The sequence below is a fragment of the Marmota monax genome, unplaced genomic scaffold (genome assembly GCF_021218885.2).
Source record: "Marmota monax isolate L192 unplaced genomic scaffold, Marmota_monax_Labrador192_F-V1.1 WCK01_AAM20220418_F8-fsc00105, whole genome shotgun sequence".
NCBI classification, from domain to species: domain Eukaryota; kingdom Metazoa; phylum Chordata; class Mammalia; order Rodentia; family Sciuridae; genus Marmota; species Marmota monax.
The window spans coordinates 619,864-690,956 of record NW_026692947.1 but is presented as its reverse complement, the minus strand read 5'-3'; the positions used below and the strand labels follow the sequence as shown (position 1 = coordinate 690,956).

At 45.9% G+C, this 71,093-nt stretch overlaps 2 protein-coding genes across 2 annotated transcripts in view; both read left to right on the top strand.

Annotated features, from left to right (window-relative positions):
- The window catches only part of Blacat1 (BLACAT1 overlapping LEMD1 locus), a 10,718-nt gene extending 1,087 nt beyond the window's left edge, over positions 1 to 9,631 (top strand). The window contains exons 2-3 of the mRNA XM_046452290.2: positions 7,273 to 7,518; positions 7,781 to 9,631. Of these exons, the coding sequence (XP_046308246.1) occupies positions 7,819 to 7,920 (102 nt within the window). The 5' untranslated portion in view covers positions 7,273 to 7,518; positions 7,781 to 7,818 and the 3' untranslated portion in view covers positions 7,921 to 9,631. The remainder of the gene's footprint in view (positions 1 to 7,272; positions 7,519 to 7,780) is intronic.
- A 22,408-nt stretch (positions 9,632 to 32,039) lies between these two features.
- Positions 32,040 to 60,752, top strand: Lemd1 (LEM domain containing 1). The gene is made up of 4 exons (XM_046452213.1): positions 32,040 to 32,121; positions 37,068 to 37,132; positions 58,717 to 58,793; positions 60,515 to 60,752. Exons 1-4 carry the CDS (start codon positions 32,040 to 32,042, stop codon positions 60,714 to 60,716), a joined length of 426 nt encoding a protein of 141 aa, XP_046308169.1. The 3' UTR covers positions 60,717 to 60,752.
- Positions 60,753 to 71,093: the final 10,341 nt, after the last annotated feature.

Genomic DNA, 71,093 nt, shown 5'->3' with positions numbered 1-71,093 from the left:
GTTTTATAAAGAGGGGAGCCTACTATGGGGCCTCTCTCAGGCACCGGCCGGCCAGCCTTGAAAAGAACCAAGATCCAGCCTTATTCGCTTAGGGAGGGGTTAGTTAGGAACCCTGGGAGGGGGCTGGAAACTAATTAAGGGAATTCGAGGAGGTCCTTTATGGCCAGGAAGCCACCCCTCCTCATACCCGGAGTGAGGGCCATTGTGTGGGGCCTTTGCAGGGCAAGAACTGGAAACTCATTACTGGGTTAGCTTTAGTGTTCTTGGGGCCAGGCAGGTGGTGGGGGATGGTGGGAGAATGTAACTTGGGGGGCCCAGGACTTCTGGGAGGCAGTGTGGGTGGGTCCGGGTGGAAGAGGATGGGAAGGGAGTTGGTGGGGTTCCCCAGGTTCCCTCAGCCGCCTGCTTCCTTTTGAGATTCCTGTTGCTGGACCCCCTCAGCTCTGCTGTGGCCTATGGCTTTTCATTCCTATGTGATTGCTGTTCCAAACTCATGTAGGGCTAAAAGCCATGGGCTACAGTGAGGGGCGAGCTCCTCCTGCAGCAGCTGTACCTCCTCACAGGACCAGCCACAAAGTGGGTGCCAGAAGGAGATCTGCTTGGGGGAGGGGACTGCAGGGGATTTAGTAACCTTGGGTCTGGGGCCAGGCTGTGTGTCCTTGGCCAAGTCACTTCCCCTCCCTGGACCTGGACCCTCACTCTGAAATCAAGAGACTGGACTGGTGATTCCAAAAGGAGAGAAAGGAGACATTCGGGCGTTCTAAGGCCTTATTGAAGTGTTGGGATCCCCCTTACCAAGTTACTGAGGCCTGGTTCAGGCCCAGAGATTTGGGGGCTGGAGTCCGCTGTTGAGCCACAAGGACTTGAGCCTTGTCAGGGCCTCGTCCTCACTCCCTTCATTCTCTGCTCAGCTTTGAATCCTCAGCCTTGGAACTCCTCAGTGACTGAAACAGGGGGACCTAAACTAAAAAGCCTGGACTTACCTAGGGGCAGCAAGTTGGAGTCTGGGGTCCCTGACCTCCCTTCTCCCTTCTTGCTAGTTGCTCAGCCTCCAGAGGCTCCCTGCCCGAGTGTATTTCCATTCCCACCCTGTTTAAATCTGCCTGACTCCATCCCTCCCATCCCCGGGAGACTCCCAACAGATGGAAATAAAGCTGGCGGTCTGGCTGGAGTGGCAGGGGAATCACCTCTCCTCCTGTAGCACCCCCGCCCCACAGCCCTCACTGGTCTAGCCCCAGTCTACCTAAGACACATTGCTGAAGGAACAGTATTATGTTTGATATTGATAATCAAAAGCCGAGTTACTTATAATGTCTTGGAGCCCTTAATTTCCCCCATTAACATTTACCAAGGGCCTACGATGTACCATGATTCTAACCATCTTACCTGTCCTGACTCATTTCATCTCTAACAGCCCTACCTATTATTAGCCCATTTCCCAGGGAACATGCATATGGCTAGTAAGGGGCAGAACTGGGATTTGAACCCGGATTGTCTGGTGCTAGGACCCATACTTTTCTTTTTTAGTTGTACATGGACACAATACCTTGATTTTATTTCTTTATTTTTATGTGGTGCTGAGGATCGAGCCCAGTGCCTCACACGTGCTAGGCGAGCACTTTACCACTGAGCTACAGCCCCAGCCCTAGAACTCATACTCTTGCCACATCATGCTGGATGCTGGGAAAGCCAACACCTGTGCTTAGGGAAGTGCTTTCTGAAACCTGGGCAGTGCTGTGCTCACCAGGACTGCTTCTCACCTGGGTCTCTGTGCACAAATTGGCCCTGCAGCTGGCCCCAGTCACCCTCTGTCCATCACTGGTTTTCCATTTCCAGCAGGAGCAGAGGAGGAAAACGAAAACAACAGGCCAGGCAGAGAGAAAGCCTAAGCCAGCTGGGTTTTTTGCTGGGGCTGATCCAGGCTACTTCCCCTCCTGCCCCAGCTCAGATGGTGAAAGGAACAGGAATGAGGATTCGCTGGGGGTTTCGCTTGCCTTCTGAGTTCTTTCATCACCCAGGGATCAGAGTTGGCCAGCTCCTGCCCCTACCTCCCTCATTGTCCCCCGGGCTCCAAATGAGCCTGTCTTATTTCCTACTCTGCTCTGAGGGCCTCCTGGTCTGCCTCCCTGGGCAACCATTCTTCTTAACTGGAAAGACATGGAGCAGTGCCCCTTTTTAGTCCCCTGCCCCTGGGCCCTTCCTGAGAGTTCTGTTATACAGTTTGCCCTGAAGCCCTCAGCACGGAGGAGAAGGCACAGGTGAACAGTTTTCAAAGGCTGTAGCTCCAGGAAAACCACAGCACACAGTAGGGACTGAGTAAGTATTAGTGGAAGGAATTGTGAACTGGGAGAAAAGAGGGTGAGGTGAAAGAGGTCATTGGCCATAAACAGATGCAAAACAGGCCCACAGCTCAGCAACTCCCCAGACAGGCTCACCTTTGCTGGGACTGGGCCTGGGTGCTTCTGGGGTTCCAAAGGTGGGCCTCCTTTCCATCCTTTGTCTCTTGGCCACCACCACTGGGGCGGGCCTGGAGAAGATAGGCAATTATATATTTCGCATAGTTGTTGGACTGCCTTGAATAGGCAAGCTGGCCTCGTGCCCTCTCTCCCTGAGGATTCACAGATCAGAGGGCTGCGTCTGTCCTGTCCCCTGCTGCAGAGCCCTGCAACAGAAAAATTCTGAGCAATCGAAGTCTCTCTCGCAGTCCTCAGATAGACCCAGCAGAAGGCCTCCCTTGGGAGAACAGGCCCCTGTTTAACCACGCTGAGATCCAGGCGAATCTCTCTGGTGGTATTTGTCCCATTTTTTTTTTAAAGTAGAAATGGAGTTTGACTGCTAAACCCTGCTTCTTTCTAAATGCAAAGACTATTGAAAAAAAAAAAAAAATCTCTGTCCCCATCTGTAGAAGGGGATGGCACTGAAGTTTAACCTCAGGGGATCTCTTGTGGCACTGTTAGTCTGGGTCTGCCACTGTCACGTTGATGCCCCTGTCTTCCTGTCATACTTGCAATGACTTTGAGGGTGGGCCAGCCTCTGGCAAACCCTAGATGCAAGGCACAAGGACCTTTCAGCCCCTGGCCACAGTGTCCCCCAATACCTTAGAATGCTGATAGATGTCTGGCTGCCCTTGTAGTTGGGCGGGGGTGGGGGGTGGTTCTTTCTGCATAGACTGGCAGGCAAGGAGCAAGGAAGGCTGACCTTGACAAGCTAGAAACTGTAGCCTCTGAAGCCCATGAAGGCAGAGAGGGCTTGGCTCCTGGTTCCAGGGCGCTCCTCTCCAGCAGGCCAAGAAGGAGTTAACTCCAAGGAGGACCCGGGATTCTCCTAGACTAGAGGCCAGTGCCCAGCTTTGCTCTGCCAACTCCGGGAAGAAGTCCTGGGATCTGTAGTTTGTGCCACCACCCACCCCTGGCCTGCCTGTTTATCAACACAGCCTGGCAGACTACAGTTCCCAGAAACCTGCAGAGGCTAGGCTTTGGGGGAGGGGGTGGGGTGTGAGGCTCTGTGATGGCAGGAGAGGAGAGGGAGGAGTGGGGAGAGAACCCAATTCACCCCCTTCCTTTTTAATTCTTTCTCCTGGTGTGTGTGCTCCACCGCCCGAGCTAATCCCCCAAATCCGGTCTCCTAAGCCGCAGCTGCTTCCCTTCGAAGTGATGAATGGCTCGGGGAGGGAAGGTGAATTCATATTTTAATTACTGAGGCGCAGGGGAGGGGGCGGAGGGCTCAGCATTGTTCCTGAGGCATTGAGGGCGCCCCTCCCTGGGTCACTTCTCCTGCCCTTTACCTGGGGTAGGGGGTGCTGGTAGGGGTGGGGGCGGGGGCATCTTGGCTTGAAGCTCCTCTGGTTCTTGAGCCTTGCAGGCTGAGGACTAGGAGGACAATTTTCCCCTCACTTGTCAGAGGATTCCTGGCATGTCCCAACACTTTGTGAATCTCTTCCTACCCTCCACCTCCACTGCCACCCACTTGGATGGAGGACATTGCTGAGGAGTTTGAGGTCTGCAAGCCCGGGAGCCCTGTCTTGGGAGTGTCTTCTTAGTTCTTCCAGGTTTCCTGCCGGTCTCCCATTCACTGCCCTGTTTTGCCCGAGGTGCTAGAGTTAGAGGACTCCTGGGGGTGTGGCAGGGAGAGGTGCAGCCTAGGGGACGAGGAAATGGGCGAGCTGGGAGCCTGGGGAACCCCCAGTGGGGATGGGAGGGTGGATGCCTTGTGGCTTGGCATCGCATCTGCTGGGCTCCCACACAGCTGGCTGGACCCAGAAGCGTCTATGCCCTCAGACCCCAGACCATCTTGGACCCATGCTGGGGAAAAGCCAGAGAGTAAGATGGAGAAGGAGTCAGGGCCAACAGCTTGCAGTCAGCAAGGCCACTGTCGGATAGGGGGAGGCTGGTCCAGTGTCCACTGCCTCCTTCCTGCCCTGGGTTTCTAGGGGCTGCTTTTCAATTCCTCAGCCCCTCCCGGATGCGGACATGGACCAGGAGGATGGGAGGGGAGTTCCCAGCAGGAGCGCAGATGAGTGGGAAGTATTCCAGAGGCTAGAAGAGGAGGGTCATCAGGACCTGACTTCTCCAGGGAGCCTCCAGCTGGTGCTGGAGCACATTGCCAAGTGTGAGGGACAAAGGCAGAGGAGGGAGCGACCGGACCCCAGCCTGGGCAAAGCAGAGAGCCGAGACCACAGCCCTGCCCCAGGGCTCCCCAGGTACTTGTTGGTGGGGGTGCTGAAGGAGGAGGGGTGGGGCCCACAGCAGGCAGGGACGACGTGGATGGAAGATGGGATTCTCTCGCCATGTGTCCCCCACTTCAGGGACTAGCCTGGCGACCTTTGTGCCAATGATGGAACCCAGGTTGCCTTCAGGGCTTGGAGTGGGACTTGCAGTGAGGCCCCTGCAGGCCTAGGGGAGAAGGGGGAGCATTCGAAATCCAAGGTCTGGGCAGAAGGACCAGGCCCTGTGTCAACACTCTGGCTTGGGGAACAAGGACCCAGAATCCCACGGAGGCAGCCAGCCTCTGACTCCCGGAGCCAGGTTGCAGCCTTCCCTTTGATGGGTAAGTCCTGGTTCTTTCTGGCCCTTCCCAGCCTTCCTTACAGGGTGGGCTGAGCCAAGGACTCAGGATTCTCATCCTGTCCCTCCTTCAGGGAGCAATAGTCACTTAAGGAGGTACATTTTGCTGTTTTGAAGAAAGAGCAGGCATTGGAGAGGACCTGGGGGAAGAGGGACAAAGACCTCCATATCCTGGGGCCAGAGACCCTGCACTGCACCCAGACTTGGGGGAGGGAATGATGGTCAAAGCTACTTGCCAGGTTTTTATTTATTTGGTACCAGGGATTGAACCCGGGGACGCTTACCCACTGAGCCACATCTCCAGCCCTTTTTTAAATAGTTTATTTAGAGACCAGCGTCTGGCTGAGTTGTTAGAGCTTCGCTGAATTGCTGAGGCTGGCTTTGAACTTGCGATCCTTTTGCCTCAGCCTCCCAAGCTGCTGGGATTATAGACATGCACCACTGCATGCTGGTTTTAGATGTGAGTTCCTTCCCCAGATCGGCTGTGTTATACTGTGGGTTTCTCCATATATTTTTCTGTAATCTTGGGGTATTTTGTTGACAGTGTCCTTGACCTATACCTCTGGCATGGAAGCGTATGCATTACAATTACTGATGGCAAGGGAAGCCTCCTGCTCTCCCTCTCCCTTCTTCCTGCTAAGGCTGGGATTCCCAGTGCCCTTCTAGTCCCTTAGATTTAGGGTCTGAATGTTAACCTCAAATAATCTCATGATACACCGAAATGAGGAAATGAAGGGTCAGAGAGGTACAGCTACTTGCCCAGGGTGACACAGCATACCAGCGTCAGAGCCAAGAATAGAACCTAGGCCACTTAAGCTCCAGCTCAGATCCCTATCTCTCTAGGTTTGTCATGGGAGGGATCCAGAGATAGCTGCAGTAGATGAATCTAGAAATATTGTAGTTGTGTCTCGGCATTGTCTATATATATCCCAGAGATTGCTCTCTGCTCACTATATATACTCCACCAGAGTGGGTGCGTAAGTGGTGCTGGAAAGCAGGTTATTAAATAACAGCCTACCTACCCGTGCTGACTCAAGCTGGGCCTCCTGCCCACCCAGCTGGCCATTGGAAATGCATTGCACCTATTAATTACAGCTATTAGCTGTATTACCAGGATGCTGAGAGGGGGAGGGAGGGAGGGAGGGAAATATCCTGACAGGACCCAGCTCTGCAGCAGGCACTGTGCTTGGTGGGGATCTCTGCTCTGGAGAAGCTGAAGAATTTGGCCAAGGGATAAGATTCGCCAGACCTGGGGAGGTGTCCAGAGAGCCACCACCTGGGTTAGGCCAAATTTCTCAGGGACAGTGGAGCCACTTTGCATATGGGCCTCAAATTTGGAGCCAGGGCATCCTGTGCAATCCCTGCTGGTGAAGGGAGGTCCCTCCCGCGTCCTCTTTCCAAACCCCTCTGACAGCCCCTTTAAGCCTCGCTCACCCACTTGCTGCCAGCATTCTTCTTAGAGAGAGGAGACTCCCAGCAGACCCAGAATTCCATGCAGGTGCCCCAGCTGTCCTGCCTGAACTGGCTCCTCTGCTCCCCCCACAGGGGCCGCTGCACAGGATGGGCAGAGAGGTGAATGGGGGGAATGTGCAGAGGCTGCAGCTAGGGAAACCAGAGTGCGAGCCTGGAGAAAGGGGCACCCTCAAGGACTGAACTGACCTCCCATCCCCAGCCACACTCTTGCAGAGTGGCCCCTGCCTGGCTCCTGGGCCAAGCACCATGTCAGCCAGAGGTGGAGCCCAGTGTGTCCAACCAGGGCAAGTCCAGCCTCAGCCTGTGCCTCAGACTGACTTTGATTTGTTTTGTTGTTTGGTACCGGGGACTAAACTCGGGGACACTTAACCACTGATCCATATCCCCAGCTCCTTTTTGTGTTTTATTTAGAGACAGGGTCTCGCTGAGTTGCTTAGGACCTCGATAGGTTGCTGAGGCTGGCTTTGAACTGACCTTCCTCCTGCCTCAGCCTCCTGAGCTTCTGGGATTACAGGCATCTGCCCCCAAGCACCTGGCTCAGACTGACTTTTGGACTAGGAAAGAAAGGAGGTCTTTCCCTTTTGTTTTGAGCCCCCAACCCCTTTGCCCAACCTATGTCCTAAATAAAATAGCCTGTTGGCTAAAAGAACTGGCTTTGCTGTCTGTTCTCTGCATGGCGAGTTGGGGGTGCGTGTTACTCTAGGCAGTGAAAGGACGCGTGTTCTGTTTCTTATAGATTTCCCTAAGGGTGTCAGACAGCTTGGGTCTGTTAAGGAAGGGAGGAGTCCGTGAATCAGTTCCAGGCTGCAAAGTAGAATCTGCTGGATGAAGGAGTTTCTTCAAGCTCCCCAAAATCCCACATTTGGATCATCGGATGTGCAACCTAAAGGAGCAAGCCGACCCCTCCCCACCTTGAACCTGTGTGACATGGCACAGGCCAGAGCTTATTTTGAGCCCATTGTTTCCTGTTGTACAACCACAGGTGTGTGGTGACGAGGGGAGGCAGAGGGTGGGGACAGTGGGCAGTAGCTGGGCTTTCTCTTGGATGACATCAGCTCCAGGTGGATCAGGAAACACAGATATTTCAAAGAGGTGGTGATCTGATGGCTTGACTCTCCCCCAGCTGGTGTGAGAGGGATCTGGGCAGCCTCAGCAAGTCCCAAGGGTTCTGGGAACAATAACCCCAGCTCGCTTCTCTCTTCCCGCCTCTCTCCTGCCCCTCTTCCCTGCTGCCTTCCCTACAGATCTTCTCTGGTGAGCGTCCCCCAGCCTGACCCAGGGCATGCCCCAGTTCACTTTCGCCTGCTTCTGTGGCCTCCACGGCTTCTGCAAGATGAAGAGGAAGAAGGAGGACGTTCACAGAGAGCGGGAAACAGCAGTGTGAGCAGAACCAGGGCCCCTTTGTCACTCCCTAGCAGGTTCCGGGCCTGAAGCTGCCCACTGCTGCTGAAGCTGGCAGCAGGAAGCCAGCAGGAAGCATCTTGCATCATGATTGAGCGGCTGCTCCTCTCTCTCCCCCGGCTTGGCCAGACTCTAACCTGAGGGCATCCACCTCCTGAATGCCTCCTGGGCATCCTCATGCCCACACCCATTAGCTTCCAATCTTCAGACCTCCCTGGAAAGAGGTCTCCACTGGAGAAAGGGAGACCAGGACCTTCCACTTGCCTTTGCAGACACTGAGAAGCCCCAGGGAGGCCACGGAGTGGAGATTCTCTCCTGCCCTGAGAGCTCTGGGGACTCTTCTCAGAATAACCTTCCTGGGAGGGACACTCTGCCTTGGATGAGGAGAGCTGATACTCAATAGGAAACTCCAGCAAAGAACCACCCAGCAGCCCTGCGGACCCTGGTTGAGGGCTAAGGCTTGTCTGGTACTTGGAGGTATGAAATGACCACCTCCAAGTCAGGATGGGGTCTCTGTGGGGACCCTAGGACCTGGGACTGCAGCATTCGTGAGACATGAATCTTTCCCGGCTCCTTCCCAATGTCCTCCTGGGCCATGTGGACCAGGCCTGAGGTGGAGAGTAGAGCCGGACACAGAGGCCAGGCAGCGGTGACCCTGCTCTCTCTCCATCCAGCACAAGGCAGTCTTTCTGTGGCTTTGGCCCTGACCCACCCACTTCCCTGAGGCCTGTGCCTCCCTGGCAGCAGCACAGATGTGGGGGGACCTGCCTCCCAGGCACTGATCCCTTTCTCAGGGACTGTCTACCAGGGGCCAGACTGTGGGCCCCTTTCCTGGACTAAGCTGTGACCCCCATTTATTCCATCTCCCTGCCTCACCCTGCTTTTCTGTTCTCAGGAGCCATGGGGGTGGGGATGCTGGCATGTGGTGCCTTCAGGGGAAACTTAGGGTAGGGGGACCTCTTGGGCTTCCCTTGACTTTTCCCCTCATTGTCCCACCCATCAGCCCTCTGGCACTGTTTCCGACACCCCTTCCCCAGCTCATTTCCAGGAGGTAGGAAGCAAAAGAAAACCCTTCCCCTTTCCTCCCTCTCTTTCCCTCTTTCCCTCACTCTTTCTTCTCGCCCTCCCTCCTTGCCTCTCCGCCCCTTTGGTCATCATGCCTGGAGCTGGTGCTGTGGGGGGCTCATGGACAAGAAAGCCAGTGACAAGAGACCCTCTGAGCAGATTCTGTTGCTTCAGCAGGCCCGCTGCCATCTTCATGGGGACGACCAGCGCAGGACCCATCACATCCCCACCAGCATCCAGAGACAGATAAGCAGGTGGCCTGGTATGGGAGGTTGGGGCCAAAGGGCCGAAGGAGCACTGCACTCCCCTTTCCCTGGAACGTGGGAGGACAGAGGCCTCTGCAGAACCTGGCAGCCTTGGCCTGCCCAGCCCACGCCCACACTCAGGGGCATTTCCTGGGCTCTGGGCAGATTTGGTGGGATCAAGGTTGTCTTGGTGTGGTCGGAGTGCAGCTTAAGAGTTCTTTCCTCCATCCTCCAACCCCCTCCTTTGCCCCTGCCTCCCAGCCCCAGCCCGCGACAATCTGTTATTTCCTTTTATATCCAAAGAATTATAAACAGAAGTCCTTCCCTCAAGCTAACAGCAAGATTCAGCAGTAAAGGCCAGTGGGGTCACAAGGGACAGAAGAACACCTACCTGGTTCTTTTTTTTTTTAATATTTATTTTTTTGGTGTAGATGGACACAACACAATGCATTTTATTTTTATGTGGTGCTGAGGATCGAACCCGGGTCCCACCCGTGCTAGGCGAGCGCTCTACCGCTGAGCCACAATCCCAGCCCCCTCCCTGGTTCTTTGTCCTCATGGACAGAAGAGGCCTTGGGCCAAGCAAAGACCAGGGCAGCAAAGCTTTCAGGGGGCTCTCTTGATACAGAAGCCAGACAGCCTGCCCCTGAGAGCATGTGTCCCTAGTGTGGCCCACGTGGCTGCAGCCCTGGAGAAACCACTCCTATGATGGTGGAGGATGAAATCGTATCCCCACCACTGAGAGGTGTTGGGTGTTGTGTCCTAACCACATGGGCTCACCCCCAGGAAAGGTCAGGAGAGTGGAGAACGCAGGCGGGGGGTGGGGGTGGCATGGGGCAGCTCTCCCTGGTGCACCCAGCAGTCCTTGGCCAGGATCACAGCTGCAGGAGTTTGGCTGGACGCCCACGCAGAGCTGCTGCCCCCAGGAGAACGCCCTTGGCTGAGGAGGGACTCTGGATATCTTGGACCCCTGCTATGGGAACACCGTGGAGTCCCAAGGCCAAGGTATTCTGAGTGTGGGCCCAGCGGGCACCTGCCCATAGCTGTCCTTGACCTTCAAGCTGGTCAGGGCCAAGGCACAGCAGCTCCTAGCAGCCACCACCCTATTTTTTCCCTGTTGAGTCCTCAGGGGAAGGGCAACTTTGCTCCTCTCGGGATCTTGGGGAACAGTCTAGAAACCTGTACCCACCTCTATGCCCTTGGGTGAGCCCAGGGCAGGTAAAACCCAAAAAGGCTGAAGCGGCCCCAGCGCCTGCGTGCTGTGCTGCTGACTTCTAGCCCAGGCTCCTCTGCCCTGTTCCTTCTGGGATGGGCCTGGTGGCCTTGTTTCCTGCCCTGAAGAGTCTCACTCCTTCCCAGGGATTTAGTTGGATAATTTTGCCCTTTCCATTTCAAACTCCCTCTATTCCCTGCTCAAGTGAAGGCCAATCCATGGTCCTTCCCAGACTCTACTTGAGCTGGGGCCACTGAGCTCTTAGGGTGAGGCTCAGGCATGTGGGTATAGAGTTCTCCAAGTGAGTCTTCCTCAAAGAAGAGTGGGGGGCCTTAGTGTTCCCCATCTCTAAAGGGGAAACTTCCCATGCCCATCACCCCGTTAAGCTGGGTGCTGTTAAATGTAGGAAAAACAACTGTGAACAGCGCTTGGGGTCCTTGTGATTGAGTGTTTTCTGGGACCCTGGCCCATGAGCTCCAAGGGGCCTCTTGTCTTAAGTTGATTTCTTTATTAGGATGTTATTTCCTTCTCTACTCCCAGGGAAAGACTTTTTGAATGTAGCCAATGGGTCCATAGAAATATAAATGGAGAGTATTATTTTTTTGGCGGGGGGGGGGGGTGCAATAATTTAACTAACTGAGTTCCGAGCTCCCAGCTCCCAAAAATTTAACTAACAGTGGGAGACAGAGGGCCAGGAGCTAGGAGCCAGGTCTCCTGGGTTCCACTTCTTCTTGAACATTAGTCTAGTCAAGCCTTGTGTTTGGGACACAGTTTTCTCAACTGTAAAGGTGACTGCCCTCATATCCTCTAAGCCCCTTCTGAGTCCAGAGTTTTGGAGTTCTGGGAACTGAGCATCAGTGAGGCTCGAGGCCATGGGAGCAGAGGGGCTGCAGGGATCCTGTTCTCCAGTGGATGTTCTCTGCACAGATGGCCAATGTGTGGGGAGGGTGGGCCAAAGATATGGCAGATCCGAGAAATGCTGGGCAAGTGAGAGGGAAAGCCGAATCACCCAGAGATTTTGCTAGAATGTAACCCCCAGCAGGGTTCAGGACCCCTCCTTTCTATAGCCAGGTCCAAGGGAATAAATCTGCTGGCCCAGACTCTGACTACAGGTACCCCATTTGTGCTGTCTTCACTTTCCCTCCCTTGTTTTCCTCCTACAGATGCTTAGGAGATTTAGAAGACATCTCAAGGGCCTGTTCCCAGCCCCAGTTAGGTAACCCCTGTTAGGGATTCCCCTTGCACAGATGCCCATGTGCCCATCTCTAAGCTGATGGAACCCCCCACCTCATCACTTACCTTCTGCAAGGGGAAGCACCTCAGGCTGAAATTTGTTCCTTGCACAATACTGAATGTGCACGTTGCCCAGTGTTGGAGCGTGTGCTGGCCATGGGGTGCACTACACTCATGACAGTCTTTGGAATGGAGAGCCGCAACTCCCAGTGCTCCTCTGTGGCTGGCTTCAATGCACAGCAAATTGCTTCCACTCTCCTAGCCTCCTCCATAGAAGGAAGAGCCACTATTCCCGCTCCCTACCTCACAGGAAGGCACACACTACGCGGGCACATTGTGTCAGATGTGCCCAGATATGACTTGAACTTTTGGAGACAGACTTGGTTCACAATCATGAAGACAGGCTGTTATCCAAGAAGGGAATCTCGAAATGGCTGTGTCCAGTGGACTCCTGGCAGCCTGGTCCACAAGAACCAGAATCTGTTCCCAAGGAATGAACATTCTTCCTCTGACATCATCCTGTTGCCAGTACAAACAGCTCCCCAAGTCCAGGTTGCTAAACACCCTAGGGCCAGGGTGTCTGGCTTGTCAGAGTACCTTTCACCAACCTGGGGCCATCCACTGTGCCAGGGTTGTCTGGTCAGTCCTGCCTGGGGCCCCTTCTCCAAATTCCCCTGGGTCTGAACCATACACCTGGAAGAGGAAACAAACCCTGTCTTTTCATGGGGAAGCCCAGGTGGTGAGACCACCCAGCAGGACAGGAGGTGGGAGCTGCCCGGGCCATCCCTGGAGGAACTCTTAATGCTCAGGAAGAAATTCCCAAATCCAGGAACCCCCAAGCCTGGGTCATCTGGGCTCTGGCAGAAAGCCCCAGGGTCTGGAATTCAAGGGTTTTCCTATTGGGCTATTGGGCTGTCTCCCCATCTGGGGTAGCCCTCTCTCCTCTCTCAGCTCATTCCAGTGTTCCATCTGAGGGGCGGAGGAAGGTGGGAGGGGGAGATGGCAGGACCCAGACAGATCCTCAGGACTCTCCCAGCCTCTGTTGCCATGGCAATGCTGCTATTTTTATCCCGTTGTTCATGATGCTCAAAGCTCTGACTTTCTGTTCCAGAGAGGCCACGCTGCCTTCTGCCCTCATCCCCCAACACAGCACCTTCTCCCAGAGGCCTGGGAGGAGCGAAGTGATAAGGAAAGTCACCCCTCAGCCAGGGGCATCTGCTCGGCGGTTTGCCCCTGCACTATGGAGCCTCTGATTTACCACCTGGCTTAGGTACCCAGTTCATGCTTTCTGGGCAATCAAAACTCCCTGGTCGCCTGGGAAGCTGTGCCCAAACCCTATGGTCACCTGGGAGGCTGCTGCCGAGGAACTAGGAAGAGCCACTATTGAGGGTGTTTTTCTCACCTGATCATGACTGAGCCTGCTGCCCTTCTGGGGAAAACCAGACCCAGTTCTGAGGAATATCCTGTGGTGTGATCCAAGCTCTGGTCTCCTGCAAAGGGAAAAAAAAAACTAAGTTTGGTTAATTCACGGTCAGATCTTTGCGGGGGCATCTAAACCCCACCAAAGAACTAGGGCTAGGACAAATAGCTTCATGTCTTTGTCCAGTTTTTCTGGCCAAAACAGAGCAGCATATATTCTCTAGGCTGGAAAGCAGACTCCCCCTATTCAGCTACTTCCTCCAGGAGCCTAAGGTCCCCCTATCCTACTCCAAGATGCTAGGGATCAATCCCAGGGCCTTGCACATGCTAGGCAAGTGCTCTGCCAGTGAGCTACATCCCCTTCCTGAAGCCGTTGTGGTTTTGTCTTGTTTTGGTACTGGGGATTGAACCCAGGGGTGCTCTACTACTGAGCTACATACCCACCTCTTTTATTTTGAGACAAGGTCTAAGTTGCCCATGCTGGCCTTGAACTTAGGATCCTCCTGTCTCAGCCTCCCAAAGAAGGAGGATTATAGGCATGCACCACTGAGCCAGTCTTTCTTCGTTTCTTTCTTTCTTTTTTTAATGTGGTGCTGGGGATTGAACCCAGGACCTCATAGATGCTAGGCAAGCACTCTACCACTGAGCCACATCCCCAGGCTGAGCCTGAGGTCTTGTGGAAGCTCTTAAAGTCAGGGCTTAATGAAAAAGACTTAGAGTTGTTCTCCCCATCTCTTCTCCCTGGCCCACAATTTGGTCCTCTTCCTGTCCCCCATCTTCACTGCAGTGGCAGTAGCCCCCTGAAAGTCCATGGTGCTAATGTTCCCCACCTATATGCTTCTAAGTAGATCAGTTAGGTTTGAACCCAGCATGGGGGGTGGCTAAGTTGAGGGGTACATTATATGCACATCCTCAAGACCATGACCCTGGATACAGGTCGTGATCTTACCCCAGTAGAGTATCTGTATTTTATTATCCCCTGCACTGAGGCTCTTCCTCTGCTGAACTGCCTCCTGGATGGTTGAATTTCCTGGGGTGGCTGAGACCCATTTACTAAGCCTCTAATTGGTTTCATTTTAGCTCAAGTTGCATGGTTTCCTGAATCTATGCACCTGGAGTAAGCACTTTTCTGGTTGCCACTGAAAAGCATGTCGGCAAGCGCTGCTCTGTTAATTGCTGTAATAAACAGACTTTATTATATCCCTTTGCAGTAAATGAGTTATGTTGTCAGGGTGGATGGGGCATCCGTGTTTATTTCACACTGTAGTACATTGCAGCGGAAGCCAGACGTGCTTCCACTAACTCTGCCGAGAGGAGGAAAAATTACTAGGAGGAAGAGGCAGGGGCATGGACATGAAGTGAGGAGACTTGCAGGGACACCCTGAGCCCCTGGAACTCTGAGTCTCATTTGTGCAATCTGTAAATGCAGGGAAACCAGGCCTCCTGCCTCCAAGAATCTCAGAGAAATAGTGGGGAAAAACTGGCAGGCAGGGGTGGGGAACAAGGAAGGTGGTTTAGTATTGCAATAGGGTCATATGCAATTTCAGGTGCCTTTATAGGAATAAAGACCTTTCCTTGGGCTTCATAGAACATAAGGGAATTTTCAGACTTATAAGGAGAGAAAGATGCTATAAGATGGCATATCATTAAGAACAAGAATTATATAATGGCTGGGTGGTGCATGCATGCCTGCAATCCCTGCAGCCAGGGAGGCTGGAGACAGGAGGATTGCAAGTTCAAAGCCAGCCTCGGTAATCTAGCCGGGCCCTAAGCAACTCAGCAAGATTCTATCTCTAAATAAAATCTAAAAAAGGGCTTGGATGTGGCTCAGTGTTTAAGTGCCCCTGGGTTCAATCCCTGGTACCCAAAACAAAACAATTAATATAATGTGGTATGTGCATTAAATATCAATAAAAATATTGAAAAAAAGAAATTTACCACAATTGCACTTGGATTGGGGGATGAGAATTCCTCTTATCTCTGAAGCAAGGGGCCCTATAATGCCCTATAACAGGACAGAGAGCCTGAGTCATCAGACCTAACCCTAAGCCCTAAGCCAATCCCCTGTAGGGCAAGGAGTGGCTTGAGGCCTGTCACACAGCAACTGTAGTTTGCAGCCATGGTTTGACCGCTCTTGGGAGAGGTGGCCACCTTTCTGCCCAGCTCTGCCACCATGATGTCTGGTACAAAGCACTCTGGAAGGTGTGGGGCAGACCTATGTGGCCCAAGCCTTTAAGTCCTGGAGTCAGCTGGAATGTCTGCCACCAGCCCCTCTGCTGTCTGCACCCGGCCCTCCCCACATGTGAGGAGATGTGTGTGGTGTGCTATCGCTGACTAGATCCATTCCATTCAATCCGTATTGAGTCCTGACCCTGTGCAAAGCCTCATGGGAGGAGCTGCAGGAGAAACATGGAAATCAGACATTGCCCCAGCCCTTGAAGAATTCACAGTGTAATAAAAAGCAATGTGACAAAGGCTCAAAGAACACCAGATGCCTTAGGCAGAGTACGAACAAAAGGCTTCGGATGGTCAGAGGTCTGAGGGCGCACAACTGTGTGCACAGTGGGACAGGCCAGGAAGGCTTCTTAGAAGAGGCAGAGTTGGAGCTCACCTTGAAGGATGGAGAGGAAAGCATGTTCAGGACCCAGGTCCTTCTCTCCTCTGCCAACATCTTTGGACTTCTGCCCCTGGCTACATGCACAGAGCTAGCATTGACTTTGCCAACAAGTGCTGTACCAAGCCTCTTCTGTCACAGGTGGGCCCTATTGCTCCCAAATTCCTCTCCTCTCCAGGAGTCTGATATCTGATAATTCATTAGTGCCCCCTCTCTTTAACTTTAGGCTTTGATCCCTTGGGCATTCATTCTACAGCATGGTTGACTACATCCGAGCCTTGCTGAAGCAGGTTTTGTTAGGAAGGGGAGAAAGAGCATGAGAGCCTCAGTGGGCACTTGGCCAAGAGGAGAGGGCCACCACCGAGTGGGGGAGGGGGTCCAAAAATGGGCAGGTGAGAGCTTTGAGCATGAACTTCTCTCGTGGCACTATGGGGCCGTGTCCACTCTCCAGGCCTCCTCTCACTCTTTCCCTTTCTCTTTCTTTCTCTAACTCTTCCACCTTGTCCCCTACCCTTCTTCCAAAGACACAATTGGGAAACCTTGAAAATATGTGCTGTCCCCTCAATTCTACATGATGCCTGTGGCTGGATGAAGGAGAGAGACACAGGTGGGCAGGCCCAAGTACTGGGCAGGGTGCTGGTTCTGTCCAAGATATAGTGTTGGTGACCAGACAGACCGGTGATGCTGTTTGGGTCTCCGTGGTTCCCCAACTTGCAGGGTGGCTGGAACTCTGCCTCCACCTCCCTTCCACTCAATTGATGATAAGGGCAGAGCTTAAGGCTTAGGTTCCTATTTCAATTCTCCTGGTAGCATGCAGATGTAGCTTCATGTCCCCACACTTCAACTTTCCTTATATAAAATGTAGACAATAATACCCTCCCTATAAGTTTTCTCCAGGATCAAGTCAGATGCTTAAGTGCTTACTTAGCTCAATGCCTGAACCAAAGCAGGTGTTCATTGCCAGTTAGCCAAAGATTAGCCTTCTTCCAAGGTTTAGTTGGAAGAATAGCAATTGTGCATTTTGCATGTCACACATATTCTACTGCATCTAGTACAGTGCTAGGTACAGTCAGAGTCTCGGTTAATACAGATCAAAATGAATTGAAGGCAGAGATATAGGAAGGACAGGCATTATTAAATTAGCTCATCTGTGTCCTAGATAACTTTCTTTTGTAAGGTAATAGACAGGACAGCGTATAAATATATTTGCGCCAGGAACGGTTGCGCACGCCTGTAATCCCAGTGGCTCTGGAGGCTGAGGCAACTGGATCGCAAGTTCAAAGCCAGGCTCATCAATTCAGCGAGGCTGTAAGCAACTCAGCAAGACCCTGGCTCAAAATATTTAAAAAAGGGGTTGGGATGTAGCTCAGTGGTTAAGTGCCCCTGGGTTCAATTCCTGATATTCCTGATACCGCCCCCAAATAAATAAATAAATAAAAATAAAAATAAACAAATATATTTACCCCCAAATGCAAGGGCGATGTGATGTGGTGAAACTGAGCTGGGTTCTCCCCACCCCTCTGCCCCAAACTGGCTGTAAGCTTTGAGGACCCGCCACTTCCTTCGGATGCATTTTGGGGAGCATCCTGCAGGCGGCGCTCTCCCATCATCTCAGCCTCAGCCGAGCTGGGGCTGGGGTAGCGAGCGCGGGGTGAGGGAAGTGTGAAGGAAAAACAGCCCCACGCGTCACTCACATATTTACATCGCAACTGTCAAAATAGTTATTTTTAAGTCGAGTTCCGTCTGCTGCAGGTTTAAAACCGAGCGGCGCGGGGGCGGGGGCGCCCCACTGCGGAGGGGGGCGGCGGTGACAGTGAGTGGAATGCGCGTGCGCAGAGTGCTTGGCCCGCTGTTGGGGGCTCCGTGGGGCTGCTTGGGGCTGCGTGGGTGATCGTGCACCTGCGGGGAAGACTGGTTCTTCCTTTGGCCCCTTCGTACCTGGCTTTGGGAGCCACGGAATCCTCCACTCCTACTTCTGCAAGGTGGTGAGGCTGCTTTTGTCCCAAGGAAACCACACATCCCATCCTAGGGCGATCTGTCCCGTATTTACCTCTTCTGGACCCCTTTGGTTGTCCTCCTGCCTCTGGTCCCTGGTAACCCTCTGTCTGGAAGTTCTCCACAGCCCACTTCCGTGCCTCCTGACTAAAACTTGGGCGGGTTCCCATCTCCAAAGTAAGACTCCACCGGCTCCAGATCCAGGTCTGATTCGGAGGACCAGACACCCCACCCCCAGCCCCGCAGCCACCTGCACATCAGCGCTTCCTAGAAGAAAGGAGCTGGGGGTTTCCTCGGCATTGGGGGTGGACCTGAAGCAAAGGACCCTCAGATCTGCAAGCAGCAGTGAGAATGACATGGCCCTCAGTGTCCACCGTCCCCAAGAATTCATTTTTCTCTGCGAAGCGAGGGTCCTGCATTTTGACATTTCGGGATGCTTCTTTCTTACTCTCTCCATCGCTTGCTCAGGGGCAATGGGATTTGAGACAGATGATGGCTGGCCCTGCTGCCATCAATATATGTCCCAGCCCTATCCAATGTCTGCTCTGTAATGAGTACTGTTTCGGAATGTCACCTCTGTTAATGGGGAAGCGGCACCTGTGCACAGCCAGAACCACCTCTCTGTCTTCATTAGGCAGTCCGCAGCCTCGCTGCCGGCTGCCCTCGCTGGGTGACAGATGACTGGACCAGGAGTGAGAGCAGCAGCCTCCTGCTGTCCAGGATTCATTCCCAGACAATGACCCCAAATGCCTGTGTCCCCCCCACCCCCAACACACACTAAAATAGACAGCAGAGAAAAATGCCCTTCTAGGACAGGTGCAGCAAGGACAGATAATAGCTAGAAAAGCAGGCTAATGAGAGTGGAAGAGTCATTTCCGGAGACAGGCACCTGCCCTAGCCACTCTGATCTCCCGTTTAGACTGCATTTTGGGGTCTCTTCCTCCTCCCACCCCAGCTATCTCCACAGGCCACCTTTTATATCTTTTCTAACAAATTTGTCTGTCCTGTAAGTAACAGAATGAGGATATAATGAATGTTCTCAGTCCAGACTTCCCCCAGCCCAGGCCTGCCTATTGCCTCCCAGCAAAATCCTGCTCCCGTTAAACCGCAGCCTTCATGTTCTCCTGAGACAAGGGGCTCTTAGATGAGCAGAGCCACAAAGCGGCTGAGACACCGACATGACTTCAGAGGACTCCTTCTATCACAAGATCAGTCCTTGAACAAACACCACCCTGGTTACCATATTCCTCTGGTTTGGTTCAGTATACTTGCCCTTCCCTGAAGGCCATGTTGAATAGCCCTTCAACCCCTCAAGCTGGACTCAGAAGTGTCCTTCTGAGCCTTTAACAGTGGCACAGCCTGTAATCCCAGTGGCTCAGGAGGCTGAGGCAGGAGGATTGGGAGTTCAAAGCCAGCCTCAGCAACTTAGCGAGGCCCTAAGCAACTCAGTAAGACTCTGTCTCTAGATAAAATATAAAAAGGGCTGGGGATGTGGCTCAGTGGTTAAGCACCCCTGGGTTTAATCCCCAGTACCAAAAAAAAAAAAAAGTGTCCTTCTGAACTCTCTGTAGGTTGGTGCCAGCTGTGGAAGGCTGGGTTGGTGGCGATGATCACTTGGACTTGCCTGAGGCAACTGTCATATCCAGCAGCTGCATGAGTAGTTGGTTTCTTGACTGGGGCTTGTGGCACAAGTGGCTTTCCTTTTCAGGCCTTCACTTTGAAGCCAGTGAGGGAGCCATGCCAGAGTCTGGACTTTTCCCATGATCCCTCTTCCTAGTCTCCAATGCCCAAGCCAGAAATCTGAGTCATCCTTGTCACCCTCCTCCCCATTCATTATTCCACCTTCCATCGGTCACCATGTCCTGTGGACTCTCCTCCTAACCCTTCCTCACGTCTACTTCTCCCCATCCCTGCTGCTAGCACCTGAGTCCAAGCCAGCATGGCTTCTCACCTGGTCTCTCCAGGCCCATCTGCTCCCCTCGCTGTCATGCTGCTTCAGCCACCCCCACTTTCTTGTTGTTCCAGGAACACAGGCATGGCCCTCCCTGGCCACCAATCTAAACCACTCCCTCCCCTCCCCAGTCCTCTCTACTGTGTCAGCCCATCTCATTATCACATTCTGAAACTCTCTTGCTCACTCTGTTTACCTGTCTGCTTTCCCCTCCCAGGCTACAAACACCAGGGGCCACAATCTCAGGTGAGCCAGGTGTGACAGCACATGCCTATAATCCGAGCTATTCAGGAAGCTGAGGCAGGAGGGTCACAAGTTCAAGGTCAGCCTGGGCAATTTAGCAAGACCCTGTCTCAAAATGAAAAAATTAAATTTAAAAATGAAACAATAATAAATGGTGGAGAGGATGTGGAGAAAAAGAAACATTTCTGCACTGATGGTGGGATTATAAATTAGTACAACCACTATGGAAATCAGTATAGAGGTTCCTCAAAAGATGAGGCTATACCACTCCTTGGTATTTATCCTAAAGAATTAAAGCCATCATATAATGACACTTGCATACCCATATTTATAGCAGCATAATACACAATAGCCAAACTATGGAACCCGCCTAGGTGTCCATCAGTGGATGAATGGATAAAAAAAAAATAGATATGTATACACAATGGACTTTTACTTAGCCTTAAAGAAAAATAAAATTATATCATTTGCAGAAAAATGGATGGGACTTGAGACCATGTTAAGCAAAATAAACCAAACTCAGAAGGTCAAGAGTTGTATGCTTTTCTCTCATATGTGGAAGCTAGAGAGGAAAAGGAAGAGAAAGGTGTGGGTTTTATGAAAATTGAAGTGGAGTAGAGGACAGGGACCAGAGGGAGAGATGTGGGGGGCGGGGAGATGGGGAAATACTGGGAATGATATTGGCCAAATTATATTGTTGTAGTGTGTGCATGTGCAAATATTTAACAACAAATCCTACCATTATGTACAACTATAATGCAACAATAAAAACATGGGGCTGGAGCTGTGGCTCAATGGTAGAGCAGTTGCCTAGCATGTATGAGGCCCTGGATTTGATCCTCATCACCACATAAAAATAAATACATAAAATAAGGGTATTGGGTTCATCTACAACTAAAAAAAAATTTAAAACAATACAAATATGGGGAAAAATAAAACTAAAAAAGGGTCAGAGATGCAACTCAGTGGTAGAACAAACAGCCCTGTGTTTAACGCACAGTACCATTTTATTTTTTTTTAAATATTTATTTTGTTTTAGTTGTAGTTGGAAACAATACCTTTATTCCATTCATTTAGTTTTATGTGGTGCTGAGGATGGAACCCAGGGCCCTGCATGTGCTAGGTGAGCACTCTACCTCTGAGCCACAACCCCAGTACTATTTAAAAAAGGACCTCGGGTGCTTTATTTGCCCTTGAATCCACAGCATCAAGAACAGTGCCAGAGCTGGGCATTGTGACCAAGGCCTATAATCCCAGTGGCTTGGGAGGCTGAGGTAGGAGAATTATGAGTTCAAAGCCATTAGCAATTTAGTGAAGTCCTGAGCAATTTGGCAAGACCCTGTCTCCAAACAAAATATAAAAAAAGGGCTGGGGATGTGGCTCAGTGGTTAAGTGCCCCTGGGTTCAATCTCCAGTACAAAATAAAATAAAAACAGAGCCAGGCATGTGGTAGAACTCAGGCAAAGTCTGTTGAGTGAATGAACAAACAAACGAACGAATGAATAGTTTGCTGCTAACCTACTGATACTCCTGTACACATGGGGTGTCCCTGATGCCCTGGGGATATCACCCTTATCATCCTCTCCATTGCAGCTAGTAAGATTGTGTCTAACATAAATATCATCATGTCGCTCCTTTGCTCCAATCATAGGGATATTCTTTAGACTTTATATAGTCTCTTTATACTTTCTTTACTTGCTTGTAGTTTATTTCTCTGAAAATGTTTAACTGGTTTTAAAATTATGGAAACAACAACAACAAAAAATCTGCCATAACATTTGCAGCAGTTCCCACTGTCCTCAGGATAAAGCCCGAGAGCTCCGTAGCACTCTTCTGAGGTTCTTTGCTGTCAGCCTCCTGCCAGCCTTTCAGCTTCGCCCCCTGCCAATCACCCAGTTGCTTTCTATAACCAGGAAGTATTCATGCTTCATCTGAGTACCAGGAACAGTTACAATCCCATGGAACAGTTGTGTTGGTTCATTCTGAGTACAGAATTGACTAGAAACCAAAAGACCTGGGTCAAACGGAAGATTTCCCCTCAGGTACAGTAAGCGTATAGGCCGTTGGGTTTTCCATCTCTCTGTTTTATGCTGCTACATCTTCTGCCTTCTCTTGCTGCCATTGTTATTACCTATCTGTGGCTGTCTTCCAATTCTTGCAGCTACAGAGTCTCCTTTAAGCTACAGGAATTTACCTCTCCCAGTTTTATGGCCGGGAATGGACATCCCACGAGGTCCTCGCCATCTTGGTCTCTTATTAAGTGAGGTTGCTCCTTCCCATGTGCTTCTTCCTGCTCCACAGCACTCTCCTCTCCCAGTCATGTAAACCCCTTTCTTTAGCGTGTTCTCTCCCTCAAACGTCATTTGAGAAAAGGGACTGGCCTTTACATAAAGAGAGGAAGAGCCACGTTGAGTTTCCCTGGGGTCCCAGGTAAATGAGGAGAGGAGTGGTGTCCCCTCCCCGTCCGTCCCAGCGCTATGACTTAGTAAGGGGGCTTAGAGTCCTTGGTGTACTCAGTACATCAAGACCTGAGATGCATTAACTCTGCCCTCTGTAATTCCTCAAGGAATGTGCCATTATTACAATTTCCGTTTTACAGATGAGAAAGCCAGGGCCAAGGGTGACAGAGTGATATAAACGGAGTCAGTGGTGCAAAATGCAGACGAGGCAGCCTGGCCCCAGAGCCTGGCTCCAGACCTCTCTGAAATTGCCTGCCAGGGGCCTCTGCTGCTTCCGGAGCTCCTGCTTGGAGACTAGAGCACAAAGCCTCCCTGTCGTCCCTCCGCTGCTGTTCATTATATGTCCTAGGGAGACAAGGACGAAGGATCCATGCATCTCCCTCTCCGTCCCCTGTTCTTTCCTGCCCTGCACTTCTAGATTACCCTTCCTGACTGCCAGGCTGTCATCAGGGCGTCCTCTTTCAGAAGCCTCCAGGGGCCTTTTCTTGGAAGCAAAGGGCTCCAGAATGGAGGGATTCTAGAAGCAGAAGGGCTTATACTGAAAATGCCCGAGCACCCTGAAGACTGGTTCAGCTGGATCCCCCCACTTCTCCAAAGTGAATCCCTGGCCCAGTCTCGTCCCCTTCAATTTCCAAGCCTTTCCTGGGATGTCCAATTTTCTGTCTGGTACCTATGCAGAACTTTTTTTTTTTTTTTTTGTACTGGGGATTGAACCCAGGGGTGCTTTAACACTGAGCTACATCCTCAACCATTTTATTTTATTTCCACATTTTTAATTAGTGCATTATAGTTCTACATCCTGATGGGATTTATTCATATTCATACATGCACACGCTACACACTACATCTACATAATTTGGCCAGTATCATTCCCCAGCACATCCCCACTCCCTCCCTGCCTCCAATTCTTTCCTCTATTGATCTCCCTTTGATTTTCATGAGTTCTGCCCCCATCTTTCTTTTCCTTTTCCTCTCTATCTTCCATATATGAGAGAAAACATGAAAACTTTTTAGTTTGACTTATTTTGCTTAACATAATGGTCTCTGGTTTCATCCATTTGCCTGCAAACGACATAATTTCATTTTTTTAATAGCCGAATAAAAGTCCATTGTGTATATATACCACATTTTCTCTATCCATTTATCTGTTGATCGACACCTAGGCTGGTTCCACAGCTTGGCTAGTGTGGATTGTGCTGCTATAAACATGGGTATGCATATATCACTATAGTTTGATGACTTGACTTTTTTAGGATAAATACCAAGGAGTGGTATAGCTGGGTCATATGATGGTTTTGGGGTTTTTTTTTTTTTTTTTTTTGAATACGGATTGAACCCAGGGGTGCTTAACCTCTAAACTGAACTACATCCCCAGCTCCTTTTTGTATTTTATTGAGAGACAGTGTCTCGCTGAGTTGTTTAGGGCCTAAATTGCTGAGGTTGGCTTTGAACTTGAGATCCTCTTGCCTCAGCCTTTGGAGCCTCTGGGAATAGGCATGCACCATGATGTCCAGCTCATATGGTGGTTTTTATTTTATTTTTAAATATTTTATTAGTTGTTGATGGCCCTTTATTTACTTATATGTGGTGCTGAAAATCAAACCCAGTGCCTCACATATGCTGGGCAAGCACTCTACCATTGAGCCACAACCCCAATCCCTTTATTTTATTTTTGAGTCAGGGTCTGACTAAATTGCCTAGGCTGGCCTTGAGCTTGTGATTCTCTTACCTTAGCCTCCATGAGTAGCTGGGATTATAGGTGGGCACCACTGCACTCAGGATCAAACCCAGTGCCTACCATGTGGGAGGCCAATGCTTTGTCACTGGGCTATAGACCCCTCCCTCCTTCCCTGTTCTTTAGGGCCCACTCTGAGTTCACCTCTTCCAGGGAGCTTCCCTCAACACACCAGCCCATCAGGGGTGATGTTTCTCTGCTTCTGAACTTCTGTGGCACTCTTGGGTACCACTGTGTGAGACCTTGATAAGGAACTTTGATGTTTTACTCATCTTTCCAGTGTGTTTTGGCTTTGTTTTTCCATCTAGAATATAATCTGTTTGAAGCCAAGAACCTCATTTTAGATGTCTTTCTAGCCTTACAGGTTTCCAAAAACTTCTTGCATGTGGTTCATGTACCATCAATCTTTGGAAGTGGGACACGAAAATACTAGGAAGAAAGCCCCCAAGAGTATAATTTATTATCATGAAAGACATGGTTTGTCTTCATGGTAGGACTAGAGACTAGGACCATTTTGTTCTTAAGCAGCAGTTTGGAAGCCAGAGGCTGTGGCGCATGCCTGTAATCCCAGTAACTCAGGAGGACTAGGAAGATGTAGAGCAAGTTCAAAGCCTTCATGGGCAACTTAGTGAGATCCTGTGTTAAAATAAAAAGGACTGGGCTGGGGTGTGGCTTAGCGGTAGAGCTCTCGACTCGCATGTGAAAGACCCTGGGTTCCATCTTCAGCACCACATTAAAATAAATAAGTGAAATAAAGGTATTGTGTCTAACTACAACTAAAAAATAAATAAAAAGGACTGAGGATGTAGTTTAGTGGTAGACCACTTGCCTAGCCCTGGGTTCCATCCCCAGTACCAAGGAGGATGAAAATGGTGTAGATAGATTGCTTCCTAGCTTTGTACCATAGTGACCCTTTTCCTTCAAACGCAATCTTTGCAGGAGCCAAGCAAATGAGGGTGGCATTGTTGTGGCTGCCCTGGAGTGGGGCTGCTCTCTGCTTCACATCTTTGTGGCAGCTCCAAGCATCTCTGAAGAGTCCTTGGGCTAGTGTGTCTCAGTTTGAAAATCACCAGGGAAGATCACACAGCTTACTTATTGCACATCAGAATAATTTACTAATTTGATTTACTGAGAGAAGCAATGAGCTGAGCACTGTGGTGTGTGCCTGTAATCTCAGTGGCCCCAGAGGATGAGGCAGGAGGATTGGGAGTTCAAAGCCAGCCTCAGCAACTTAGGGAAGCCCTAAGCAACTTAATGAGACCCTGTCTCAAAAAAAAAAAAAGTGGGCTGAGGATGTGGCTCAGTGATTAAGTATCCCTGGGTTTAATCAATTCCTGGCATGAAGAAGAAGAAGGAGGAGGAGGAGGAGGAGGAGGAGGAGGAGGAGGAGAAATAATGATACTCACTTTATTAAAAGTATATTTCTTAGCCAGGTGTGGTGGCGCATACCTGTAATCCCAGTGGCTCAGGAGGCTGAGGCAGGAGGATCACGAGTTCAAAACCAGCCTCAGCAGTGGTGAGGCTCTGAGCAATTCAGTGAGACCCTTCTCTAAATAAAATACAAAATAGGGCTGGGGATGTGGTTCAGTGGTTGAGTGATCCTGAGTTCAATCCCCAGTACCAAACAAACAAACAAACAAAAAGTATATTTCCTGTTGTGTTTATAAAATGTCAATTAGAGACTTCCTCCCCTGTGTTTCATACAAATTTGTTTTTTTCTTCATTGCCCTTGTTTGTGCCTCTTCTCTTGAAGGGAAGATGCTTCTGCCAGAACCTGATGAAGTCATCTGCTCACTGTTACATCTTTCCCCAATAAACTGGGGGATCCCAGAGATCAGAGATTTCTACTTTATTCATCTCATCTTCAGCCATAGCAGGGGGCCCAGTGGTGCACAGTAGGCACTCAGTGACTAAACTCCCAAGGGGCTTGAGTCTCTAATTATAGAGCCACCTGTCCATGAACTAGACCCAGCTCCTGCTCTGCAGTTGATCCAAGGTGAAATTCAACAAGGTGATGGCTTCTTCCTGCTGCTAAGCCTGCCCTGAGTTGCCTTCCTCTCCTCCCTCCCAGGCTCCCCACTTTCCCTGCCCAGCTGGTGAGGGCTCAGAGAATATTAGTTAATTTTAATATTAGCCTAAGAAAGATTAATTAGGAAGGCAAATTTTCTCTAAAAGGTGTAATTAATTCCAACGCCAAATAGAAGAGAGTTATGGATTATCTGTATTGCCGCTGTCTTCAAGTAGTGGAGCTAATCAAGGGTTGACTAGACAAGTGCAGACTAATTTTTTAAGTGTCACTGCAGTGTAGACCAAACTCCATATGGTTCCTTATGTAAGCAGGCTCGTGGCGGAGACAAAGGATTTGTACTGAGGTGGTGCCTTTGCAAGTGAAGTGGAGAGGAAACACCTAATTAGATGTCCTGTCCTGACTTTCCTGCCTCCTAAATCTTTCAGGAACCATGCATCTGCTTTTCTAGTCCTCCCTCAAATTGAATCATCTCTTTTTCTAGCTGTAATAAGCCCCAAGTAATCCTGTAGTCTCCACTCTGCCCTAACCAACCCATCCTCCTCTAAATATCAAACTAAATTTAATGATGTTATGTTCCACTTAGAAACTTCCAAGTATTCTCAGAAGCAAAGGTCAAGCTCTTTAGCATGACCCACAAGATCCTTCACAAATTAGCCCCAACCCACCAATCCGGCTCAGCAGATCCTAGATGATCCTCCTCCAGCCCCTTGTTAGAGGGTGAAATCTGCTGGGCCAGGAAGTCTTACCCTAAGTGCAGCTTTTGACCCTTAGGAGCTCCCAATTCTGGACTTCTCTGTTGACACCTTACTTTATTTTTTGTATTATTTGCTTTCTTTTCTCTTAATGGAGACAGTGAGTTCCGTGAAGGACCGTAGCTTTTGCATCTTTGTTTTCTCTGCTTCCTTTCCCTATTTAGGCCAAGCAAAGTGCCTGTCCCATAAGAGATGATCAACGAATATTTTTGAAAGAAATTGGTCAACTAGCTGGGTTCGGTGGTGCCCACCTGCAATCCCAGTGGCTTGGGAGACTGAGGCAAGAGGATCGCAAGTTCAGTGCCAACCTCAGCAAAAGTAAGGGGCTAAGCAACTCAGTGAGACCCTGCCTCTAAATAAAATAAATAGGGATGGGGATGTGGCTCAGTGGTTGAGTGTCCCTGAGTTCAATCCCCAGTACCCCCCACCCCCAAAAGGGATTGGTTAGTTAATGTTTACAACAACAATGGCAATGAGTTTAGCTCATTGAAACCCAAACCTTTCTCTTCCTCCAGCCAGTAGTAAATTCAGCTTGAAATAGTTAGGGAAATGGCTGTTCTCTCCTGCCTGCACAGCTGAGGCTCAGAGGCAGGTGGCTTAGGGAGGAAAGTTATCTGAGAATGGCGATGGATGCAAACTTCAGACTGACAGCTGCTCATCTTTGCTCTAGTTGATTTCCCCCCTTTGCAGACGGTTATTGGCAATTGAAACTGCACATCTCCTGTCTGCTCCCCTATGTAAATTGCATTTACATTTAAATTGTGCATTCTTCCAAAGGCTGGGGTTAGTAAATAACTGGCAGATTAAACTTGAGGAGAGGAAATTGTGCCCCACATCAAACCTGAGACTGAAGTGACATCTGGCTTTTACTATTTCTGCTATTTCAGTTTAATAACAGCATGTGGCATTAAGGGGAGAGAAATTGGATCTACATTTTAATGAAAGGAGGAAGCTCTCAGGATTTAGATACCTTATCATGTTGAATACCTAGTCAATTGGCAATTAAAAACTTGCTTCCCTCCAGAAATGGAAGGCAATGTCTTTGCAGCTATGAAGAGGAAAAAAAACAACAAAAAACCAACAACCACAAGCTAATGCCCAGAACTACAGAGAGAAAACTGAGAGGAATGTTGCACACATTGAGGCCAAATATTTCACGATTCCACAGCCTATGGGAATTCTTAAATGGAATAGTGCTAACAAAAGAATCGTGGATATGCATGAGATGGATCTTCAGGAGAACAATTTCAGGTGGCATAGTTTGTACATCATAGGGGGCTCAACCCATAGATGCTGGTTGAGAGCATCTGGCTTAATCCTTTCTCATCATGGCTTGTTTTAACCCCAGAGGTTTGACCAAGAAAACATTGTAGAAATGTCTGTTTCATTCCAACAGTCTCACTGTCTAAAATGGAAGCAGTTCCACCTGCTGGCTGCTCTTTTGTTGAAAGCAATTCTGGGAAATGTAAACAAAATGCTTGTGCATCCTAATAACCCAAGCCTATCATTTATTTGCTTTGATTGAAACAAATGTGTCAATTTTCCAAGTCTTTGTTTGGTGAATGCCATGTTTGGATGTTGGTAAATGTTTGCATTGAGTGTTTGTTGGGAAATTGATGCTCTCTATTCAGAAACATTGGAGCCACAGCCTGGGAGCACTCAGTGCATCCCAAGATGCTTAGCTCTTTCCCAGGGCCGGAGAAGGGCTGAAGTTATAGAGACCCATGAGCATGTGTAAATGGGATGGAGCCTCCTGGGGAAGAGATGAGAGGCAGGAAATTTCTGAGGTTGGGGCTCATGAATAATTAAAATAATTGAAAATATTTAAACAGTGCGTGCCATGTGCTCACACTTTCTGTGATTATATAACACAATGAATCCTCAGGACAGCCCTGGGAGGAGGTACCATTGATACCCCATTACAGATGAAGAGACACAGTAGGCTCAGTGATTGCCTAATCCTGTACCACCCTGCTGGTGATGGAGCTGGGATTTGATTCTAGGCTGCCTGACTCCACTGTTCCCTTAAACCTTTGCAGACAGTTCCCTCATTTTCCTGGTATTTAATCAACGCATCGTGTTTTCTCACAGTTACATTTTGTCTTCCATAATTGTTTTTAAAATTGCAGCAGTCTTTCCTGAAAGACTCAAGCCAGGAGTCTGACAGATCTTTCCTTAAACAGATCTTCCCTTGAGCTAAATAAAGCAACAACAAGAGCCTTTGGGGCTGGGGATGTAGCTCAGTGGTGGAGCGCTTGCCTAGCATGGTTGAGGCTCTGGGTTCAAAGGCTTTTGTAATGCAGGTTGAGAATATCTGTCTCAGACTCCCCCCACTTTCCCCTCCCGTCCTATACTAGGGATTGAACCCAGGAAACTCGCTACCTCTGAGCTGCACCCCCAGCCTTTTTTTTTTTTTAGTTGTAGTTAGACACAATACCTTTATTTTATTTATTTATTTTCATGTGGTGCTGAGGATCAAGCCCAGGGCCTCGCACATGCTAGGCGAGTGCTCTACCACTGAGCCACAACCCCAGCCCAACCCCCAGCCTTTTTGTATTTTAAAGTTTTCTTATGAGACAGGGTTTCCCTAAATTGCTCACTAAGGCTGGCCTTGAACTTGCAATCCTCCTGCCTCAGCCTCCCTGGTTCCTGGGGTTACAGGTGTGCACCACTGTGCTCAATTCAGCTGACTTATGGGAGTATCTGGTAGATGAAATGGATTTGAAAGTTCTTTTTAAATTTTATTTTTATTTATTTGCTTGAGTTGAACCCAGGAGCTTGGGCATGCCGGGCAAACGCTCTATCACTGAGCTACAACTACAGCCCCGTAAAATGCTTTGGAAAAGACCCAAACCATCAGACTTCTGCAGTGTATGAATTATTTGTCTACACTCCATCCTCATTCTGATTCTTCTTCTTCTTCGTCTTCTTCTTCTTCTTCTTCTTCTTATTATTATTATTACTATTAACGATTTTTAGGACTGAACCCAAGGCTTCACCCATGTTAGGCAAGCGCTGCATCAGTGAGCTATCTCCCCAATGCTTTTATTTTGCAATAAGATCTCAGTAAATTGCCTAGTCTGATCTGGAATTTGAGATCCTCTTGCCTCAGCTTCCAGAATAGCTGAGATTACAGGCAAGAGCCCCTGTACCCTGCTCTCACTCTGCTTTCCCATGCTGGGGATGAAACCCAGGACCTGGCACATACATGCTAGGTAAGCACTCTACCAGGGAATCATGCCCCCAGCCCTCACATTTCCTTTACTGAACAATTCTTAACAATCTGGTACAGCTTTCTCTCACTTCTCTATTTTATCTAGAGTATATGGCCATATTACCATCTACTACTGTGGGTCTTTTGATCGTGGCCCAGACACAGGAATTTATTTGATCTCTCTTCTTTCTTCCCAGTTCCTTGGCACCATTTGGCTTGGTAACCGCTCCTTACTTCCTGTGCATAATGATAACTACTCTGCATCTCTTGACATTTTATCATGGCAGCCTGCCTATGAAGTCGACCAGTGCCTCCTTCTGTTTGAACTTGGGTTCAATTAATCATCTGATTTATACATCAGTCTGTTGCTATGGGGGTGACTGATGTCACACTGTCAGTATTATGATTACTATAATATCTAATAGGCAAAGAGGGAGGGGTTTCCAGTAGAAACCCTAGGGAGAAACTCACCCAGCTTCAGTCACCAGCCCAACTGCCTAGGCTTTAGATAACCATGTGAAGGGGTAAGTGGATTAATCGTCTGCTCGGATTCCATTTGAATATTTTTCTTCCATATGTGCGTTCCCTCTAGGCAATTGTCTAGTGTCACTTGAAATTGATGAGGTCTCTTTTGGAGGTTATTTTTGGGAAGCTGGGGGAAACAACAGACAGCTGTTCTTGGGAACAAATGTCACAGGATCTGCCTCAGCTAGCCTCCAGTATTAAAAAGATAAAAAGAATCTAAGATGCTGAAATGTGGTGCCCTTTTACTTCCTAGTGTTAGGTTGTTTTTTACGGGTTCAGAAGTGCTAACTCAGTTTCCCCAACACATAGAAAAGGAAGAAACTTAACCTTTACCAAGTACCTACTATGCATGAGAAAAAGAAACATGGCTTTAAAGTGGAGAACTGTCCCACTAGGTGTTCGTACGTACCGTAACAATTCACCCCTTTTTCTAGCTTGTATATGATGTTCTTCCTAATTGGACATTGATTGATCACCAATAAAAGCAAAGTCATTACTTAAAATGGGTCTAGATCCTCTATGCTGAGTAATTATCTTTCGGTCGTTTTCACTGCAATATTAAAAAGTCTTGAAACATGATAGAAATGAGGTACAACCAATAGACTCCCGAATGAAAACATCTCTGTTAAAAGACTTGACTAATGGGCCTCTCGTTTTCAGGATTTTGTTAAGTAGGTGGAAGGGTCAGGGTTTTTTTGGGGGGAGGGGGGAGATCAACAGATCACTGGAATAAAACTGATCGAATGTGGGGCTGTGCAGTTTGGGAAAGCCATATCAAGGCTTTTATAAATCTATATAAATCAATTTGGGTGCCAGAGAATGAATAGTTGACTCTTTTCAAATGCCAATTCAGCAATTACCAAGTCTGCCGGCGGTTAATTAAAAACTACCATCTCGTTATGCTCAGAGTTAAATTACAAGTGTGAAAACTACTACTGTTTGCAATAACCGACCGCTCTGTACTCTCTGTACTCTCATCAAAAGGAGGGCAGGGATAAATAACTTTTTATTTAACTCACTAAAAAAAAAATCTCTCTCAGCTCTTTCCTGTTTAATTAAATTCTTATCTTCTCAGAGCTTGCGTCTTACTCAGAGATCCTGAGCAGTAAAGGAAAAAGTTGTCCCAAAGATTTTTCTCACATTAGTCAAGTAGAAAAGTGAGGAAGAATTGAACCCCAAGAACATTGGGTAAAGTGACACCCACCCATGGTTTTGCATGGAGGTCACTGATCCCAGCCGGGCTTTGTGGCAGAAAACAGCAGGAGGTGAAGATGTAGGCTTTATGAGTTGTAAAGCTTTATGTGGATAAGAAAAGTTTTAGTACTTATTCATAAAGGCTGTTTGAATGAATGTACTGTTTTACTATTTCAAAGATTCCACTGTCAGAAAAGAGGCCAAACTTTTATCACCATGGTGGATGTGAAGTGCCTGAGTGATTGTGAACTGCAGAATCAACTGGAAAAGCTTGGATTTTTACCGGGCCCAATACTACGTACGTATGTACACAGTGAGTATTGGGAGGTAGCCCTTGACTGTTTACAAACTACCTCCAAAGATTTAAAAACAACTTAGAGTAAAAGGAACAGGTACAATAAAAACCATTGAAAATGGTTTCCCACTAGAAATAAGGAGGCTGAGGCTGGGGTTGTGGCTCAGCGGTAGAGCGCCCGCCTCCCACACACGAGGCCCTGGGTTCAATCCTCAGCACCACATAAAAATAAATAAGTGAAATAAAGGTATCGTGTCAAACTACAACCACAAAATAAAAAAAGAAAAAGAAATAAGGAGGCTGGGGCTATAGCTTAGCATGTGTGAGGTCCTGCCTTCACAAATAGACATAGGAAAACAGGAGACCACACAGAGAGAAGATCCTTACATATCAATATGGTGCCAGAGAGAAGGGATTAGTTTTCTTCGACAATGAAAAACCCGTCACTCTTTATTATATTAGCCGTTTGTTTTTTTTCTTTTTCGGTACTGGGGATTGAACCCAGAGGTGCTTTCCACTGAGCCACAATCCCAGCCCTTTTTATTTTCATTTTTAAATATCTTTATTTTGTTTATTTATTTTTATGTGGTGCTGAGGCTCGAACCCAGGGCCCCACAGGTGCGAGGCAGGTGCTCTGCCACTGAGCCCCAGCCCCAGCCCCTTATTTTTCATTTAGAGTCAGGCTCTCACCAAGTTGCTTGGGGACTTGCTAAGTTGCTGAGGCTGGCTTGAACTCACCATCCTCCTGCTTCATCCTCCTGAGCCACTGTGATTACAAGCGTGTGCCACCAGGCCCAGCTCCTGTTTCGTTTTTGCTATATGCTCTGTATGAACTATTGACTTATGTATTCACTGTTTCTATTTGTCATACATAGGATGCACAGCCATGGCATCTTGTTCTCAGATGTATCCAATGCCTGATTCTGTGGCTATTCCAGAGGTATCACCTAAGTATTTGTGAAAGGGAAAAAGTGAGTTGAGCAGCTGTGGGGTCCATTTTAAAAACCATATATATGTCTGGGGCTGGGGTTGTGGCTCAGTGGTAGAGTGCTTGCCTAGCATGTGCGAGGCACTGGGTTCAATTCTCAGCATCACATATAAATAAATTAAAGATCCATCAATAGCTAAAAAAAGTATTAAAAACAAACAAACAAACAAAACAACCACATGGCTAAGGATGTCGCTCAGTGGTAGAGCGATTGCCTAGTATTTATGAGGCCTGGGTTCCATCCCTGGTGCTGAAGAAAAAAACAAAAAGCCATTGTTAACCAATTATATAAGAGCCTAGAAGAAAGGTCGGAATTATGAAATACTTTGAACCCAGTAAGCTCACATACAAAAACAGGACAATGTAATTTGTTCTTCACATTCTTCCTCAGCTTCCACCAGAAAAGTGTATGAAAAAAAGTTAGTGCAATTGTTGGTCTCGCCTCCCTGTACCCCACCTGTGCCGAATGGACCCAGAAAGTCAAATGGACCTCAGGACAAGAGTGAAGGTATCGTCACGAGCTGAACTGCTACAGAGTAACTTCACACTTATTAATACTCTGTCCAGCGCAATTTATGCAGCTTTAAATGGTGTGCATGCTGACCTGCGAAATAGCCCTGTGGCGTGTTTGCACACAGAGCCCAGAAATAGGCCTGGGCTACAAAAGGAATCTATAATCCTTTGTTTCTGTTCACACCGGAGACTTGTTTAGGTGGGAAATTAGGGAAAAGATTAGCTAACTTGCATATCCTTTACATAACTAGAGCCAGATATGTGTTGATGGCTTGAAACCAGAAGTTCCAGCCTGGTGCCTATAATCCCAGCTGCTCCCCACTACTCTGGAGGCTGAGGCAGGAGGGTCACAAGTTCAAGGCCAGCCTGAACAATTTAACAAGACCCTGTCTCAAAATAAAATTTAAAAGGGCTGGAGATGTAGTTCAGTGGCAGAGCACCTCTGGGTTCAGTCCCTAGTATAGCAAAATGAAAAAAACAAAAAAGCTAGAAAACTCTATAGGTAATTTGAGGCCTCCTCAATCTCTGTCGCAATCAATAAATTTGGCATTATTTTATTTGTATTAAATAAATGATTTCATGTCTATTAAGAAAGATGAACCAGGTGTGGGTTCTATTCTCAGCACTGCATATAAATAAAGATCCATCAACAAATTAAAAAATATTTTTTAAAAAATATGAGGCTTGGGTTCCATCCCTGGTACTGGAGGCGGGGGGAAGCCATTATTAACCAATTATATAAGGCATGTGTGGTGGCACACATCTATAATCCCAGAAGCTCAGGAGGCAGGAGGATGGCAAATTCAAAACCAACCTCAGCAACTAGAATGAGACTCTGTCTCAAAATAAAAAAATTAATAAAGGGCTGGGGATGTGGCTCAGTGGTTAAGTACCCCTGAGTTCAATCTCTGGTACCAGAAAGAGAAAGAGAAAAAAGAAAAAAAAAAAAAAAGATGAAGCAGTTCACACCCTCCTCTGCCTATTGCCCTCCTGGTTTATTTGAGAACTGACAGCAACTGGCCTCTCTGAGTGGAAGAGTGGATGGGCTGGGATGAGTGGTCTTGGGAGTCCCTGTGGCCCTCTCCCTGGTTGTCCCATTTTCCCACAGTCATTTCTTGCTTCAGGGCTCTTAGAGGATAGCCTTGGAGATTCCCACAATGCCTTGCAAGGCTTTCTTGGTCCATAGGTTAGAGCTCCTGTGAGCCACGGAATGATAACATGCCCATGCGCTCTGCGCCTGATGTGCATCATCCCTTTTAGCCTTTACAATACTTAACTGAAGCTCAGAGAAGCGGAGCAACTGGTCCAACCAGGAAGTGGCCCCATAAGATAAGGAGCAGGGCTGCCTACCTATCTGGACCACCCCTCCCTGTAAAGCTCCAAGAAGAGTATCCAGCAAAATAGAAGGAATTCAGTATGTGTTTGTGGAGTGAAAGTAACAGAACTGAGATTTGAACCCAGGTCTGGCTCTCAAAATTGTTATTTTTCCACATGTACCCTACTCTTGTCTCATCATTTCTTTTATTTATTTATTTATTTAATTTATTTATTTATCCATTTATTTATTTGTTTGTTGTTTGTTTATTTATTTATTTATATTTGGTACCAGGGATTGAATCCAGAGGAACTTAACCATTGAGCCACATCCTCAGACCTTTTTGTTTTTTATTTTGAGACACAGAGTCTTGATAAATAGCATATAGCCTCCCCAAGTTGCTGAGGCTGGCTTTGAATTCACAATCCTCCTGCCTCAGCCTCCTCAGCTGCTGGGATTACAGGCGTACCCAGCTTCTCATAATTTCTGTTGTGAGGATGAGCATGTTACATTCTGCATCATGTTTGATATACAAAAAAAGGACAATTTCATATAGTTTAAATTAAGAACACTAGTACCCTGTAAAATATCCCCTCTAACCCTGGGCCAGGAGGAGCACAGGGCTTTCCCCAGGGGTTTGGCACAGCTAGCCTCATTTGAAAAGGACTGACCCCCATGAGGACAGTTGTACAAGGTGCCTCAGGGCAAGTGGCTACCCCAGACCCCTCCAGATGTGTGTGTGTTCCAAGTTCTGTCCCAGACCTGGGCCTGCCTGTTCCTGCCCTGGAAAGGAGCTCAAGGGAACTGTCCACAGCTCCCAGAACTGCAGGTCAAAGCCACAGAGCCATGCCCCCGGGTTCCCAGCATGCAGGCTCCACCGACGGGCTCCAGTGCTGGGGCAGGGACGTTTGGTCTTTCAGTCCATGAACTTTGACTCTGCTTTGGACTGAATCCACCTGAAGCTAGCCAGCTGCAGGCCACCAGGTCAGAGGTAGAGGCTCTGAATCAGCCTCACCCTGTAAGACAGTCCTGTGTTATCAATGGCCAGTGTTGGCTCAAGGAGAAGACCTGGTTCTCCAGGTGAGGTATGATCATGCATTTGAACTTGCTCATAGGAAAAGTCTCCTAGCCCTGGTGCCATTTGAATGGAGGGGTTGAATGGGGCTGTGGAGGGGGAACAGGTCTGGTGGAAATTCAGTCTTGGCCACTGCATAGACACAGTGTTGGGATAGAACTGTGATGGGGAGGAGGGCACAGGGAGCTCTAGACCTGTGGCTGAGCATTAGTTCATTCAAATAACCAGTGTGTTGGATTTTTCTCACTTTCACTCATTGGACAGTGCACAGACCCAACATTAATTATATGACTTCTTTTCAAACTTCCCAAATGCTTTTGATTTGGAGAGCTTGTTTAAAATCCCTCCATTAAAATCTGCACTGAGCCCAGTGTAGTGGCGCACACCTGTAATCCCAGCGGCTTGGGAGGCTGAGGCAAGAGGACTCTGAGTTCAAAGCCAGCCTCAGCAACTTAGGGAGACTCTGTCTCAAAAAATAAAAAGGGCTCGGGATGTGGCTCAGTGGTTATAAGCACCCCTGGGTTCAATCCCAGGTGCAAAAAACAAACAAGAAACTTCACTGAATGAATGGCACACGAATCCTCCAAGTTGATCAAAATGCTCCTGCCCAGGCTGATTCCTGTCACTGCTGGTCCTCCTGACTGTAAAGCCTTTGGGCACAGGCCTAGCCTTCCCTTCCCAGAGTGCTTTTTTTGGATACAGAGGGAGAAAATCCTTCTGCCCTATTGAAACACTCAGGGATGCGCAGGGTTCACAGGGACAATGACCAGATTGAGAACAGCCACCAGATGAGCTGTCAGCTTGTGTATTTCTCTCGGTGACATCCATACGTGACAGTGTGGCTATGTCCATGGGGGAAAGCCTAAGCGTGTCTCACAAATGCTGCAGCAGCTCGGGAGAAAGGCTCTTTTCCCTCAAAGGGCAACATGAATTTCCTTCCCCTTCCTAAAACGCCCTGTGATTGACAGAATCCACGCGAATGCTTGGTGTTAATCTCCATCCAAGGCTCATGAGTTCTCATGGCCTGTTTTCCTTTTGTTTGTTTCCCCATGATCCAGCGTCTAATGTCCTTTTGAAAGAAAAACTCAAACTCTCAACAGAAAAATGCAAGGAAACCAAAAAAGTATGTACAATTCTAATGCATGAATACTTTTACACATATGTTAAAATAGGAAATAGCATTTTCATATATATTAAGAAAGGAAAATAGCAAGTTACTGCATTCCGTTAAAGTGTTCAAATCTTACTTGAAAGAAGGTCATTTCTTTCTTTCTCTCCTTTTTTTAAAATCAGTTCTGGGGATTGGACCCAGGGGCACTCTACTACTGAGCTCTGTCCCTGGCCCGTTTCATTTTTTATTTTGAGACAGTCTTGCTAGGTGGATGAGGCTGGCCTTGAACTCTTGTGATCCTCCTGACTCAGCCTCCCAAGTTACTGGGATCACAGGCCTGTGCCATGGTGCCCAGCTTGAATGCAGGTTTCTGTTTCGTGAAATGATTTTCATCTTCTCACCAAGGATCTAGAGTGCCCACCTCTCTTGCTCCTTCCCGGAAGAGGTGCAGCCCTGCTCCCCCGAGCTTCACCACCACCCACTCCTTTCACTGATGATAGTTGACATTCTCATCTAGCACTGAGCTTTATTCTAGGCCTCTGCAAATATAGCATCAGGGTGAGTTTCCATCCCCTGCTCTTTTCCAGACATTGGGATCTGAGTTCCACCCCACCACCATGTTGAAGCAGGAGGCCAACTGTGTGAGGGGAACATGGTTTGGGTGAGGCCCTGCTGGATTGGTGTCCTGGCCCTGCCCTTCAGCAGGGCAAGCTTTGAAGAAGTCAGTTCACAGATCTAAAGCTCCCGGTGCAGCTCCCCAGTGTTACCTATGTCCCAGGTTGGATGAGGAGCATAAGACAGGCTATGTTCTCAGCGTGGGGCACAGCCCAGGATTAGGGCTCAGTAAGGAGCTCTCACGTGCCAGTGCTTGTGACTTTTCTCTCTTCTGACTTCTGTCCCTTGTGGTTGGTTTTTTTGATGTTGTCTGGTTTTTTTTTTTTTTTTTTTTTTTTTTTTTTTTAACCAAGGATTGAATCCCCCAGGGGCACTTAACCGTGAGCCACACCCCTCAGCCCTTTTTAATTTTTTTTTTTTTTTAATTTCAAGACAGGGTCTTGCTAAATTGCTTGGGGCCTTGTTGAGTTGTTGAGACTGACCACATACTTGAGATCCTCCCTCCTCTGCCTCCTGAATCACTGGGATTACAGGTCTGTGCCACGATGCCCAGATGTCCCTGGTTGAATGGAGACACCTGCCTCCTTGGATCCGGGGAGCTCTGTGTTCTCTGGCTTCTAGCTCTGCCCCAGCCATGGTTTCCTTTCTTGACTTCTGTCTTTCTCTTGGCCCCTAAGTATCCCTGTGCCAAGACCTGAATTCAGCCCTCTTCTCCTGGTGCCTTCTTTACTCACCGTCTCTGTGCCATGACCTCCCCAGGACCTCTCCTGAGAAAGAAGTCTGAATGTCCAACTGCTTTCTGGAAAGCTCCTGCCTTTTCCTCCTCACTCTCTAACTTTCCTCCCTCCTTCCTGCATCTTTTGAACAAGTGTTTACTTATAATTATGAACATTTTGTAGGTTACATGAATGCATTTGTAATCTGCCCTCTGGTTATTCCCCTGATACCTTGGACTCAAGAGTATAATATCCAAAACTAAGCACATCTCACTCACCAGAACCTGCATTTATGGCCTCTGTGTATCATGATGGCTTCTTCCTCTCCCCACTGTCCAAGTCAAAGCCTCAGAGAAATCCTCAGAGAAAGCACACTTCCTACCTCTTCCTAGGGATTTGAATTAGAATTTTAAAAAACCAGTCCCAGGAGTGGGGTACCTGTAGCTCAGTGGTAGAGCTCACACTTAGCATGTGCAAGGCCCTGGGCTCCGTCCCCAGCACTGCCACCCCTTTGCTCTTACCACTGCTGCTAAACCAGTTTGCACCATGATATTTATTCGAAGAATTGCAAAATCCTCCTAAGTGGTTTCTGCCTCCAACTTTTTCTAATTCTAGGTCAGATCTGCAAGAAGAGATTTAGTGTCACTCATTTGCCCAAAACAGGATGCAAACTTTCTCTAAACCAGGAAGACCTGCATTTGCTGTAAACTTATCTCCCACCACAGCTCAGGGTTGCCTGGTGCCCTTCTTTCCCATGGGCCTTTGCAGCCTTTGCAACCTGGAAACCTTTCCACTCTTCCCACGTCCCACCCTGTTTTTTTTTTTTTTTTTTTCTGTTAAAATCCTGTGGTCTTTTAAGAACATCTCCAAAGGCCACTTCTGAGAATTCTTTAAAATAGTATTTTCCTCTACTCCTTAGTTGTCACGGGGTCTTGCCACATGATAGGACCTCAAAGCTCTTCTCACCAAATCTACCAAAGAGCTCCAGCAACAAAATGGTTCCTTTGCAAGTGTCTTCTAGTATTTAAGCTATGTGTAGAGTTTAAGCAAATGACAAGAAACCCCAGGTAAACATTGCTGCAATCTGCTGTGACATTAGCTTCCCATTTAAACATAATTCAAACATGATGAAGTAATTCTGATAGCAGTTCACATTTTCTAAAAGGATTTTTAAAAATCTTCCAAATGGCTCATTAAAAGGAACCCTTTCCATTCAGTAAATCTCAGTTCCACAAAAACCCTTTTGTCTCGTTCCTTCAAAGGCATTTATAGTAGGAAAAAAGCAACCTGCATGTTTAAAATGCATCAAGTGGGACCCGCCGTCCTTCAATCATTGCTCTACGTAAACCTGAAATAAAACCACATCAATATTTTGAATTGGCAATAGAATTAAATAGAAAGTTTGTGATGGCATAAAATCTTTTGATCTGAAGGATTTATGTAAGCCATTTTGATTCTCAGAAGGGCCCCAAGACATCTGTTAGACTTTAAATCTAAAAGTAAATGTAAATAAGCATTTAAATTTCCATGTAAAAGGTGATAGAAAGTGTGTTTACTGAGGCACTTGTCTTACACTATAGACTTTAATTACTCGAGAGCAGTGGTCTGTACCTAACAGTCTTCTTAGTGCCTGGAAAAAAGTAGTATTTGCATTTTTTCAAAACACCCTGTTTGCTAGGTGTGGGTGGACCATTCCTGGAATTCCAGCTATTTGGGAGGCTGAGGCAGGAGGAGCACAGGTTGGAGTCTAGCCTCAGCAATTTATCAAGACCCTGTCTCAAAATAAAATAAAAAGGGCTGGAGATGTATTTCAGTGGTAAAGGACCCCTGGGTTCAATCTCCAGTACCAAGAAAAAACAAAAACACTGTTTTCTTATTTTAGGTTTCTAGTAGAATACAGGCCACTTTGAGAATTGAAGTATGTCTATATTTGGACCCTGTTTACAACAACGGGATGCTTTGGGAGTGAAAGGGGACACTAGCCAGAGGATGTGGGAACAAGGGGAGTAAGCTGGGACGGTCATGGACCTAAAGAGGACGTGTGCTCACCCTGGACTTGGGGGCAGTTCAAGGGTTGAAGTGTGTTTATGGACACATTCCATCTGGGCGGGGTGGGGGCTGCTGCATTCAATACCCAGAGGGTGGCTGGCCCCAGAAGTGTGTTCTGAGTGCCCCCTTATTCTCTCCTGGACATGTGGCTCTTTGCTGCCAGAATCTCAGTTCTTTCAATTCTCCCAGACTGAACGCTATCTTCTCTTGCACTTGACCAGCTGAGGAACTCCGCTGTGAGTTTCTCAAAACGTGTTCCGTGTGTCTGAGCCCAGGAGGAATCTGTTTTTGGTGGGTGTAGGGGTGGGATTGAACCCAGGAGCACTTTACCACTGAGCTACATCCCTGGTCCCTCTTTAGAGACAGGGTCTCTCTTGCTAAATTGCTAAGGGTCTCTCTAAATTGCTAGGCTGGCCTTGAACTTGCAATCCTCCTGTCACAACCTCCCAAGTCACTGTGATTACAGGTGTAGGTGCTCCCTCCTGGCCCAGCAGGACCTGCTTTTCAATCAGCCTTGCCCAAGAGCTTTCTCTCTAGGTTGACAGAAAGCCTATGCCCTTAACTCCTCTGCTTTTAATCCTCTGGGGTGGGTTGTGGAGTCCCCATCGGCTGCACTGACATGATCATGTGTAGTCGTATTTTGATGCTGACAATCTCTCTTCCTCTGACTTCCTATTCTGTACCAGATGTTTCATTTCTTAGACAGACATTACTGCATTCTCTTGAGAGGCAACGCCTAGTTCTCAGTGAGTTGATGACCATCCAGAGAATGGTCACAACAGAGCTTCCACCCCAATGTCTCATCAAAAATTTTTAAGTATAGGACTTTTTTTTTTTTTTTGGTAACAGGTATCGAATCCAGAGGAGCTTAACCACTGAGCCACATCTCCAGCCCTTTTTCATTATTTTTTATTTTGAGACAGGGTCTCACTAAGTTGCTTAGGATCTTGCTAAATTTTTGAGGCTGGCTTTGAATTTGTGATCCTCCTGCCTCAGCCTCCCAAGCCACTGGGATTATAGGTGTGCACCACTGTGCCTGGCTCTAGTATAGGACATTGTACTTTCCCATCGGTAGTGGCAAGAGTTCGTTTTCTCCACATTTTCATCTACATTTGTTATTTTTAATGTTTTTGATAACAGCCATTTGGACTAGGGTGGGTTAATATCTCATTGTGGTATTGATTTGCATTTCCCTGATTACTAGCAATGTGGATGACTTTTTCATAGATCTTGTGACCATTTGCATGTCTAAATGTCTATTTAGATCTATAAATCTTTTTAACCATTTTTTTTTTTGCATGAATGGGGATTAAACTCAGGGTCTAACACATTTTAGACAAGCACTACCTCTGAACTCCATCTCCAGCCCTTTTCATTTCTAAACAGGCTCTCCCCTAAATTTCCCAGGCTGGCTTCAAATTTGCAATCCCCCAGCCTCAGGCCTCAGCCTCTGGAGTGGCTGGGATTTCAGGTGTGTGCCACCCCACCAGGATACACTCAACCTCCTTAAGCAAGAATGTAAGTGCAGGAGGAGGCATAGTTTCAGTTCTGAAGAAACTTAAAAGCGAGCTCTGGATACAAAAGATATGTGTGTCAAAAATATGAATGGTGCTAGAACCAGACCACCCAGGTTCAAATCTCAGCTCCATCACTAACTGGGACAAGACACCCGACCTCTCTCAGTCTTGATTTCCTCATCTATAAACGAGAATAACAATGGTCTTAATGGTGGAGAGCAGAGCCAGGACTTGCTGTGCTCAGGGTTCAGCGCATGCTTAGCACGCTCAAGGGCCTGGATTCTATCCCCAGTGCTGCAAAAATAAGGGGAAAAGAAAAAACACAGAGTCGTGATGACAAGTAATGATATATTTAAATATAAACAGGAGCTATTATTGTTAACATGATTGTTATATAAAAAACATGCTATTTAATTATCCACAATAAAAAGCAACATACTCAGTGAAAAATAACAAAATGAAAATAGTATCTTTGGTGTTGAACTCCTAAGTGCTACAGAATGTGACTTCTTGGAGTGCCTACAGGTGTATTTATATAAGTAAATATATGGGTATAATTAAAGATCACTCTTGGTAAGCACGTCTTGAATGAGGCAGACTGAGCTTTTCAAAAAATATTATGTGTCCTCCTGGTATTTAGGACTCCTTCTCCTTCATTTTATACTTATATACTTAAATCTTTCTCCTCTCTCTCTCTCTCTCTTTCTCTCTTTCTCTCTCTCTTTCTCTCTCTCTCTCTCTCTCCTTTGTGGTGCTGGGGACTGAACCCAAGGCCCAGGGTCTTGTGCATGCAAGGCAAGCACTCTACCAACTGAGCTATATACCCAGCCCCCTCCCATCTCTCTCTCTCTCTCTCTCTCTTTTTTTTTTTCCCCTTTTCAGTTCTAGGGATGAAAGCCAGGGCCTGATACATGCTAGGCAAATGCTCTACTACTGAGCTGTATCCCCAGGCCTTTTATTTATTTATTCTTTAATAGATTTGTATTATTATTTTATTATTATTGTGTGTGTGGTGCTGGATTGGATTGAACCCGGGGCCTTGTGCATTCGAGACAAGCACTATACCAACTGAACTATTTCCCCAGCCCCCCAGGCCTTTTATTTTGAGACAGGATTTTCTAAATTCCAGAATGACTTTGAACTTGCTATCTTCCTGCCTCAGCCTCCAGAGTATAGGGGGATTACAGGTGTGCGCCACTCCAAGCAGCTCCTTCCCCCATTCCTTTTAAGGTTTAAAAAATAGCTTATTTAAAATAGTTTCAAACTTACAGAAAGTTGCAAGAAGACAGTACAAAGAACTCCCGTATGCCTTTTACCCAGATTCCTCACTCATTATCCTGTATAGCTTTTGCCGTGTATAGGGGTGTGGGGTGTGTGTGTGTGTGTGTGTGCACGTGCGTGATTCATGCCATTGTCTCTGGACCATTTGAGAGCAAACTAAACATGAAGCCCCTCAGCCCTTCAGCCAGTGTTCTGCCCACGCACAAAGGACACTTTTCCTTCAATAACCACCATCTAACACTCCAGATCAGGAAATCCTCATGGATTTGGTGCTACCAAGGAAACTCAGACCCCATGAAGCTTCATGGACTGGCTCAGCAGTGTCTCTTTGCTCTCTGGTCCATGACTATTCAGGGGCCACTTGCTACCTTTCCTTGTCAAGTCTCTTCAGTCTCCCTCACCCTGGAACAGCAGTGTCCCAGTCTTTGCCATTTGTGCCCTTGACATTTTAATGAGTCCAGCTCTTCAGCTATATAGGGTTACTATGATGGGTCTCTACCCATGGAGCACTTTTTAATTAATTTATTTATTTTTAGTGGTAGGTGGAACACAATACCTTTATTTTATTTTTTATGTGGTGCTATGGATCCAACCCAGGCCTTGCATGTACAGGACGAGCACTCTACCATTGAGCCACAACCCCAGTCCAACAGAGTGCTTTTGACACCAAATGTGTAGGCTCCTTTTTTTTTTTTAAAACTCATACCAACCAGTTCTCCAACTTTGAGACAGCAGCGGAGTGTGCAACCATTTAATTCCATTTAGACACTATCTGCCTTGAGAGAGCAGATCCCACAGTTTGAGGGCTCAATCTCCACGACTGCTCCCACTTAAGATGCCAATCTCAAGTCCTGGATCTCTGGTATTTCTGACTCACCAGCTATAAAATGAAGGTTCTTACCACCCTCTGCTGGGTTTGATAGTTTGCTAGAACAGCTTAAAGAACTTAGGAAGGCTATTTACTGACATTTACCAGTTCTTTACCGACTCATAATAAGTATCAATGTGTGTGTATGTGTTGTTAGGGACTGAATCCAGGGCCTCTGGCAGGCTAAGCTAGTGTGGACTCCTGAGTTCCACCCCCAGCTCCTTACCTTTATAAAACTACAACTCAGGGAAGGGGAGTAGCTCAGGAGTAATTAATTGCCTAGTATGTGCAAGGCCCTGGATTCAATCCCCAGTACTATACAAAAATAAAAAACCTCAAAAGAGTCAGATGGAAGAGAAGCATAGGGCAAGGTCTAGGTAGGGACATAGGGTTCCTTGCCATCTATGGATGCACCACCCACTCAGCATCTTCCAGAGGGTCCCTTGGCCCATTCTTCAGGGGTTACATTAAGGTTCTGCTAGAAAGGCATAACTGATGGAATCTTTAGCCATTAGTAATCAACTCAACCTTCAGCCTCTCTTACCTTCCTGGAGGCCAGGGGGTGGAACCAAACCTTCCCATCTTCTACTCACATGCTTGGTCTTCCTGGTGACCAGACCCATCCTTGGGCAGTGTGGGGATCCCAGCCACCACCATCTTATTAACATAGAAAAGCACACTCTTAGCCTGTAATTCCAGTGATTCCCTGAGGCTGAGGCAGGAGGATTGCAAGTTCAAAGCCAACCTTAGCAATTTAGCGAGGCTCTAAAGCAACTCAGTGAGACTCTGTCTCAAAATAAAAAATAAAAGGGGTTAGAGATGTGGCTCAGTGGTTCAGTTCCCAGTACCAAAGAAAACAAAAAACCAAAAACACATTCTTATAGCTTCAAGTTCCCAGGGTCTTGAGAGTGACTGCATCAGGAGCTAAGGGTGAAGACCAAATACCCATCTCTCATCACATCAAAACATCAAGGATAAACCCCAGACTGTGTCTGTGGGGCTTCTCGTTTTGGTTGGTCCTAGAGGCTACTTGTTTGGTTTTTGGTACTGGGAGTTGAACCCAGGGCACTTTACCACTGAGACCTATGTCACAGCCCCCTTCTTTTTTTAGAGAACTGCTCAGGGTCTTGCTAAGTTGCTGAGGCTGGCCTTGAACTTGCAATCCTTCAATGTGCCATTGTGTCCAGAGACACAATGCTCTTCTCAGGGCACACTGCATCCTACCAAGAGACAAACAATGTCCTTCTGTCCTATCACTGATAACGTTAACCTCAATCACCTGGAAAAGTTGGTGTCTGTCAGGTTTCTCCCCGTCACGTTTTTGTTTGTAATTGAACCGCCTTTGGTGGGAAATACTCTGAACTGCCATCAGCACCCAGTTCCTCCTCAATCCTCATCTTTGGCAACCAATCATAGGCGACTCTGCCTGAATCAAATTCATAATAATGAGAGCCTAAGGAGATTTGCTATTTCTTTTTTTCTTTTTTTTCCCCTCGATACTGATACTACGCATTGAACTCAGGGGCACTTAACCACTGAAGCACGACCCCATCCCTTATTTGTATTTTAGAGACAGGGTCTCACTGTGTTTTTTAGTTAAGTTGCTGAGCTGGCTTTAAACCTGCTTTGCTCCTTTCTCCTGGGTGCCATTGCTTCTAGGTCCTTTTGGTGGCAAAGCTAGGTAATCACGCATGTACCTATGGACAGATACACACGTATGTCCATGACATTTTATATACGTACATACAAAACTAAAAACCACGAGTTCATACTGACTTCCAACTAAAAGCCGGCATTTCGGGGTTCTACCAGTCGTGGCCCTCTGTCAGTCACCTCTCTGGTCATGTTCCCATCATCCTCTGATTGTGGATTCCATTATCCTTGACAGACTTACATTTTTGCTCAGTTTCCTAACTTCCTCTGTGGGACCAGTCTTCCAGTCACGGTAGCCACCTCTCTTCTGCACAATGCCATCACTGTCTCCTTGACCCTGAATGTGACAAGAGTCCACGAGGCCCTCCCCTCACTATTCCCCCTCCTTGGCCACAGGGCACACTGAAGCCTTCACACTCCCCCACCCCTACTGCTCGGATCCTTCAACACCAGGCACCCCAAACCCTCCACAGCCTTGCAGCTCTACTTCTTTGGCCCCCAGGCTGCTGACACATCTGTGTCCATGTCCCCTGTGTCCCACTTCCTTGTGTGCAGGGCATACAGACACCTCAGGGGAGGAAACGCAATGAAAGAAAGCTTCATGTCTCCTTTTGGCTTCTAGTATCAGGTTGCTTCAATGTCTTCGTGCGGACACTTTATAGGAATTTTTCTCTCAGTGAATCCGTTTCTATTGTTGCTTGTAATGCACCTCCCAGGCCTGCAATTAGCATGTGCAGGGCCAGTCCCAAGTGCCGCCATCAGAAGGCCCAACTCGACAGGGGAATATATGTTAAAAGGACTCCGGCTAAGTGTGGGGAAGGTTTAGAAGACTCGATGTTAAACATCTCTATAATAGTTTTTTAATTAATTGAAAAACATCCTTATTCCCAATAGGAGTTGTATATTCTAATTGGGTCAAAGTGAAGAGTAAATTACATATTTTATAACTACTTAATAAGCCCTTTCTTCTTACCTTTGACATGTGCTAATGGGAGCTAAATGCCATCTTAGATAAAGAATGTAATTTAACATTCTTCCCTAAAAATACTGACCTCCCAGGAGAGAAGGCTTAGATCTGCTTTGTGATCAGTGTGTCTTGATCTTACTGATTACAAGGTGATTTTTTTCTGTATTATAGAACCCAATCTTTGAAACGTAAGAGCATCAGGAGGAGATGAGGAAACCAAACTATGACTATAATAATTTCAAGATGTTAATAAAGGTGAACTTATTTATGTTCCTAGGGCTGGGGTTGTGGCTCGGTGGTAAAGTGCTCACCTAGCATGCACAAGGCACTGGGTTCGATCCTCAGCACCACATAAATGTAAAATAAAGATATTGTGTCCACCTAAAACTAAATAATAATAATAATAATTTTTAAAAGAACTTATTTATGTTCCTAAAGTTGAATTACAAGTAGTAGTGTTCACCTTCTGAAGGAAATATATGAATTTATTTAGAACACTCACCTTCTCTGCCCCTTTCATCTAAGAATATCTCCATGCTGACTTTAACAAAGGTATAACTTGCTTTATGAGAATAGATTTTTTACAGGGAGGAGGGTACCGGGGATTGAACTCCGGGGCACTTGGCCACTGACCACATCTCCAGTCCTATTTTGCATTTCATTTAGAGACAGGGTCTCACTGAGTTGCTTAGTGCCTTGGTGTTTTGCTAAGACTGGCTTTGAACTTGCAATCCTCCTGCCTCAGCCTCCCGAGCCACTGGGATTACAGGGGTGAGCTGCCGGCCCGGCAGAATAGATGTATGTGTTCATTTCAGAAAAAGGAGTTTCCTGTCGTGCCTCCCGTAGGAGCACCCGAAAATTCTTTTAATCCCTTGGGGCTTGTCAGGGCTGCGCCAGCTCTGGCCTCCCCTTTATGAGTCCAGGCATGATTTAGTATAGATGATTATTGACCATGGAATTTCCTACCTGAGAGGTTTCTTGGGGGAAGTGATGTGTGGTTCATCTTACAGATGAGGAAGCAGGCAGGGAAGGGATATGACATGCCCAAGACCACACAAAGAATTAGAAGAAAAAAAGTCCGTCCTGTGTCTCTTTCCATTTATAGCAAGCATCCAAGGGGAAGGAAAAAAAACACCTGGGTGATGAAATAGCTCCCCCCAGTGTCCTCTCTGTGGTATTGCAGAAAGAGTCCATAGGGCACACTTTCTGGAGAACCTTATAAACACATTCAAGCTGTGGTGCAGAAATCAGTACAGTTGGAAATGATCTGACATGTATGCAACTGAATAGCTGGAATTTTCCCGAGGAGAGAAAAAAAAGAAACACTTTTTGATGTTTTTTATTATAAAATACCTTGCACATTTGAAAAGGAATAAAAAAAATTAATATAATGAGCAGTTAAATTCCCACCCCAGAGATTAAAAAAATAAAAATCATTGTTAGATCAGTTGAAGACCCCAAAGAATCCCTCCTGGATCATATTCTCCTTCTTTCCTTTCTGGAAAGTAGTCACTATCCTGAATTTGCTGCTTATGGTTATTTCTTTCTTTTATAGTAACTGTAACTGTAGAGTTTTTTTTTTAATTTTTTATAATTTTGGATTTTGTTTGTGATATCACAGTGAGAGTTTTCTTCTGCAACTTCCCTGTATTGTTCAGTATTACATATGGGCTTCATCCAACAGATGAAGCATTAGTTCGATCATTTTCACTGCATGTAGACAGCATGTAGACGTAGAAAAACATTAATTCCCTACCTATGGGACATTTGGATTGTGCCCAGGTTTTTCTTGTACAAACAGTACTGTTAAATTTTGTGGTAGATGACTCAGAGTGTACTTGTGCAAGAACATTTTTTTCTGGATCGCATAAATGCACTTAGGAGTAGAACTGTTGCGTTGAAGGGCACACACATCTTAAATCTAAGAGATCACACAAAATTGCTCTATGTAAAGTGGTTCCACTATTTCTGATCCTACCAGCAATATATTAAGACCTCCGTTGTTTTAAATCTTCAATATTTCATATTGGAAGATTTAACTTTTGTCAATATGATGGCTGTAAGATGTTATTTCATGATGATAATTGATATTTCTCTTATTACTAATAAGATTGGGTATATTTTCACACATATATGGGTCATTTATGTTTTCTTACCTGTAAAATGCCTGTTCATGCTTTTTGCCCATTTTTATTAGATTGTTTATCTTTTTCTTATTAATGTATAGGAGCTCTTTATATATTGTGGATGTCAATCCTTTGTTAGTAGTATGTGTAGCACATATCACATATCTTCTTGTCATTTGGGCTTTCTTTTTCTCTTCTTGGTGCTTGTGTATATGTGTATGTGTGTGTGTGTGTGTCACTGGGGATTGTACCCAGGGACATTCTACCACTGAGCTATATCCCAAGCCCCTTTTATTTTTTACTTTGAGACAGGGTCTCACTAAGTTGCTTAGGGTCTCACTAAGTTGCTGGGCTGGCCTCGAACTTATGATCCTCCTACCTCAGCTCTCCAGTCACTGGGATTATAGGCCTGCGCCACTGCACCCAGCACCTTTAAACAACAACAGAAATAGTTCTTATTTGATGTAGTTTTTATTTAAAGATAACTTCAAATTTGCTAGGCTCAGTGATGCATGCCTGGAATCCCAATGACTTAAGAGGCTGAGGCAGTAATTGCAAGTACAAGGCCAGCCTCCACAATTTAGTGAGACTGTCTCAAAAGAAAAAATAAAAAGGGCTGGGATGTAGCATGGTGATAAAGCCCTCCTGCATTCAATCCCCAGTACCAAAACACACACACACACACACACACACACCACACACACACATAAAACAAAACAAAAAATTCTTCAAACTTATAGAAAGTTTCCAACCAAGAATTCCTGTGTGGTCTTCATTCAGACACACCAACTGTTACATTTTTCTGCATTTGCTTTACAATTATATGTGACCAGAGGCACTATAATTGTAAAGCAATTTTATTTGAGATAAATTTCAGACACCACAATTTTTTTACCCTCTTGCCCCAAATTTCAATTTCTAGTTTCTTAGAATAAGAATATAAAAATATTCACTTATATAATCAAAGTTCAAGAACAAGAATCAGGAATTTTTTTTTGGTTGTGATGAAATTTACCTAACATAAAATTAGCTATTTTAAATACATTCAAAATGCCGTGAAACTACCACCTCTGTCTCAGATCCAAAACATTGTTATCACCCCAAAACAAAACCTAGGACACATTAAGCAGTTACTCCCCAACCTATTCCGCCCCCTGCAAGTGCAACTAAAAATCAGCTTTTTGTTTCAGTGGATTTGCCTTTTCTGGATATTTCCTGTAAATGAAATCATGCATCCACCACAATTTGCTTCTTCAACAGTTCACTATTGGGTGTTTAGGTTGTGGCCACTTTGGGGCATTTTGCCACGCTACTATAAACATTTGTGTTCAAGTATTTGAGTACCTACCTGAACTGCTTTTTGGATATGTGCCTAGGAGTGGAATAAGTAGGTCATGTGGTCATTCTATTTAACTTTTTAAAATACTTATTTATTTTAGTTGTAATTGGACACAATACCTTTATTTTATTTATTCATTTTTATGTGGTGCCGAGGGTCCAACCCAGGGCCTCCACATGCTAGGGGAGCGCTCTACCCCTGAGCCACAACCCCATCCCCTCTATTTAACTTTTTAAAAATTGTATTTATTTATTCTAATTAGGTATATATGACAGCAGAATGCATTTTGATTCCTTATACACAGTTGCCGCACAGCTTTTCATTTCTCTGGTTGTACACAATGTAGTGTCTTCTGTTTTAACTTTTGGAAGAACTTTTCCAAAGTGGCTGCACCGTTTTACATTCCCAGTCATGTATGAGGATTCCAATTACCCCATATCCTCAATGGTTTTCTTTCTTCTTATTATTATTTTTCTTTTTTTGGTACCAGACACTGAACCCATGGAGTGCTTAACCACTGAGCCACATCCCTAGCCCTTTTTTGTATTTTTTTAATGATAGGGTTTCGTTGAGTTGCTTATGCTGAGACTGGCTTTGAACTAGCAATCCTCCTGCCTCAGCCTCCCAAGCTGCTAGGATTACAGGTCTTCTCTTCCTCCTGCTCATCCCCCTACTCTCTTCCTCCTCCTTTTCTTCTCCTTCTTCATAGCCATCCTAATGGGCATGAAGTGATATCCCTCTTTTTTTTCCCTTGGTACCAGGGATTGAACCCAGGGGCACTTAACCACTGAGCTATATCCCCAGTCCTTTTTATTTATTTTATTTTGAGACAGGGTCTCACTAAGTTGCTTACAGCCTCATTAATTTTGAACCTGTGATCGATCCTCTTGTCTTGGTCCCTGAATGGCTGGGATTTTGTGTACACCACCGCACCTGGCTCATTATAGTTTTGATTTGCATTTCCCTTATGACTAATGATGTTGAGTGTCTTTTCATGTTGTTTATTGTCCATATTGTATATATGTGCTTTGGAGAAATGTCTTTTCAAGTCCTTTGCCTGCTTTTAGACTGGGTTGTTTGTCTTTTTGTTTTATATATTCTGAATATTAGACCCTTGTCAGAATTTGATTTGCAAATACTTTTTCCCATTCTGTATATTGTTTTTTTTTTTTTTACTTGCTTGATAATGGCTTTTTTTTCCCCCATTGGTACGGGGGGTTGAACGCAAGGGCACTTAAACCACTGAGCCACATCTCTATCCCTTTTATAAATTGTATTTAGAGACAGGGTCTCATTGAATTGCTTAGGGCCTTGCAGTTGCTGAGGCTGGCTTTGCCTCAGCCTCCTGAGTCACTGGGATTATAGGCATGCAGTCACTGTGCTTGGCTGATAATATCTTTTGAGACACCAAAGTTTTCAGTTGACTATATTATGTCTTTGCCTGAATTTCTTCAGGTTTATCCCATTTGGGATTCACTCAGCTTCTTGAATCTGTAGATTTATGTCTTTTGCCAAGTTTGGGACATTATCAGCCATTATTTTTTTAAATACTTTTTATTAGCCCCATCCCATTTTTTTTGTTTCCTTCAGGGATTCAGATGATACATTAGGTCTTTCATCATGGCCCCATAAGACCCTGAGACCTTGTTAGTTTTTCCCCCGTCTGTTATCTATTGTTCAGTCTGGGTGATTTATATTGTTCTGTCTTCAAATCCATTGATTCTTTCCTCTGACTTCTCCAGTCTACTGTTGAGCCCATTTAATGAGTTTTTTCACTTTTTGGCTGTTAGATTGTTTATGGTTCTAAAATTTACACTTGGTTCTTCTTTAAATAATCTCCTCTACAGAAAGCTTTTTGTTTTTTTTTTTTTTTTTTTTTTTTTCATTTGCTTCAAACATGTTCATATTGCTCACTGAAGTGTTATGGTAGCTTTTTAAAAATCCTGGAGACAACTCCACGTTGGTGTCATCTCCATGTCTGTTTGGTCTCTTCTCGCTCAAGTTTTGAGACTGTGACTCTGATATAAGTCTTCTGTTTTAGGAGATCTCGGGAGGGAGAGGCGGGCACTGCTTCTTGGCAGTCAGATGGGGCTGTGAGTCCAAGTCCCCAAGGAGACAACTTTGCAGAAGTGTGTGGGGAAGTGTGTGGGGAGTGGTGGCTGGAAGGGCCTTCCCTGTGGCCTCCACTGACACCACCCCAGTGGGGAGCAGGGGATCCAGAGCATGGGATGGAAGTCCCGGCTTCCCACTGGTCCTGGCTGGTGGGCGAGGTGGGCTGCTTGGCTGACCGGGGCGGTCATTATCCAAAAGCTTTCTGTCTTACAAGGCTGCCTCTTTCCTCATCCTCTCTTCTGCGGTCTTTTGGGGGCCTGCATCCATTGATGTTTCAAGATTAATGACTTCTCCAGCACCCAGTCTGGGATGAGCAGGGTAAAAGGAAAACCTGGGGACCTCATCACTCATGGTTCCTCGGGTGAGGTCCCTAGTCTGTCTTCTCCCCACCTTTCAGCAACTTGTTCCATTTGTTTTATGTGTGACATTCGGGGACTTTGGCTAACCTTCACAGAAGGCAGAGAACTACATCCCCCTGATCTTGGTCCCAGTGCCACTGCAGTGTTGGTTGCTGTCATAGGTCACCTTTCCATATATATATGGGTATTTTAGTATCTTTATATTTCTGCAATTTTCTTTAATGTCCTTCGGTAAAATTCTGTAACTTTTTGATAATGGTCATGCTCATCTTTTGTTACTTTTATTAGTGGGTTGGTTTTGTTGTTCTTTGTGGTACTGGGGATCAAACCTAGGTCCTCATGCCTAGGTTGGTTTTTTGTTTGTTTGTTTGTTTGTTTTTGTGTGTGTATGCTAGGGAACAAACCCAGGGCCTTGTACATGTGAGTCAAGCACTGTACCAACTGAGCTATCCCCAGCCCATGCCAAGGTTGGGTTTTAATTTATGTTGCTATTAGGAATAGTATCTTTTTAAAGTTACATTTTAAATTGTTGCTGGTATAAAGAAATGATGTTGCTTTTTGCAAATTGATCTTATAACAATGACCTCATTGCCATATTGGCTAAGACTTCTTCAGTACCTTATTAGATAAGAGTCACAATAGTGGACATTCTTTCCTTGGTCCTGATTTTAAGGGAAATAGTTCTAACATTTCACCTTTAAGTATGATTTTTGGTATAGATTTTGGAAAACATCTTTTATCAAATTAAGGAAACTCCTGTATCCTGTTTAATAGATTTTTTTTATTATTATTTTAAAGTAGGAATGGAGATGATCATACGGTTTTTAATGTTTCTTTTGTTAATGTGGGGCGGATTATTTTAAAAGCTTTTTAATTAATTCAAAATCATTACCTAGGTTAAAAGAACACAATATTTTAAATGAAAACTTTATTAAATCAAGAGCAAGGTAAAAACAATGAAGAACTGATACTATTATAAGATTTTTTTATTAACTTAACTCATTTTAATCAATAAGGAATTCTGGGTTAACTCAATTTTAAAGAGCTCTAAATCAGAAGGGTTTTTTCCTACCTACAAGCAGATCATAACAGCCAGTTTGCTACATCGTTTGTAAAAATGTCTGATTCTACATATATAGGCTTTTTTTTTTTTCTTTCAAAATTTATTAATTACTTAGAGTGAGTGGAAAATATGTTTTGGTTCAAGAAAATGCCTGCCCAAGCCCAGGGCTCCCTGAGTCCCCAAGTCCAAGGGTAAGAAGTCTCAGAAAAACAGTTGGGTGGGCAAGAGGCAGAACCCAGCTCCCTTTCTTGAAGGCTCATAACTCTGTGTCAGCTTGTGACATTTTGGCAAGTTTAGGTCTGCACATCTTGTGGAAATGCAGACAAACCATGAACAGTTAGTAATGGTTTTAGTAGAGGTAGATAATTTTTCAATAACAAATTATAATTTTTTATGCATAATGATTTAATGAGAATACAGAATATTTATTGTTCTGTCTCTGAGTATTAGCCTCTATTTTGTAGCTAAATATAGCAAAACATAATACAATATGATATAATACTTCATATGCAATTCACTTTCAGATTCAATATGATATATAAAGTAAGCCAGAATTCACACAAAATAATCCATCTGGAAAAATCTTATGAAAAGGTCTTTTTTGGTACCCAGAATTGAATCCAGGAGTGCTTCATCCCTGAGCCACATCCCCAACCCTTTTATTTTTTATTTTGAGACAGGGTTTCATTAAATTGCCCAGGTTGGCCTTGAACTTGTAGTCCTCCTGCCTCAGCCTCCTGAATCAGTGAAATTTCGGGTGTGTGTGTCACTGCACCCAGCTTTTTTATTTTTTTAATATTTAAAAATAGAACTACTGTGGGCTGGGGTTGTAGCTCAGTGGCAGAGCACTTGCCTAGCATGTGTGAGGCACCAGTTTTTATCCTTACCACCACATAAAATAAACAAATAAAATAAAGGCATTCTGAGACTGGGGTTGTGGCTCAGCGGTAAAGCGCTCGCCTAGCACGTGCAAGGCCCTGGGTTCGATCCTCAGCACCACATACAATAAATAAAATAAAAGTATTATGTCCAACTACAACTAAAAAAAAAATAAATATTTTTTTTTTAAAAAGGCATTCTGTCCATTTGCAACTACAAAAAATTTTTTTAAAAAGAATAGAACTAATGGCTACAAATGTTACTTTCACGGGGAATTAATAATTTGATTATTAATTTATGGAAACAGTTTTTAGAGATATGTCTTGATGCTTTCAATAATGAGTTTTACTAGTAGAAATCACACACGCACACACACGCGTACATAAAGGCTTTAGAGCCAGAATATCTAGATTTAAAATATAAGTGTGCCTTTTATTAATTGGTTACATGGCTTAGCTCATCAAGCTTCCATTTCTTCTTCTAAAAAATGGTGACTATAAAGATTTCCTGCTAGGGTTATTAGGAAGATTAAATGAATTGAGGGACATTGAATGCCCCAAACAATAGACGTTCATAACACAATGTTCCTAGTTTCTTCTAGTAAAGCAGCCCTATGGTGCTGCAGCACTACGGTGACCATGACCAGTGATTTGGGGGCTACACAGCCTGGCTTGGCTCCTGGCTCTACGTCCTCACGGGTGGCGTGACACCCCAGGCAAGCTGCTTAAACGCTCTGTGCCTCAGTTTCCTCATCTGGGAATAGGGACAAGAGAAAAGCCCCTTCCTCACACTGTGATATTGAAAATTAAATGAGTTGATATATGTAAAGCGCCTGGGACAGTGTCTGGTGCACAGGAAGTGCTGGGTGATGTGTTAGCTGGCACGGTAGAGTCACTCTTGATTGATTGCACTGGCACACCTCTGACTTACTACACTAAAAACTGCAGCTGTGGTCAGAAATGTGCTTCGGGTCCTGGAAGTGTGGGTTGGTAGAATAGTCTGAAATTTTTCTGAAATTTTCTGAAATGCCAGGGGTGCAGGGAAGAGGGTGGAGGAGCCGAGGAGCCCACACACTCCCCAACTCGGCTCTGGATGCCTGGCAAAAACAGCAGTCTTTGCAGATTCTAGCTCTGGGCACAGGGAGAAAGGAGCAGAGATATTATGTATCCCCTGAGTGCCGTTTACCCTCACGAAGCCATTGCTTTAATGAACACCAGTATTTTTTAGTTCCATTGTAAATGTTGTTTATAGTGAAAATCATATTGTAACAGCATTAAAGGAATTTTTAAAGATGAAATATAAATCAATGACCAACACACCACTTGATATAAAAACTGGTTTCATGTTTTTCTCTTTCCCTCTAGTTCTTTTTTAATATGCATATCCATGCAGTTGACATCGCTGTGTACATACAATTGTATATTCTGGGGACTATTTAACATGAATTAATAATCCTTTTCTGTTATATGGTCTTCATAATATCATACTTTATTTATTTATTTAGTAAGTACTGGGGTTAAACCCAGGGGTGCTTTACCACTAAGTTACATCCCCAGCCCTTTTAATTTTTTATTTTAAGACAGGGTCTCACTAAGTTGTGGAGGCTGACCTTGAGCTTGTGATCCTCTTGCCTCAGACTCCTGGATTTCTGGGATAACAGGCATGCAACTGAGAAAATGAGAGAGAGGAGAAGGAGGAGGAGGACAATCAGGAGGAGGAGGAGGAGGAGGAAAAGGAGGAGGAGATAAAAAGATCCAAACCTCCCTAGGGCAGGAGGAAAGAAAAGGGAGGGAGGGGAGTATTCCATTGCCTAAGAGCTGCGAAATCCTATAATTTGATTTGGCAACAGACTGCTACCCCAAATGCTTTATTTACCATATCTATTTTTAAATTTAAGAGAATTCAAAAGAAGTTGTATGTGATGGGCGTGTGAAGGTTAATTACTGCCTACTTTTGTGTATGTTTAAATTGTTCTGTAAATAAAAAGTTTTTAAAAAGAAAAAAAATGCTAAAAAAAGATTTTCCAACATCCTTGGAAATAGTTTGAAATAATTCTTGGTGAACCGGCCACCACTAGCCCCCCTTGGCACTTGCATAGGAATTTTTTTTCCCCCAGTACTGGGGATTGAATTTAGGGGTGCTTCACCACTGAGCCACATCCCCAGCTCTTTTTTATATTTCATTTAGAGACAGGGTCTTGCTGAATTGCTTAGGGCCTTTACACTAAGTTGCTGAGGCTGGTTTTGAACTTTCAATCCCCCTGCCTTAGCCTCCTGATCCACTGGGATTACAGGTGTGCATCATGGTGCCCGACTGTGACAACTTGTTTGAAGTCCCTCTTCTCAAGAGACTCTTCTTCTGTCTTCAGAGAGATGGTTCAAACGGACTGGAAATCTATATAGTTCATGCTATGAAGGAGGCTCCTTTGGACATGGTGCTCTTGTACTAGTATATCTTCCCACCATAGGCAGGGGCCCAGCTTGGGGCCTCATGAAAACATGCTGAAACATCTTCTTTAAGAAGGAGCTGGGCATGGTAGCTCATGCCTGTAATCTCAGCAGCTCAGGAGGCTGAGGCAGGAGGATTGCAAGTTCAAGGCCAGCCTCAGCAACTTAGCAAGGCCCTGAGCAACTTAATGAGAATCCTGTCTCAAAAAATAAAAAGGGCTGGGGATGTGATTCAGTGGTTAAGTGCCCCTGGATTCAATCCCTGGTATCAAAAAGGGGGGAAAACGGGGAAGGGGGGAGAGAGAGAGCACAGTGGAGGACAGCTGTGTGAGATCTAGCAGATGAAGTTCTAGTCAGGGAAGAAGGAAGCCAATGCAGAATCCTTACAAAGTAGTCACATTCCATGGTGAGCTGTTTAGGGCAAGGGTGGCTTGGTGGTTCCCATCTGAAATCTTTAATCAGCAGGCTGGGCTCTCAACAAAGCATAACAAATGTTTGCTGAATGAATAAATAAAACTTCAGGTTAAGTACAGTACAAAATATGTATATTAGGGCTGAAGAAATTAAAAAAAAAAAAACAGAGGCATAATCTGTGTAGATCAGAAGAATAAAGATTTCCTGCTGGAGGGAAATTGAAGATACAGCCAGGCGGACGCAGTAGTGCACACCTGTAATCCCAGCAGCTTGGGAGGCTGAGGCAGGAGGATAGCGAGTTCAAAGCCAGCCTCAAGAATGGCAAGGCACTAAGCAATTCAGTGAGATCCTGTTTCTAAATTAAATACAAAATAGGGGTGGGGATGTGGCTCAGTGGTGGAGTGCCCCTGAGTTTAATACCCAGTCCTCCCACCCACCCCACCCCCCCAAAAAAAAAAAAGAAGAGGAGAAGAAAAAGAAGAGGAAGAGGAAGACGAAGAAGGAGAAATAAAGAAACTGAAGGGACTGAGGAGTCTGGTGTAATGGTTCAGGCACGTAGCTTTTCACTGATAATACTGTGTGAGTTCAGGTTAATTTCTTAACCTTTCTGTGCCTCAGATTCATCTCCAAAATGGAGTAATGATAGTGCCTACCAGAAAAGAGTAGGGTGATCAAACGGACCTCAATGAGTTACTGGGTGAATGGGCCCTGGTGCTGGGTGAGGGGTGCTGGGTGGGCACCATCATTGATATCTCATTTTCACATTCCAAGGGCCCCTGACCAGGGACATTGCAGACTTTTTAGGATGATAAGGTCTGATTCTTAAATATGGATGGACAATTGAGGAAAAACAGAGTTAATCCCCAGCACTGCAGAGAGAAGAAGAGGGAGAAGAAGAAGAAAAGAATATGAAGAAAAAATTAGCAACATGAACTTGATACTTTCCACTACCCTAACCATCATTATTTCTACGTATTGAAAGCTTACTCTGTGCTAGATGTTTTAATCACTTTTGCACATGGATCAAGTCACTTAAATCTTTACAACTCAGTTTCACAGGGAGGAGACAAAGGGCTGTACGTTAGCACTTTATTGGAAAAAAAAAATAACAACACCAAAGACATTTTTTGAAAACTGTAAGATGAGACATTAGAAACCGATTCCTGTTGACATTTTCTTTCTGCTTTGCAGAGACCCAAGATTGCCAACATTAAAACAAAAGCAGGAGACTTCTACTACTGCGGTAGGAAGATTCCCAAGAGATCAAGGTAACACCTTTTTTTTTTTTTCCATCACGAGAAAATGGATAATATTGTAGATCTGCAACCCTTGGAAAAAGTTATTGCTCATATTTCTGTGAAGGGTTTGAGCTTGAAAAAAAATCTGTTGAAAAAGGAGGAAGATTTCCAATATTGCATAATTTCTTTTTTTTTAATTTTTATTTCTTTTTAGTTTTAGGTGGACACAATATCTTAATTTTACATTTATGTGGTGCTAAGGATCAAACCCAGTGCCTTGTGCATGCTAGGCAAGCGCTCTACCACTGAGCCATAACCTCAGCCCATATTGCATGATTTCAAAGTCAGAGGGTCCTTTTGTGTAGTCACTAGTGTTGTTCGTATTTAGAGAAAAGGCAACAGGGCAGGGAGGTTGAAGGGGACCCAGAAGTCTCGATGACCTGAAACCAGAATCTAAGCTGCTGCTGCTGCTGCTTCTTCTTCTTCTTTTTTTTTTTTTTTGTACTGGGGATTGAACTCAGGGACATTCAACCATTAAGCCACATCCCCAGCCTTATATTACTTCAGACACAGGGTCTCACTGAGTTTCTCAGCGCCTCATGGTTTGCTGGGGCTAGTTTTGAACTTGCGATCTTCCTGCCTCAGCCTCCCCAGCCTCTGGGATTACAGGCGTGCGCCACTGTGCCCAGCCAAGCTTCTTGATTTGCAGTCATTTGAAAACTTTTCTTCCTGTTTGTATCTTGGAAGATGGGTAAAAGAGGGAGTGGGGAGGTGGAGAAGCATGTACTTGAAATAAAAGCTCAACCAGGTCATTTTACTAGGAAGTTAAGATGGAGCTGGGGTTGTGGCTTAATGGTAGATCACCAGGCCCTGGGCTTGATCTCCAACTTGAGAAAAGAAGAAGAAAAAAAAAATGTAATAACTTTTTAGAAAGTTCCTTAACTTCCAAATAAACTTTAGCAGATTATTCAGAATTCCAGTAGTAGAAAAATAAGACTCTCCCTAAAAATTTTAGATAGTACTGTATCCTCTTGCTTCCTTAATGGCAGATTTGGTTTATTTACTCATGCATTGCAGTGCTGGGGGTGGAACCTGAAGCCAGGTGCTTGGCCACTGAGCCCTCCTTCAGCCCCTAAATTCAGGTTTTAAATAAGCAGATGGAAAAGCATTTCCCATGTTCACCCTGAAAAGCAGAGTTGTACCAGTAAAGAGGGGGCAAAAAAGACTTGGGTATAATGCCCCCCATCCACAATGTCCCATTGGGGACCTGAGGTCCTTGAGTCAGGTCCAAAGCCAGCAAATTCTATCCTGATGAGTAACTATGGTAAATAAATGCTCTGTGGGGTTGTCCTGACATCCACTAATATCACTTGTTGAAATTAGCACAGATGTTGTTTTTGTTTTGTTTTGTTTTGTTTTGGTACCAGGGATTGAACCGGGGGTGCTTAACCACTCAACCACATCCCCGGCCCTGTTTTATATTGTATTTAGAGACAGGGTCTCACTGAGTTGCTTAAGGCCTTGCTAAATTGCTGAGGCTGGCTTTGAACTGGTGGTCCTTCTGCCTCAGCTTCCGAAGCTGCTGGGATTACCGGAGTGCACCACCGCGCCCGACTAGCATAGTATTTAAGTGAGGCCCAAGGAACCCCAACATGATTTCTCCCTCAAGGTCCTCGAGGTCCACACACTTCGTTTAGGAAGGTTCTCTGGTTGGATGTGCATGATCCTAACGGCCACTCATGTTTCCCCAGGAGCGCTGCAAGAGCACCGCAGACCAGGATCAACCTTGACACTGTCAGCGAAGATTGTCTGTGCTCTGCACTGAGCCACGGGATGACACAGGAGTGTGATGAGTGCTGTTTCCCCATGGGCTTGAAGCTTGCTATCCTTGGCATCCTCCTCATTGTTGTATTTGTCTACTTAACTGTGGAAAGAGAACCACTCTTTAGATAAGTCCTTCAGGAGCAAAGCAACATGATAGTGCTTGAATAATGCCCTCAACGAGCCCTTCAAAGGGGCCACCATACCCCTGGCCAGGCAGCCTTCCCTGGCTGATCTGTGCCTGGGTTTAGCCAGGTGAAAGGAAAGGGAGAGAACCAGGCAGCTGTGAGTTAAGATCACGATGTTTAGGAAAACCTCAATCATGTAAGCCAACATTAAAGGTGCTTCCACACAAGAGCAAGCAGGTTTCTCCTCTCTCTCTCTCTCTCTCTCTCTCTCTCTCTCTCTCGATGCAGTGTGGGGATTGAACCCAGGGGTGCTTTACCACTGAGCTCTGTAGCTCCAACCCTTTTTCCTTTTCATTTTTGAGACAGGGTCTCACTGAGTTACTGAAGCTGGCTTCGAATTGGTGATCCTCCTGCCTCCTGAGTCACAGGGATTACAGGCATGAGCCACCAACCACCCCTGGTGATAAGAGCAGACTTTTGAAAAGGAAACTCTGATCGATGTTTTTTCTTTTTATTTCCCAAACCAAAGGTTCCCATTTTTTTTTACTATTTATTTTTAAGTTTTAGGTGGACACAATATCTTTATTTTCCATTTATGTGGTGCTGAGGATCGAACCCAGTGCCTCGTGCATGCTAGGCGAGAACTCTACCACTGAGCCACAACCCCAGCCCCCCTGGTTCCCATGTTTTTAAGAGTGAGACAACCTACTAGTGCATCCCAATAAAACATATCCAGTTGTCCAGAAAAGGGGTGCCGTTCGCAGCTTGATGCAGCCTGAGGTGGTCGTGAGTTGGATTCAGTATGAACATGTGTGCCATCTCAGGTGTAATCCCAGCTGGGTTCTTCTTCAGTGAGTTTGTACCTGATCTATTGTTTTCATCCAAATTTAGTGGGGAATTGGATGGTTTTCTTTGGTTTCTAGGCCAGGAATCCCTTGATCCTGAAAGTCTTGTGAGAAGACCCAGCGAGGCACACAGAGCCAAGCACCACCACGATGGCAGAGAAAAGGGGAGATCACATTTAACCAGGGTGGTGAGCCGTAGGTCACATGTGATTAAGTCTTCAAACTGCAGAGTGTGGGAAAACCTACAACAGCCAGTTAACAACAGAGGCCTGGGGATGTGGCTCCAGTGGTAGAAAGCTTGCCTAGCATTCGCCAGCACCAAATAAACAAAAATAAATAAATAAAAGAAGAATGTGTCTGATTTAGCAAATGCAAAGAAATGTCCAACATCATGACAACAATCTAGAACAAGAGAGCACTTTTGGGGCTGAGGATGTGGCTCAAGCGGTAGCGCGCTCGTCTGGCATGCGTGCGGCCCGGGTTCGATCCTCAGCACCACATACAAACAAAGATGTTGTGTCTGTCGAAAAGCTAAAAAATAAATATTAAAAAAAATTCTCTCTCTCTCCACTCTTTAAAAAAAAAAAAAAAAGAGCACTTTTATCTTTGAAACTTAGGATCTAAAAATTAGGACTTGGGAGCTGTAATGACCATGACCTCCAGACCCAGGCAGAGCGGCATAGGCACCTGGTTTCTGTCTTTATTGGCTGTGTGACCTAGGGTGAATGAGTTGTCCTCTCTGAGTTTCCATTGCAACTTCTGAAAATAGGGATAGAACAGACCTTGTAGGGTGATAAAGGATTTGAAGAATTAAACACATAAAATACTGGGTGTCTATAGTTGACCTGTGGTAAAGCACTTAATAAATGCTTAAACAACGTTATTATTTGGTACAATATTTTTATTTCTGGGAGGAGCTGATTCTGGATACAAGAAGTCATACGACCAAGAAATGTACTGTAACAATTTTTATGGAGGCCTACCCCAATATCCAATAATGGGGGAATCACTTAGTATATGGAAGTATGTGCTCTTGATGGATGATGATACAATATTTTTAATGGTAATACTGAATTTATCATGATATATAGGAAGCGCTTATTTGAAACTTTTAATAATAGTTTCACTGAGAATATTCTTTGTATGTTATACAATTCACCTAACGTATAATTCAACAGTTTTTAGTATATTCATAGACTTATACAACTATCTCCAGAATAAATTTTAGAATATTTTCATCATCCCCAAAGGAAATCCCTAAGATGCTGATTCTTTTAAAAGGTAATCAAAAAGGGCACAAATACGTTGTACTTTATAATCACAACTGACAACCCTGGAAGAAAATGGGTCAAAATGTTAGCACTGCTTTGATGTCTGGGGACTCTATTTTTCTCCCTCTATTTCTACTTCTTCATATTTTAAAAAATTTTCTAAAAATAGTGTATTTTAATCTGCTAATGAGAGAAAACAAGTTGTATACAAGCAAGGGGTGGCATGTGCCTGTAGTCCTACAACTTGGCAGGCTGAGGCAGGAAGATCACTTGAGCCAAGGAGTTCAAGGTCATCCTGGGTAACAGTGAGACCCTCATCTCAACAACAACAACAGAAAAAGTGTGAATTGACTTATAGGTTGACTGCAAGGAATATAGAACCCCTATAAGAATGGCTTAAACAAATAGTAATTTATTTATTTATTTGGTATTGGGAATTGAACACAGGAGCGCTTAACCCCTGAGCTACATCCACAGCCCTTTTAAAGTTTCATTTTTTTTTTAAATATTTATTTATTTTTTTCAGTTTTCGGCGGACACAACATCTTTCTTTGTATGTGGTGCTGAGGATCGAACCCGGGCCGCACACATGCCAGGCGAGCGCGCTACCGCTTGAGCCACATCCCCAGCCCCTTAAAGTTTCATTTTGAGACAGGGTCTCACTAATTTGCTTAGGGCCTTACTAAATTGCTGAGGCTGGCTTTGAACTTTCATCCTCCTGCCTCAGCTTCCCAGGCTACTGGGATTACAGGGGTGCCTCACTATGCACAGTGCCAACTGGTTCTTACACATCAGAATCCTGGAATCAGTTTAAAGAAACTGCATAAGACTCTAGTTTTGTGACTTTCCACTGAAAGCATCGGCCCCCAACAGCACCCCAACTACCAAGTCAGAACCTGCTCTGTTTTTGTTTTTTGTTTTCCTTCAGTGCTAAAGATGGAGCCCAGGGCCTCACACATGCTGGGCTAGTGCTCATTGAGCTATATTGCCACACACCCGCCCATCTTTTTTAGAGCTAGAAGTCTACTATGTTGCCCTGGCTGCTCTTGAACTTGGTATCCCCTGCTTCAGGCTCCCAAGCAGCTGGGAGTGCAGATGTAACACCACTCCCACTTCAGAACCTGCATTTCAACTGGATTCCTATTCATATTAAAGCAGTGCTATGGTCCATCCCTATCGAGGGTGGTTAGAAGACACAAGGAGAGGTAGAAAGGAGACATTCCAGACAAAACAAGAGTATGTCATATCTAAAGTCCACATTCAAAGTCTAACTTCACATGAGTTAAAAGTCCAGATTTAAAGGTCACTAATAGCACTACTGAATTGATCGTTAGACCTCATCCACAGGTACACCCATGTAGTCCTGTTTAAATTCACAAAGCAGAATGCATCACAAACAAGAAAAGAACCTCTCACTAAAGTCATTTTCAACATGTCAGCAAGTGACCCCTGTCCTGGTAATGGACAACATGTCCAGTTGCCAACACAAAGGAGAACCAAAAACATCATCTTAGATCATGCCCCTGTCCTATCCATCTTACATGTGTAAATATGCACGTTCCTTTCCTATTCTGTGTCCCAGAGTGTGTACTTCTTTCTTTCTCTCAATAAATTCAATCTCACTTTGAACCTTTTTGTGACAAGGTCAAGAAGCCTCATGGTCTGAGTTGAGGCTCACCGCTGTTTTGGGGTACCTCCTCAGGACCCTTGTCCCAGTGATACCTTTCAGATGCTGTGATATTGTGATTTAATAAGAAATACCTATTTGGTTCCTGCAGCTGGTTCCTGGCCCACAGCATTTAGGTTGCTGAAGGTGGAGGAGGTCACGTGACCAGTGATGTAATCAATCATGCCTGCATGACAAAGACTCTACAAACAAATGAAAGGATAGTGTTTGGGGAGTTACCATAGATCAAATGATGATGGAGGAGTTGCTGAACCATGACTGAGGGGCTTGGAGGTGGGGCTTGGAGGTCTGTCCAGAGACAGCAGGAAATCTCCACGCCCTTTCCCTCTGCCTCTCCCTATGCATCTCTTCCATCTGGCTCTTCATCCGAATCTTTCATTATATCCTTAATTAATAAATCAGTAAACAGAAGTAAATGCCTCTCTTAGTTCTATGAGCCACTGTAGCAAATGAATTGAACCCAAGGAGAAGGTCATGGGAACCCTGATTTCTAGCCTGTCAGCTAGTTGGTGGCCACCAGGTAAAACAAGCTGCAGCTTTTGATTGATATCTGAAGGGGGCACCACCTGTGGGATCTGATGCCATCTCCAGGTAGATAGTGTCAGAACTGAATTGAACCCAAGGATATCCAGATAGTGTCCATTGGAGATTCTGATGTCAGATTTGTTTCATAAGAAAGAGGAAAACCCGCTGATCTGGTATCAGAAGCATTTTGTTGTATGAGAATAGGGGAAAAAACACCTTAATTTTTTTCCCATCTCTAATAGATGCTTACACCGGAGTTCTAAGATTCAGGCTAGAGGACCAGTGGTGTAAGTCTGTTAGGAGTCCATGCACAATGGAGACTCGCTCCCACAGGGAGAAAAACTTGTCTTGAAAGAAGACGGAAGGCATATACATTCAACAAGTGACTTAGCTCCTCTATGCACTTGCAATAAAATGGCAAAATCAATATAAGATCCCTCCAGGAACACACAGGGGTGGGGAGAAGATGGAGAAGTCAAGAAAGGTGGCAGTGTTAATTGACAGCCTTTGGATAATGGCATGGGCCGCCCAGGGGGCCGCCATCTCCAATGCTGGCACTGGGCATGGGAGCTTCCTAGAGAAAATGATGTCATAGCTGAACCAGAAGGATGAGTAGGATTCAGTCCAAAGAAGGGGGAGAAAAGTGGGTGAGGCTAAAGGAAAGTCTGCCAGGCGGAGAGCCGCGTTTACACAGCCTCCCCAGTGCGTATGGCAGTGTGCAAAGCCGCGAGATGGAGGCGAAGGATGCGACTGGGAAAGAAGGCAGGATTCTGATCATCGAGGGCCTGGGGGACCATAAGAAGGAGAAGAGGGTCCATTTTTAGGGATAGTTTGAACTTTGATCGAGGCCAACACTTGAGAAAAGGAACTCTTCAGGAATGAACCCCTACGTGCCTCCCAGTTGTCTCCCTGTCAGTTTCCACAGCCGCCTGCCTGACAGAGAGGGAAGGTTTCTAAAGAGGGAAAACTCAAGGAGCTATTTGCTGGCACCCCTGAGGAAATTTGGGAGCACAGGTGAGTTTGCAGCATGTCGGGGCGGGCAGCACCAGGAGTGGGTAGCTCAGCATTGGTTCAGCCAGCACTGGGACGTGTGTGCTTTTGATTGGGCTCCACTCGTAACCGTGCTAGGGGAACGAGAGCATCCAAGAAGACGTGGAAAGATGCCGGCCGGTGGCTGAGACTTCTGTGTTGTGAGCAGACAGCTTCATGGGACCCCAGAGAGAGCAGGAGGAGTTGCTGCAGTTACCTGGTGTGAACAGGGGAGGGGGTGAGAGGGCACAGTTACAACCCCCCTGCTCAGAAAACCCTAAGAATGCCCTCGCCCTGTTGTGTGAATGTTTATGATGTACCCTAAGTGTTTCTTGTTCTCTTTGTAAGGCTCCACTTCCCTGGTAGTTTGGAGAAACCATGTGCAGGAAGTGGGGCTGATTGAAGTCCCAAGATCACAGCCCTTTGTTGACATGAAATAACTGATCTCGGTAGACAGCCAGTGCAGGGAAAGCCACTTCTATTGCTACCCCGTCCCCAGATGCTCCACAATACAGTAACACAACCAATATGTGTAACAAGTTTTCCTGACAATTTGGAAGGGAAAATTTAGAGGAAACCAAAACGTGAGGAGAAAGGAACCTTAACACTAGATGCTGAATAAGTCAAGCCAGAATCTCAGGCAAAGGGAAAATTCTAACCCTACCCCAGGGGCTCCTTTCCCAGCTGCCCTGAGGTTGCTAGCCTGGCTTCCATCTCAGGTTTTGTCTGCCCTCACCTAGGGCGACACCTTTACTCTCTATCCTGTTGTTCTCAGTAATAGGAAGAGAATCAGTATAGAGACTTATTCTCTTCTTTTCAAAGGCAAACTCCCCATCATCTAAGGGTGTACAGATTTCCCCCCAAGGACACACAATGATTCAAGCCTAGTACTAGTCTCAAACACAATGCTGCAGGTGTCCCTACTAACAGCATAATATAATAATCTTTCTCCTGTTCCTAATGTGGATAGTGTATATGTGTGTGTGTGTGTAATTATTATTCCTGTGTGTATGTGTCTCTCTGTGTGTGTGTGTGTGTGTGTGTGTGTGTGTGTGTGTGGTGCTAGACTGGTCCTCATGCATGTGAGGCAAGCACTCTACCACTGAGTTACACTCCCGACCCCTATTAGACCTTTTTCCAGCTGCTTCTGCAGCATACCTGGGACCTGGGACCAAGAAATGGGGCTGGCTTCAGTGTATTCCCCAGCCACAGAGTCTCCTCCCCTCATCCCACCTTCTGCTATACAAGGACCCAGCAGAAGGCTTGACGTTGAAATGTTCTTGACCTTGAGCCAAATCAAATTCTAAGGCAGGACTCTCTCCCACTTTGGTCTCAGTAATAGGAAGAGAATCAGTAGAGAGATTTATTCTCCTCTTGTCAAGAGCAAACTCCTAGCCATCAAGGGGTTTTATTTTCCCAGTTCTGACAACTCGACTCTGCCTCCCTGCAAGGCCTCTCCTTGGGTGGAGGACAGCATCTTAATCATCTCTGGATCTCTCTTCAAGGTAAAGTCTGCTCTTTCTCTAAAAAGAACCCCATTGCCTTTCAAGCCCTTTCCAACCCAAATAGGCACTTGAAACCACAAAACCAACACCCCAGATTTGGCCTCCTCTATTTGTCCCGGTGAAGAGAAGTCCCTAAAATGAACAAACCGCCTGAAAGTTATTCCCAGCCAACTCACTGTGCAGCGCTCACCCTTCTGACAACCTGCCAGGGTATCCGTGATGCTCCTTCCTGTAACTGCCACTATTTACCTCGGGGTCAGAACTGCCACCCAGTAAAGGTGATCTCTACCTGGTTGCCAAGTGAAGTGGAGCCTGGCTGAAGAAGCCGAATCCAGCTAGTTGGCGGCCACCCAGGTGCGGCTGGGTCCCCCTGGCTCCCATGTGGGGCAATGAGGCCTATTCTGTGCTACCCAGCCAGGGCTTAGGCTGGCAGATGGAAGAATTTCTTAAAGGCTCTATTTCTGTTTTTCGACATTCACAGAAACACTGTGCTACCACCTCTTAAAAATAATTGGTTAAGAACCAAGTTATTTTCATTGCCACAGTCATAAATAGAGCAGTGCTAGACCACATTATTCATATCTATAGTGGTTGACAGTAATTCTTACATGTAAGAAAAAGGGTTATTGATGTTTGTGAGGGAGGTTGTCTTTTCTTGTTTTTTTTTTCTCCCCTTGTTCAATCCTATACCCCAAACTCCCATCCCCCAAAGAAAACTCTTGTTGTGGGGCTGGGAATGTGGCTTAGCATTTAAGAGCTGGCCCAGCATGCTTGAGGTGCTGAGATTGAGTTTAGCACTGCAAAAAAAAAAAAAAAAAAGAAGAAGAAGTAATCTTATTGATTAGAGTCACATGAAGGGGCTGATCTTGGAAGCAAAATCAGACTTTACTCTTTCCTGAAGCAAGAGTTTATGTCCAGACTAAAATAAGAAAGTGTCTACCCCATTTGGCATTCGATTCTAAGGAAGATTCCCCAGGAAAACAAGGGAAGTCATTAGCTTAGGCAACACCATGTAAGGGGTGAGGGGGGTACTGTAGATTGGAGAGTGAATGGAGGACATCAGCGAGTCACGCTTTCTTGCCAACTGATCCACAGAGCGCCCCTGCTTCTTTCTCCTTCATTTCAGCAAAGCAGGTGAGACAGAGGGACAACAATAGACGGAGGCGTTGCAGTCCCTGGTACTCGGCTCTGTTTGCAGATTGCCAGCAAAACCACCAACTGGGAAACAAGACTCATAGGAATGTGCTCCTGCAGGGCTGTCCCCTAAACACAGCCCCACCTAATGAATGGCTCCATCACTGGAGAGCCCAGGGAGGCTATTCTAGGTGCTCTGCATATGGGGACAAGGACATCTCTCCTCATGTCCTGGCAACCAGAACATCCATTCCTAGAGAGACATTGTTAAAATCCTCTTTGGAATTTAAGGATTAACTCAAATTATGCAGAGGGGACAGGAGGAGTTTCTTTCCATTTTTTATTTTTATTTTTTGCAACTGGGGGTTTGTGGCCTTAGGAAGAGAATGGCTTATTACTATCCATTACCACTGAAATGAGAGGATGGCTCTTTTCCCTTTCATAAGACTGGGAACCTCCCAAATGGGCACAAGGGGAGAAGGACAAGGCTGGGACATGGGTGGCAGGATGGCTTTGCTGCTAGGGAGGGGAAGCATGTCCTGCACAAAAATATCAAGGCATCCAGGTTCAGCCCTTGCTGCTTGCAAGGGCTCATGGGAATGCAGGGGCCTTGGCCTCCTTGTCTGTAAGGTGAGCCCTGGAGCTTTCTGAGTCAGACCTGTGCAATGATGAGCCCTGAGAACTTTATGCCAAGTGAAACAAGCCAGTCCCCAAAGGACGCACATTAAATGATTCTGCTCACACGAAGGAGCTAGAGTAGCCGAGTGCACAAAGCATTTGGTTGCTAGGGGTTGGCAGGAGTGGGAGAACGGGGAATTATGTTTAGTGGGAGCAGAGTTTCCGTTTTGGGGAGATGACAAGGACCCTGGAAGTGGGTGGAGGTGAAGACTGAGAGTGTGCTCAGGGCTGCTGAACTGCCCACACTCAAAAATGGTTGAAGTGGTAAACTTTATGTTATGTGTATTGAATCATAATATTAAAAAGAAACAATTATCTATAGTATTTGCTAATAGTATTGGGAGGGGGTCTCGACCACAAACACCCATGGGGGCCAGACCAGAGATTGAGGCAGCGAGTCCCAGCCTAGATGAGCGAGACTCGCCGTGTGGGGATGCCGGCAGAATTGTCAAGAGAAATGAAAATTCTGGATATTTATGTAAAATATAAATTCACACAAGTATGAATTCTTTAAATTGGCAACTAATTCAATTCTTTTTTTAAAAAAGAAACAAACTGTGGGTAAACAAACATATGAACAGTTTAGAATCTGTTTGTAGGACGATAGTTTTCTCTCTCTGCATAGAGAGTCCATCTGCATATTCAATGTTCTTTTTCTTCTTTCTTTGCCAGCAGCCTACCCCACACTTTTCCCTGAAGAACAAGTTGTGAGCCCTGTGTGATGGCCTATCCCTGCAATCCCAGAGACTTGGGAGGCTGAGGCAGGAGGATCACAAGCTCAAGGCTAGCCTCAGCAACCTAGAGAGACCCTGTCTCCAAATAAAATTTTTATTTATTTTTTAAATATTTATTTATTTATTTATTAGTTGTAGGTGGACACAACACCTTTATTTTATTTTTATGTGGTGCTGAGGATCGAACCCAGGGCCTCACGAATGCTAAGCTAGTACTCCATCTCTGAGCCACAACCCCAACCCTCCAATAAAAATTTTTAAAGTGCTGGGGATGAAGCTCAGTGGTAGAGTGCCCCTGGGTTCAGTCCCAAGTACAGCAAACAAGCATACAAAAAAATAATTTGTGGCCAAAACAAACTGTATCTGTATAAACCCCTCAGTGATCTATATTTTATGCCGTGACAATCCAACCAGATCATGGCAGAAAAAGCAGGGAGCCAGACAGGTGCATCAACATTGCGTTTGCAGACACTTGGGTTACTTATATGCACTTTCTAGCCCCAAACTCACTTTCACCTCAAGAATTCCACTAATACTTATCATTATTTTCTTAGTTTTCATCTTGGGGACCTAGTGAAACCATCCTGAGTGTTCTACCGCTTCTCACGCCTTTGATCTCCTGATTTCTGTTTTGAAACCAATCAGCTTCCTCCCTGCACCCAAAGTCCATCTCCACTACCTTATTCAGAAGTCCACGGAGATCAGGCACCTGTCTTGATTTTTAACAAGTGTGGAAAATTCATCTCAGTAGGTGGGGTTCCGGGGTAAAGGGATTTTGTTTTATCTGAGTAGCAGAAGCCATGCAGATTTCTAGAGGTCGCCTGTACTGTATTTCACTCATAGGCAACTTGGCAACGGAACACGGGTAGCATTCGGCATTTGATTGCAGCTTTCTTCAAAGGTGGGATGTTGCTTGCAAAAGTAGGCCGTGTGGATAGGTGTGGGCAACACATTGCTAATCATCTGCCAGTCT

Bases quoted from the DNA above. Each gene is read 5' to 3' on its own strand.
- Lemd1 (XM_046452213.1), top strand. From the start codon at position 32,040: ATGGTGGATGTGAAGTGCCTGAGTGATTGTGAACTGCAGAATCAACTG. The intron at 37,133-58,716 runs GTATGTACAATT...TCTGCTTTGCAG, and splicing joins AATGCAAGGAAACCAAAAAA to AGACCCAAGATTGCCAACAT. The intron at 58,794-60,514 runs GTAACACCTTTT...ATGTTTCCCCAG, and splicing joins AAGATTCCCAAGAGATCAAG to GAGCGCTGCAAGAGCACCGC.